Raw genomic sequence first — 72,089 nt, 5'->3', positions numbered from 1 at the left:
TTGTGACCCATTAGATGTCCTGGTATTTGAGTCCTTCATAATGCTTTGTAATCCTGTTTCGTGTCAAGCCCGTGGGCAAGTAACTTCAGTAATTACCTGCTGTCAGGGTGGATCACAGTGAAAACTTTCGGATTATTTGAATAACTCCTGTCAAATAGAGGAATTTAATAATGAGTGCTCATCTATCTCACTTGACAAATAAAACTAATTCTGAATTATATATTGTCAGATTAATAATTAATCTGACAATATATAACAGTTAATTGCTATTCAGTCACTTCACTATATATAAGACTCCTTTTGGGACAACTTTTCTCAGTTTAGCTTCCTGCCAAGCCCGCAAAGTTGGCCGAAACTGTTGCTCGGCAAACCAAGCAAAAGAGTTCGTGATTGGATAAAAAGACAACCAGGACGATAGTATTAGGTAGCAAGTCACATTAAATGTCACTGCATGAGATTAAAATCACAAGGCCTGTCTTAACTTATAAACATGTAGCTTGTTTAATTCATGGGGAGCACATCATTCTGCTCTTGGATGGGGTTACACCTGCAGTTAAGGCGACCGGGGGACCATGTTATCCCACACCAAGGATTAAGGGAAGCAGATCACTTGAAAAATATTGGTCAAAATTAAAAGAAAGACCAAACATCTGCGTGAGTTCAGCCTTTTTATATATTAAAAAGGTAAGAAGCAGGCAACTGGCAGTAATAATTCTAAACCTTAAGATAAATTATAATAATTGTTCATCGCTAACTAGAAGACTCTGTGAAGAACGTTGTTGCATCTCAACACATAACACTTAAGTGTTAATGATTGTCTGTACATAATACATAATATGTACCTCATTATATTCTTGACACACCAGATGGTGTAAATCACTGAGTAAAACCTTGGTACAAGCCTTAGTACCATGACTCCTTTCACTTATCAGTGACCATTCACCTATAAGATGGTTCTTTTCTTTACCAAGACTTCTAACCTTTTCCAAAGTTTCTTCTCTTTACCAGAAACTTTGCCCTCTCCTATATAACCCACCAATCCAAATCTTTCCCGAACTACGGCCTCTTTTTCTCCCTCTTCAGTACATCTCCTTCCCTTTCATAAATACTCATAAACATCCCCCTCCCCGTCAATGAAACTCCTCTCCTTCACAGTTGCTTATCTCGATTACAGCCTCGGTATAATTCACTCATTCACGTGGTTGTGCTTAAGTAAATATTCACAAGTCTTTCTTCTGCTCAAGTTTCTCTCTTAGGATCACCTAAATAAAATCACAAACTCAAGAAATCTGGCATCAGGTGGGATTTTTCGATAAATTCCCCACAGTGACGTGCCGGGCCATGGTAGCGGAGTTGGGGGCAGTGGAGTGTGTGGTGGTGTTGATGAACTGGAAGCTCTGCACCGTCAACTAGTGCCGCGCGCAACACTTCCTCTTCCATTTTTCATACTTCTCTCCTTGGGTTTCGAATTTAACGAGGCGCTTAGTGTGCGTGTCTTATGGAAGTGAGGGAGTGAGGTAGGTTACTTGACACTTCATAGGGGGAAAAAACAGTGGCAACGTCAGGGCGCAGTATATTGCGAGAAGTTGCCAGAATGGCGTTATATGATACTTGAATTTACCTGAGGGCCACTATCTCTAGTGGTCTCGATGGGGACATGAAGCCGGTGACTGGTCTCTGCTCTTGGATGGTGTTACACCTGCAGTCAAGCGACAAGGGGAATATATCCCATCCAAAGGTATTAAGGGAAGCATATCAAAGGTCCCCCTCATTGTTCCTGAGAATTATTCTGTCTGGTTTCATAGGTTTATAACCCTATGGGTGAAAAACTACATTGTGCCTTGTTGAGCTTGAAGCTGTTACCCTTTGTATACGTAAATTATATATCATGAGCCTACCGCTGCCATCCGACCGCAGCATACAACCGCAGATGAAAACAGTATTTTGTCTTCAGTTTTTAATCCCTTCGAATATCTTTCGTCAATGATGCTATTTGTTTAGATGTAGTGAAGAATGTATTTAATGTACTTATTATTGCAAAGCAACCATATCCATGATTTACATGAAGGTAGATCAAGTCTACTTTTGTCGCCTCCTGTTCAAAAGGAACAGCTGAATAAATTAAGAATACCCAATACACTTGTTTGCACTACTGGGATACATGTAAGATGGTCAGTGTGTTAATTGAAGATGATTATCTCTTGTTCTCTTGGATTTATAATGACTAAGTTTTCATGGTTGTCTGGCCCAAGAGTCTAGTGAACCATATGGTTGCCTGGACCAAGAATCGTGTGAACCATACGGTTGCCTGGACCAAGAATCGTGTGAACCATACGGTTGCCTGGACCAAGAATCGTGTGAACCATATGGTTGCCTGGACCAAGAATCGTGTGAACCATATGGTTGCCTGTACGTACACACACACCTGTACATACATTACTCCCACTCATGTGGGTGATTACCATGAGGAACGTAGACTCTACGGCCGAGCGCACACTACGCCCAACATACCAGGCTCCGGGCATTAATGTGTATATTACTTACCGCTCGGGCAGACACAGCGACGCGACGCCACGGTCAGCCGTAATAAAACATTTGCTACACTCCACACCCGGTGAGAACTCCAGCCATTCATGTCAAGGAGTAGTATAAAGTCGCTGACACAGTTCTTCCTTTGCTGGACGGGCGCACGGGTACACACTCGCACGCGCGCACGGCGCACGGGTAAACACTCGCATGCGCGCGCGCGCGCACACACACACACACACACACACACACACACACACACACACACACACACACACACACACACACACACACACACACACACACACACACACACACACACACAACTTGTGTAAGGAATCTTTCAGAACATTGTATACCACATATGTCAGACCAATCCTGGAGTATGTAGCTCCAGCATGGAGTCCATATCTAGTCAAGCATAGGACTAAACTGGAAAAGGTTCAAGGGTTTGCCACCAGACTAGTACCCGAACTGAGGGGTATGAGCTACGAGGAGAGACTACGGGAATTAAACCTCACGTCACTGGGAGACAGAAGAGTTAGAGGGGACATTGGGAGACAGAAGAGTTAGAGGGGACATGATCACCACATACAAGAATTCCAGAGGAATTGATAGGGTAGATAAAGACAGATTTTTCCACAAGGGGCACACGCACTAGGGGACACAGGTGGAAATTGAGCGCCCAAATGAGTAAATACTCACAAATAGTAACAAATAGTAAACAAATAGTAAATACTCACACACACGCACGCGCGCGCACACAACATATACACTACTGATATTATACGTATGCTATTCATGCGCCACTACTGATATATGTATACTGATATGTATGTATGCCGTACACACGCCTCTACTGACACCGTATGCCGTACACACGCCTCTACTGACACCGTATACGTGCGCCATACACATATATGAAGATATAAACATTATAATAAAACTAGTTTTCTCATAATTTGATAAATTTATATGATTTCAATTCAGAGGTGAACACACACACCGCTTCCTTAACTGAGAGTGGCAGTAATGTTCTTATCGACTCCTCTTTGTGATTTACTTTGTAGAGAAATTCACAAAGTTTATTGCTGGTTAGTCGAACTTGGGACGACTCTCATAAACTTGGCTCTAACTTTTGTCAAGCTGTGTTAACGGTGAGGAATGTACTTGTCGTGTTAAGTGCTTACCTAAATGTTTTCTTGGAGGGTGGAGGGGTAGCTCCCGACCTTCGCCTTACCTGCAATCACTTGTTTTGTGCAGTAAATTTTTACTTCCTGTTTCTTGTTATATCTTTAGCAATTCTTTATTGTTTTAACAAATATCTGATCCAGGAACTTCCACTATAATAAAACCCACCATTTTTATTACTAACTTCTTAGTTATCTTCCCTACTCAAACCTATTTTATTTTTTTATTCTGCCATTCGTTTGCCCCAGTACACTTAGTTAACTAATGCCTGTACTGTATAGTTCTTACACTCACTACATTCACCTCTATTTTTATATAAAGCTACAGTCAGAGCTTTTCTGTAATCATCTATATAGTACAATTTTTCATGCTTTCATCCAAATTTTCTACACCTATTTCATTCCTTTCTCAGAACTGCGTATTTAACAATTTCTCCATTTACATAATAATACCTGCACTTTACCAGATTTCTGCTAGTGCACTGATGAGCTTATCTCTTCGCTGGTAATAATCTCTGGCACTCAACCTTGCACACTTCTCACTTGTTTCATCTGTTACATTAGACTATCAGAGTACTCTCTCCACCTACTTTAAATTTCTTGTTCACCAGTAAACATTTTCCTATGTACTATATGTCTTCAATATTATAATTAGCTTTTTCATGTCTCCATATTACACGTTCTTACATCTTCCGAAAAAATAAGTTAACATTTTATGTAAAGTTTGGATTCTCTTTTTGTCCGAGCTCGTCATTCACACTCCATTTTCTCTCCATATTTATTATTTTCATATATATATATTTTACTTCAATCTTACTTTCTCCCTTATCTTTTTGTTCACCCTCAGTTTGCACCTTGTTCTTGCCACTTCCCCTCATTCTTCTATCAGTTGTAAAGCGCCACACGCTAGCTTAACATTTCTAATTAAACATTTTCTGTATACGTCTAATTTTCTTGCTCCAAGATGTCTCCTTATGGATATACATGTACATATAGTATGTCTTAGTAATACCTAACCTTCTTTTATTACTAATGTCTTTCAGTCCGAGCAATTATAATTAACCCGTAGCGCACCATTACATTATAATGATTCTCTAACTTCCTTAAACTCCCCTTAAAACTGTATTTTTAAATTTCACTCTTGACATCATACAAAGCATTTGAAATCTTAAATTACTTTAATATCTTTAAAACATAAATTTCACCCACAGTCCTCTTAATCTGCACAATGAAAAATCATTCACTGCCCGTTTATCTTTATTTATTAAAAGGCTTCTCTTCTCTTTCCCCTCTCATTCCTTTTCACTCTTGCTCCTATAATCCTTACCCCCTTCAATTCTTTATTCTCACTTCCTCTAAGTTTAGTGTTGCATAACGTTTCCACCTCAATCCTTCACTTCCTAAACACTTTAGCCATTTCTGTTCTCAGTTTTTTTTATTTGCTTTCGCCACATTCCACACAATAATTCAAGCTTTCCTCTGCTTTATTGCGCCCGCCAGAAACATGTCCTACATTCGATGCCGATTTTGCCTTTCGTGTGGAGAAGGTTAAGGAGATGAGTTACTTACTCAATCTTCCTACCTCTATAGCAAGGGATAAACGCTGATAGTGGTACAGTTAGTACAGTACCGTACAGTGGTACAGTTAGTACAATACCGTACAGTGGTACAGTTAGTACAATATCATACAGTGGTACAGTTAGTACAATACCGTACAGTGGTACAGCTAGTACCATACAAGTTACAGTTTAGTACCATGCAACTAGGTGAGAACGGTGTTGGGCGATAAGGTCATTACATTCCTGAACCCAAATGAATAAATATATGAATTTATAGTCTTGATTAACAGCTGAATTTAGAGTTTCTAGAGAAGCGGTTTCCTCGTTCATTATTTCTCGTTAAATTTACTGAACATCCTGAGGTCATTTTAGGTACTGTATTTTCACAAGCAGGCAAGTGTGAGTGTATTATATATACAAGTGTATACTATTCATTTACGACGGGGAAACTTGAAGAAAAATGGTGTACACAAAGGATTCGAATAGGTCATGGAGAATTTTGGAATAATTATGGATTAAATTTTTTGAATATTAAAGCCAAACTAATAACCACAAATTTGAAATACAAAAGTGTCTTTTTCACTCCATTAATCAGTTTCAGATTCATGTATTTTACAGCAGTGGATCGGATGGCTGTAAGGGAAGGATAAGGACATCTTGAAAAGAAACTATTTTCTTTTCATTGCTAGCGTTTTGTCCAATACCCTAATTTGTATTGACAGTCCAAGTTTTACAGCCTTTTCATTGTAAACATCAAAGTATTCAGTCATTGAAAATCAGAAAATTGTCATGGAAAATAGGTGAGGAGAAACTTTAGAAGCAATATAGAAGAACTAGAGGAGGGGGAGAGTCCTGCCGTGCTGGGTGATATGTATGCAAAGCCAGGAGCAAATAACAGTGAAAGTTACTTTGTAGGTAAATGGGGAGCACACAGAAGAAATAGGAGTGGTGAGATCCTCTTGTATTTGGTGAGATTCTCTTGTATAATGTTAGATCCTCTTGTATTTGGTGAGATTCTCTTGTATAATGTTAGATCCTCTTGTATTTGGTGAGAATCTCTTGTATAATGTTAGACCCTCTTGTATAATGTTAGATCCTCTTGTATTTGGTGAGATTCTCTTGTATAATGTTAGATCCTCTTGTATTTGGTGTGATTCTCTTGTATAATGTTAGATCCTCTTGTATTTGGTGTGATTCTCTTGTATAATGTTAGGTCCTCTTGTATTTGGTGTGATTCTCTTGTATAATGTTAGATCCTCTTGTATAATGTTAGATCCTCTTGTATTTGGTGAGATTCTCTTGTATAATGTTAGATCCTCTTGTATTTGGTGTGATTCTCTTGTATAATGTTAGATCCTCTTGTATTTGGTGAGATTCTCTTGTATAATGTTAGATCCTCTTGTATAATGTTAGATCCTCTTGTATTTGGTGAGATCATATTGTGTTATCTCGTCTTGTATTTGTGAGATCCTCTTGTATATATGAATTCTATAGTATGTGTGTCCATCTACTTGGATTGGTGAGTACAACGAAGGTCGGGGTTCCATCTCCGATGCTGCAAGATGTTGAGAACATTTACTTCACTCTCCTCATATTCCTTCCTTGTGTTGTAGCACAGCACATTCTTCTGATAATTACCTTAATTTGTTACTTGTGCAGCGAGTGTCATCGGCTTGTGACTTGTGAAATATAAACATGTTTACTCATATATATTTTTTTATTATGTATATATATATGTATATATATATATATGTATATATATATATATATATATATATATATATATATATATATATATATATATATATGTATATATGTATATATATATATATATATATATATATATATATATATATATATATATATATATATATATATACATACATACATATAATACTGTTTGTGTGTGAAAGAAAATTTTATTGTTAGTGTTACCGTAGTGAAGAGGTTTAAAAAAGTTTTCGTTAAGGAATAGTGATTAAGATGTTTTAACAATTACATAATTCCTTTGATAGCATTTAATGTGTTTAGAATTTGATGGTTACATGAAAACGTGTTGACTACTTATTGATAACATGATATGTGTGTGAGGTGGCAAGAGGAACGTTAGGGTGTTCAGAACTACGTTTATATGTTTAACAAAGAATAACGGCAGCCAAGTTCATTTATCTAGAACAAGAAAGCTAATGGTTGTGAAGGATGCTGAAGAAGAGGGGGGGGGGGGAAGACGGGGTGGAGGAAGACGGGCGGGGGAAGACGGGGTGGAGGAAGAGGGGCGGGGGAAGACGGGGTGGAGGAAGAGGGACGGGGGAAGACGGGGTGGAGGAAGAGGGCCGGGGGAAGACGGGGTGGAGGAAGAGGGGCGGGGGAAGACGGGGTGGAGGAAGAGGGGCGGGGGAAGACGGGGTGGAGGAAGAGGGGCGGGGGAAGACGGGGTGGAGGAAGAGGGGCGGGGGAAGACGGGGTGGAGGAAGAGGGACAGGGGAAGACGGGGTGGAGGAAGAGGGGCGGGGGAAGACGGGGTGGAGGAAGAGGGACGGGGGAAGACAGGGTGGAGGAAGAGGGGCGGGGGTAGACGGGGTGGAGGAAGAGGGGCGGGGGAAGACGGGGTGGAGGAAGAGGGGCGGGGGAAGACGGGGTGGAAGAAGAGGGACAGGGGAAGACGGGGTGGAGGAAGAGGGGCGGGGGAAGACGGGGTGGAGGAAGAGGGACGGGGGAAGACAGGGTGGAAGAAGAGGGGCGGGGGAAGACGGGGTGGAAGAAGAGGGACGGGGGAAGACGGGGTGGAAGCTGTGGATGGTTAATTGTAGACAGTGAGCGAAGGGAAAATTCTAAATCGTTTACAGTTAGCTACAGTTTTAACCAAAAGTTTGTTTACCTCCGCTAAATCTGAACTGGGAATCATCTGAACTGATTCTGCAGTTATCGATTTCAGTTGTTTTTGGCGGTAGTTGAGTTTAAATGACGTCCTGGATATCTTAACTCATAAAATTATAAAAGTATAATTGTTATTGCCTTTTAATATTCTCGAAAGAACAGAATGATGAACTATGACTAACAATTAACATTTCATGATCGTGTCAATCATGAGTCTCTTTTATTTAATTAAAATCAAATTCCTTCGTTTTCATTGTATTAGGTTATGAATACAGTCTTACAAATGTTTTTGCACTAATTTTTTTATAATTTCGTCATTGTGAATTTACAATCATGGATACGTTGGCCAGTAATAGAACACATCAAAAATTGTATCAGAATCAAATTTGGGAGAATGGGTAGAAGCATTGGGGCCACGGCCAGTAATATCCCCCCGACGTCCGAGATGCATCAATGTTTGTTCCGAAATCAGGAGCGGCTGTCAAGGCGACGCAGAGCGCTCCGCCCATCCCTCAGTGACCTCACCCTCACAAGAAGCGTCAGATATCGTTCAAGAAGGATTACTCACATAACCTTCTTCGATTTCACTGGTTAAACGTGAAATAAATTTGTATTTTGTTATTTCAGAAACGTCTAACCAAAACTGCTGAGTGTAATTTTGCGGAATCGGTACAAATAATCTCTACATTGTTTCCTGAGGTTTTTAAAGTCAGCGTGTTAGTCTATAAGAGAATGGGTAGTGATCAGTCTGGACGAAGATTATTGACATTGGCGAAGGATGGCAAAATGCGAAGATCACGCCTTAATGGGCAAGTTTCTAATAGAAAACTCAATTATTTCAATTTGGTGACAGGGACAGTGAAGAGTCCAAATTCATTTTACGGAAACCTTAGCAGAGAAAAGGAAAATCCCGAAGTGATCCAATCAAGGAAAAACGGCAGCTCGTGTGATGAAGGTCAATTTGGAGGTTCCCCCCATCTGAAGAACATTTCTTGGTGTGCAGGAAGTGCCCCCCTCCTCTTTTTTTAAACATCAAATACTATCCTTTTTTAACTTTATCGTAAATTTATCATTTTTGTATTTAATACTGAAGGTGTTATATAATTAACAAATAATTTGTCTATTTCTACACAGTCTCTTACGTACATACGCCTATGGAAATTATGAAAATAATAGACCAAATTGATAAAGATGAATTTTCGAAGGTCACAACATGGAAAGCAAATGTCATAGGCTTAAATTACGAAGACTTAAGTTCCAGAGTGGTAGACGGATAGAATAAACAGATTGAGAGGGCGTTGTCGGCCAAAACGTTGGAAGCTTTAACATTGTATATGCCAGTGATTATAGGTAATTCGGAGCACTAAGAGTGAATACTCTTATTATGTAACTATACTTAGGTAATTACATATACTCTCCCTCATCCTCCCAATCACCCCCCCCCACCCTCCCACCCCTCACCCCCCCCCACCCCAACCACTTGGGCTGGACGGTAGAGCGACGGTCTCCCTTCATGCAGGTCGGCGTTCAATCCCCGACCATCCAAGTGGTTGGGCACCATTCCTTCCCCCCGTCCCATCCCAAATCCTTATCCTGACCCCCCTTCCCAGCGCAATATAGTCGTAATGGCTTGGCGCTTTCCCCTGATAGTTTCCTCCCTCCCTTCCAGCCCCCCCACTCTCTCTCTCTCTCTCTCTCTCTCTCTCTCTCTCTCTCTCTCTCTCTCTCTCTCTCTCTCTCTCTCTCTCTCTCTCTCTCTCTCTCTCTCTCTCTCTCTCTCTTTCTCTCTTTCTCTCTCTTTCTCTCTTTCTATCATTTTCTTTCTTTCTTTCTCTGTGCAAATTGCTCCATACTTTTCGCAGTCTAATGGCTTTCAATCTGCGTTCACACTTTGGGTGTCGCTACTAATGAGGATATCAAACTTTCCTTCAACAGAGACTGACCCAGCTGTAAGATATATTGCTGATGGCTCAAAGAGGTCACACAGAATAAAGAAAGATTTTCAGAATAATATATATCAAATTTTTGCCACATACATTACTAGTCCAGTGAACACGCATGAAATTTTATCTTTATTTTTCTGAATTTTAAAGCTTCTGCTGAAGCAAAATCTGAAATTCCAATTTCCTTTACACTTTCATTGTTTACAGTGAGATTGCCATTTTTCTGATTTGTTTTATTTTTGTTCTTATCCTGTTGCCTTCTGATATTGATATTTAATATATTACTAGTATTGAGGTATAATGTGACGTTAGTTAATGAGATCTTTTCGTCACATGTCACAATCTTTCTGGCTACATTTGGTTTCCCTGATAGGTGGGTAATATTATTGCTGTTCTTTGTTGCTGGTTTTTGGTTAATATAGTTATTTATCTCTGCTCAATTCATCCTGCCTTCCTCACCCGTCAGGTTCCTCTCACACTCCCTCTTTGCTCCTACGAGGTCCCACATGTCCAGAGTCCCTGCGAGGTCCCACATGTCCAGAGTCCCTGCGAGGTCCCACATGTCCAGAGTCCCTGCGAGGTCCCACATGTCCAGTGTCCCTGCGAGGTCCCACATGTCCAGTGTACCTTAGGACTATTTCGTGTCCAGAGTCGGTGTGTGTCTCCCCGGTCTTGAGTCCCTTGTCCCCATGTCTGAAGTCCCTCGCTCCTTTATCCGAGGCCATAGTCCCCATGTTGGGCTTCTCCCTGATGTATTTTCCCCTAACTCAGGTCCTCGTTATTCTCCATCTCTTTAATCCCCCCTCACACTCATCCTCACTCCCCTCTTCCCTCTTTATTTACTACACTCATAACAACATTTTTTATTCAGCTCTAAACGTTGGCTATTATCTTCCTTATTAGTATTCATCTCCTAAGTCCCCTACACAAAATTTATACGTAAAAATTGCAAGCGGTTTTTACTGTAGCGTTATTGTAGAGACTTCATCTTATTATTTAATGGAATATTTAAAGTAAATTAGTTTTTATTTGTGTGATTACTTGTTTCTAGATTTTTCTTTGTGTTTTGTTTGCAAAGATGAATATATTTTACGCGAGTGATTTACGCAGTTTTTTGTGACGATGTCGACGCCATCTGTTGAGTGCACCCGACCCCATTTTCTGTTCCTCGGTGGAAAGCTGTGATCTAATTGACACCTGTGTAGTTTCGTTTTTTTCTGAACTCAAGACGTATTCCAGTAAGAACAAGTTCCCAAGTCGGTGTAGAGTGTGATTTGTCTATGATACTTAGGAAAATATTGGTGATAAGACCGACGTATCCCGTGATGGCCAAGTTGACTTACGAGATGGAATTAATATCCGTTTGTTAAGGCTTGTTATAATTGAAGCCTGTGTGGAACCCTACCAGCGTGTTGCTGGAGACCCCTGCCAGTGTGTTGCTGGAGACCCCTGCCAGTGTGTTGCTAGAGAGTAGAAGTGGTGTTTGGGGCACCGTGACGATACTGTAGAGAGCTGGTCCATGACTTACTGAGGAAGGTGAACTCTCCGGCGTGAGGACCATAGAAGACAGACTCAGGGAGGGAACCTTGAGTGGTGTACGATAGAAGTGGTTTAGCCAGGAAAGGAGATTTATAGAAGTTTTATAGTGTCGCGTGAGAAAGTGACACCTGCAGTGTTATGTGTTGTACATGTGTATATATAGTTAAGAAGTACACTTGGTGATGGTTATGTTTAGTGTTGTTTACCTCCTTTTCTTTCAGATTGCCTATTACTGCCAGTTCTTAATAACTTACCTAATTATGACTCTGGGAGGGATCGAGTAAGAAGAGGCACTAAGGCCCTATATACAGTTTTGATAAGTAAAGAACCCGGTTACTGGCTAAGTGACACCGTAACAAATTTTCTAATGGTTTATTTCTCTTACATCATCATATTTACATTTTTCAGCTATTCTGCCTGCTATAGAATCATGATGTAAATAGTCGCATTAGACCCTGTACAGTGCTGGCAACTGTGCCGTTGATACGAGCTTTGCTTTTTAAAGCAATGTTATCCTGTGTAGTCAGTGCAGCTGGTTGTCCGAAGAACACCGTCAGTATTTTATTGTTGTCTTGGTTATTTATATCTATGAAAGAAGATTTCTGTTTGTTTGTTTATCCAAGGATGGAGGTCACATTCCTGGGGCTAGCCTCACCCAACTTTGCAGGGTGACTATTGTGTGGTAGAAGACTGCCATACGCAGGTCAGCTCCATTGCACAACTTTAAGGGAATTTTGTTCTTGGGTCCTTATATAGTCTATTTTTTTGGGGGTGGGGGGTGGATCTAGAGGTTTTTTCAGCTGTTCATAATATTAGTTATTGACATACAGAATCGATGTACTAATGGCAGAGTTACTGTTTGGTGGCTTGTAACACCTGTATGGCGCAATCTTCTGGGGTCGAAATGGGTACCACAGGTTACCCATCAAGTATTAATATAAAGTGAACTATTATGCCCTTCGTTGTATGGTGTTTTATATGCCATTTACATTTCTGCTGTTAAGAATGGCTTTTGCTAAGTGCTTCCGTCCTGCTAAGTAGTGCATTCCCTGCTCAGTGCAGTACTGTCTTCCCACCTACACACTTCCTTCCCTGCCAAGCACTGCCTTCCTACCTAAATATTGCCTTGCCTACTATCTATTCCCTTTCCTGCTTTCTTAGCCTTGACCTTTTGGAGCGCTTTGTCCAATATTACCTTTGGCCTACTTTTATTGTCATAATTTCTACACTGTTGACAAAACCTGTTCCGTCCATAAAGCCAATGTTATATCCCTTTTGTGTATTTATGTGCTTAGAAGCTTTGTGTTCTCTTTAATGCCTCTTGCCAGCTATAGCGTCCACTTTGCTCTCCATCGTGTCACTTCCTCTCCACAGTTCTTCATTACGCGCCATGATACATCTTCTTGTCCAGAGAAAATCTTTCCTCTTCTTGCTTGCTGTTCTTGTCTATGTTAAGTCTTTCCATAATGCCTGTGTTTTCCCCTTACGGCAGCTTATGTTTTGATAATGCCTCGTCGTGCTCTTGGTGCAGCTTTTATAGGTCATTCCTTCTTTTACGCTCCATAATATACGTCACTACAGCTTTCTCTGTAACTCTATTACCAATAAGTCGTTTTGCTGCATTTTCAGTACTGCTCAGATACCTTTTAGTAATCCTTGACAAGCTTGTCTTACACAGACGTGCACTTGGAGGCTGTAGTGAACTGTATTTGTAATCGACAATTTACTCTATTGCTTTATAAGTTTCAATAAAATAATTCAGTTCTTATTACATTTTTATTTTACATTCCGAAGAAAATAATAGTTTTTCGGTTAAATAACAAGTAGTATCCATAGGTGCGAATGTTATATGGTTCTTGTTATATTCATAAATAATATAACTCTAATAGTATCATATACTACTGTTACTAATAATAATAATAATAATAATAATAATAATGAGAAAATTCGTAAGTGCCGTAATGAGGATTCGAACATATGCGGTGGGTAGTCCCACGCACACGCCCCAGACAATCAGGCCACGACATGGTCAAAAGGGTCTCAACCTGGAGTTCTACTGAACACACAAGGATCTCCTGAGGTTTCATCTGAAGCCGGAACAGAATTTTCACACAATCCCCCCCCTTCCCATTCACTCTGGCTCTATCATCTAAGAATGATGCTCTGACGCTCCCGTATTATTGTATTTAAAGAGGAGCATCAGAGGTAGAATATCCCTAGTTGATAGAGCCAGAGTGCATGAGGGGGGCGGGGATTGTGTGAAAATCCTGTTCCGGGTTCAGTAGAAGCCTCAAGAAATCCTTCTGTGTTCAGTAGAACTCCAGGTTGCAATTCTTTTAACCATGTCGTGGCCTGATTATCTGGGATGTGTGCGTGGGACTACCCACCGCCGTGGTTCTAATCCTCGTACGGCTCTTACGAATTTTATCATTGATGAAGTCACGTTAGCGCGATTACTCCCTGTGTAATAATAATAATAAAAACAAGTTAATATAAAGGTGCGTTTTAGAATATTAATTAACTCAATAGTAATATAATATCTAACCAAAATATATGATTGATTCCACGAATATTTCTTACTATAATTGTGCAGCGTGAGATAAATTGTTGGTGACGGGGGATAACTTAGTGTGATACGCGATCACACTTATACCATGCACCTTGCTGAATTATTAGTAAGGGATCTTGTTATATACAGTCATCACTCTGAATGTTGTAGTCATTGTTACCTCCACCATCACTCTGAATGTTGTGGTTGTCACTTACCGCCCTCAAGCTGGTACGGTAAAAGCGTACACATTGTACGGTTGACACCTGCATGGTTGACACCTACATGGTTGACACCTATACGGTTGACTACAAGCTGTAGTTACCGTATCCACGATGAGCCGCTCCCTACGCTCTCGTGCTCTTTCACTGAAATCCGTTCGCATTACCGTGATGTGTGTTATGGTGTCCGTGCACCTGTGTTGACTGGCATGACACGTGACCCGTCACTGTTGGCGTATCCCGTCCTCCTCGACGTGCCACGTCACATATAACGCGTGGGCTTACCCTCACCTGCTGGACCCCTCCTGGCGCTGGAGCCCAACCCTCGCTATATTCTCCTCCCCTCCACAAGGCGACAATGGCGCCTGTTTACACACTTCTTTGTCGCCAAGAGCCTCTGTCTCTCTCAGTTGGATGGTCGCCTCTTTGTCCCTTACACTTGGATGGTTGCCTCTTTGTCTCTCACAGTTGGATGGTCGCCACCTTGTTCTTCACAGTTGGATGGTCGCCACCTTGTCCTTCACAGTTGGATGGTCGCCACCTTGTCCTTCACAGTTGGATGGTCGCCTCCTTGTCCTTCACAGTTGGATGGTCGCCTCCTTGTCCTTCACAGTTGGATGGTCGCCACCTTGTCCTTCACAGTTGGATGGTCGCCTCCTTGTCCTTCACAGTTGGATGGTCGCCTCCTTGTCCTTCACAGTTGGATGGTCGCTTCTGTGCTGGCAGCCAACCCTGAACATTCTCGGCGAGTTAAGTTTGAAGTCATTAGGGATTCTTTTAATGAGCACGAGCGTGGAGGTATTCACTCCACCGTTCCTTGATGAGTACCAGAGTGAAGGTATTCACTCCTCCGTTCCTTGATGAGTACCAGAGTGAAGGTATTCACTCCACCGTCCCTTGATGACTACCGGATTGAAAGTATTCACTCCACAGTCTGTTGATGAGTACTAGAGGGAAGGTCACTCCACCGTCCCTTGATGAGTACCAGAGTGAAAGTATTCACTCCCGCCCCTTGATGAGCACGAGAGTGAAGGTATTAACTTGAAGGTCCCTTGAAGAGTATCGTAGGTGGGTACTAGGGGTTTGTGGGCACCGTACCATGGGTGGGGGTGGGGGGGGGGAGTGTGGGCGGCATACCGTGGGAGGTGGGGAGTGTGGGCGGCATACCGTGGGAGGTGGGGAGTGTGGGCGCCATACCGTGGGAGGTGGGGAGTGTGGGCGCCATACCGTGGGAGGTGGGGAGTGTGGGCGGCATACCGTGGGAGGTGGGGAGTGTGGGCGGCATACCGTGGGAGGTGGGGAGTGTGGGCGGCATACCGTGGGAGGGGGGGGGGAGTGTGGGCGCCATACCGTGGGAGGTGGGGAGTGTGGGCGTTGTGCTGGAAGAGGGTCAGCGAGGCTGGCTGGGCGGCAGGAAGTGCAACAGAGTAATGTCAAACAGCGTCCCCTTGCCTCTTCCCTCTTCTCCCCCACACTCATCTTCCTCTTCTTTCTTCTCCGTCCCCTCCTCTCTGCTCCTCTCCTCCCCTCTCTCATCTTCGCGCCTCACCTCTCATCTCCGTTCACTTATTTGCTCTCAAAAAAACTGTCCACACTCCAGGTATAACTTCAATAGGCCTGTGTTGCTCTTGTATTTTCTGGGGAAATTGAATATTTGGACTCTTAATACTTTTATATTCCTTTTCCCTTACTAAAAAAAGAAGTGCCAATAAATGCACTTTCGAAGATCTTAAAAATATAATCCGGGAAAATATGACCTAATGACCTATGGATGGAATTTCTTTAAAATGAGAATTATTAGGGAAGTTTGGCAACCATGGATTTTCGAGGAGGTAGCTAGGTGTTTGTTGTGTGAGCGTCGCTAACACAGATCACAAGCCGCCTCTTAGGCTCAAACATGCTCGCTTTCGTTTGAGTAACGAAACGTTGACGTTAGTAGGAAATAACCGCGTTTTAATTGTAGTGTTATGAGAAAGTTTTGGTGATACTTATCTAATTTGAATATATTTTCCAGCTAGTGCCGAATTGTACACACACACACACACACACACACACACACACACACACACACACACACACACACACACACACACACACACACACACACACACACACATAAATTAACAGAATGCCTTGTGCCTTTGTGAGAATTAAACTTATCATTGTGTGATTATTAAGGTATGTGGATAAGTACTGGCGTGAACTTTATGCGGAGAAGTGTGCAAGTTAACCACAAGTTGTGAGTCGTGTCTGCGCACGCTAATATTCATCCCTATGGGATAACCCTATACCTTCCCCGACATTGTAACTCCCATAGAATCCTTTTCCTGAGAGAGAGCTGTGAATTCTGCAGCCCATCTTCCTGTTTAGACAGTATTTATAGTAACGATGTGGACTATCGCACACATATTGATGTAATGGACAATTAGAAAGTAGAATTTAGTACTATTGAATTTGAACAAACCGGAAAATGTCTTGTATTTATGTTGCTAATAAAACCTAACCTAACCATCCTAGCCCTAATATACGTTATCTGAGGCGTAATATAGTGCATATATGTGCTTTACTATGAATATTTAAGTAAGTTTTGTTTTTAACATTATTTACCGGACTCTGTAAAGTGAATAGTACAAAACTCTACTATCAAATTATCCATTACGTCAATATATGTACGATGGTGCACATATATACAAAAAGTACTATCTAAACACGAGGATGGGTTGTGATGCTGTGGCGCCAGCTGGTGATTGCCCTGTGAAAGGAACCGGTTTTAAAATAACACTTGAGTTTGCTGTAGTGTTGTGGAGATGGACTGATTTTTCTTTATGGTTGTTATAGTCTGTTTTTGTAATTGACTGTATCACTGTTTTCAGTTCAGTAGTCAGGGATAGAAGTCTCATTGTTACAAAATATCATTCATAAAACACTTATTAAGTTTTTTCTTGCCATATATTGCAGTACCCACTAGGTTATTCTTGCAAAGACCTGCTTGTTGCAGTGTTGGTGACATTTCCCACATAGTTTTGCAGGAATGTCTCTGTTAAAGTAGTTTTTTTTAGATCAAAGAACAATTTTTTCCACTTAAGTAACATGAAGTAAATAATACAAATTGTAATTAATATCATTAACGCATAGCTACAAAAATGTCACCCAAGGGCCTGTAATAAGGTAGTCCAAAACTATTTACTTGGCTTGGCAGTAGTGGTGTAAGTGTATTCAGGCTCATATTAGCGTGAAAACCTATATGATGTTAGCGCTGGAGAGCATAACAAATATTGCCTTCCCGAGCTAATGCTGCTACCAGGTTTTCAGTCCCATTTCGTATTTAACTTGTCATGTAGATATATGAGCTGGAACGTCCAGTGTGGCTCCGAAATATTAATAGCTGGCAAGATTTTTCATATAACTGTTCAAATTCAGTAGTAAAATCACTATCACGAGCAATAAATTTAAGACTCGGGACACCAACAGTTCGTTTAAGTATTTAGTTTCTAAAAATAATTATTTAGATATCTGAAAATTGTTTGATAATTTTAGCGTGATAAGGCCTCAAGTGTGCAGGTTTGTATGATTACTGTGGCATGTGTGGGTTGTTATATCTAGGAAGGTTCCTGCTTTTCTAGGATAGATGCTGCGTTTCTAGGATAGATGCTGCGTTTCTAGGATAGATGCTGCGTTTCTAGGATAGATGCTGCGTTTCTAGGATAGATGATGCGTTTCTGGGATAGATACTGCGTTTCAAGGATAGATGCTGCGTTTCTAGGATTGATACTGCGTTTATAGGATAGATGCTGCGTTTCTAGGATAGATGCTGCGTTTCTAGGATAGATGCTGCGTTTCTAGGATAGATGCTGCGTTTCTAGGATAGATGCTGCGTTTCTAGGATAGATACTGCGTTTCTAGGATAGATGCTGCGTTTCTAGGATAGATGCTGCGTTTCTAGGATAGATGCTGCGTTTCTAGGATAGATGTTGCGTTTCTAGGATAGATGCTGCGTTTCTAGGATAGATGCTGCCTTTCAAAGATAGATGCTGCGTTTCTAGGACGCATGTTGCATGCTACGTCTCTAGGACGGATGATGCGTCTCTAAGAGAGATGCTGTATTTCTAGTATATAATGATGTATCTCTAGGGATAGATACTGTGGTGGTAGGATAGATGCTGTGCGTCTCTGAGCTTATGGTAGCGGACTGTCCAGTGTTATCTCATTCTTACTCTCCAGTCATATACACAGACGGTAAAGGTATAATGAAAATATATTTACTTTTATATCATGCGACTTCAGTATGTGTGCAGAGTTTGTGTATGGTTTAAATTGGTAGTAATGAGTATTGTAAATGTGGGGCTGATATGAGAAGGCTATTAACTCTTGCACGAGAGCAATCACAGTGTACGAACTGTGGTTGTGATGCGGAGAGTTGGTAACGACCATAACTGAGAAACTGTGCTTATACCAGGGAGGATTAAAGTCGCAAATTAAAGACAATTATTGAAGAGGTAGGAGCAGAGAGGAAGAAAGTTAATTATGAGCATAATAGGAGGTGCAAGAGAGAAAGGAGAAGAGGAGCGAGAGAAGTGGTGAGGGCTGGTAGGATCAATGCACTGTTTGCATAAATTATGTTGCTTTTTTGACACTTTAAGCTAAAGTTTCTTCAGAGTTGTTTGAAATTTGCATATTGCTTGAGGAGCCTTAGGCAGGATGGCGGTAATGTGCCGCCAACCCGTCCAAATATGTGGCTAAAGATCATTTGTTTTTGGTATATATATATATAGTCCCCCTAGAGGCGTGTGTCCTATGGCTCACCTTGCGTAATTTACTTTGATTGATTGCTTTAATGCACGAAAATTGGACCTTGCGAGTATATATATACATTACCGTTCTGCCGAACTGTATCATATCTTTGCATTTTTTTTACATATTATAATTAAATTGGCTGAGTGAAAGTAATTTTGTTATGATTTTGTAACTTTTTTAAAAGATAATTTATTTGGTTTTGGTGTAAGTATTTTCATTATCTGCTAAACTGTTCATTCTCTCGGTAGATAGGGGGTTCATATTCCGTACGCTTATTCCATAATATCTTTACATGTGGGGATCTCATGAAAAAACTACTGACCCGAAACAAACCTCGTTGAAAGAGACGGATGTCGTCCGTGCCTTAACATACCTACTTGGGAACTGTCAGCTCCAATGAACTCAATATATAGGCAAGGCAACAACGTCACTTTCAAGGCGCTTAACGATGCACAAAGAGCAAGGCCCTAGCATGGCGCAGATAGTCTCTACACATAACCATATTATCACCAGAGATATCTCGACAAACAACACCATAATAATCGACACATACAGTGACAATAGAAAACTGAACATTGGCGAGGCATTACACATCAAGCAATCCAAGCCAACTAACATTAAATTACATTCTGCCATCTTCGAGAACACGACGAGGCATACAATATACTGCCTTAGCCATCATGGGAGCACAGGAGATTGGGAAGTTGAAACGGGCCTTTTGGCCCATAAGTAAGGCCCTTAACTTCATCCCAGGCTATATATCCGGCAGCACAAAAATTTGAAACATACGGGCTATTCATGCCCGTGCCACCTCTTGGGTTGCACGGTGGCTTGGATGGCTCCATCAATCAATCAACTTGTACTCATTCGAACTCTGTCTTTGATAATGTTGATATTGGTCAACAAAACGCATCTCTTAGCGTCAGACCAAATTTATTTAAATTCCAAAATAAACTTGGATAGTTAATTTTTCAACTTCCTTCCCAAGTGAAGAAAACATAAGAAAATAGAGAAGAGCCTTGGTAGAATTATTAATCGTACCCTTTCTGTCATATTCAATAATATATATATATATATATATATATATATATATATATATATATATATATATATATATATATATATATAATATATATATATATATATATATATATATATATATATATATAATATATATATATATAATATATATATATATAATATATATATATATATATATATATATATATATATAATATATATATAATATATATATATATAATATATATATATATATATATATAATATATATATATATATATATATATATATATATATATATATATATATAAATATATATATATATATATATATATATATATATATATATGCATTCAGTACAATGTAATGTAATATAATAGTGTGTGTGTGTGTGTACGGTATCTTTCATCTTTAAGCCTATTCGACCTGTGCTTTTCCTGTAGCGACGTCTGCCTCAAATCCCATTGTTCCAAAACATGCATCTGAACGGAGTGGTCACAAAGTTTCTCTCTGTATTACCACCATAAGTAATCTATTACTATTAGTTAATACGTCAAAGTCGTTGTGCAAAAAAAAAAAAATATGGGATAATATTTTCTTTAATTTATAGCACCAAACACATCACAGTGATGAAGTGACCTTGGAAAAAAAAATTCAGATACGTATATCTCTCTTGTTCTCTCTGATTCTGCCTCTCTCTTTCGTCCCTATATCTCTCTTCCTATTCCGCGCTCTCTTTTTGCCTCCCCCTCTGCGACTCTCCTGTATTAAGCTTCCCCTCACCCCATCTGTCTCTTTCTTTTTGTATTTCTGAGTGTTCTCGACAATCCTCTCCAAATTAAGCTCCCGTTCTGCTTCTTCTTTATCCTTATTTCTCCAGTACTGCTCTTGTGTTTGATTTGTGTGTTTGACTTCCATTGTTACATTGATGATTGATGTGTTGATTGTTACACTGGTGATTGATGTGTTGATTGTTATACTGGTGATTGATGTGTTGATTGTTGTACTGATGATTGATGTGTTGATTGTTACACTGATGATTGATGTGTTGATTGTTACACTGATGATTGATGGCTAGACAGTTACACTGATGATTTATGGGTTGTTAGTTACACTGATGATTGATAGCTTGAGTTACATTGATGATGATGGCTAGATAGTTCCACTGTTTATTGATGGGGTAGTTTGTTACACTGATGATTAACGAGTCGTTTGTTATAGTGATGATCAATGAGTCGTTTGGTACAATGATGATTAATGAGTCGTTTGTTACAATGATGGCAGCTTACATTGTTTTATCTTGAGCTTCCGGTACCTGTGATGCTATGGGGGGGGGGGGGGGGGAAATAAACCTTCATCACCCCAATAGGTGAGAGAAGGAGGGAGGTAAACCCTCACCTCCTCGACAACTGGGAGAAGAATGAAGTAAACCTTCACCTCCCCAGGTGAAGGTTTACCTCCTAGGAGGAGGTAAAACTTGTTTTACCTCCTTGTTGTTTTATAAAACTTGTTTTATATATATAATATATATATATATATATATATATATATATATATATATATATATATATATATATATATATATATATATATATATATATATATATATATATATACCTGCACTCAGGTATTTAATTTCCTGTGTTTGTAATGTGATCAGCTTGATGTTCGTGGCCATAAAATACTTTAGTTGGAAGAGAAGCATTTTGCGTTACAGCTCTGATCAGCTGTAAAGTGTGGGTGTCTGTGAGACATGAAGGACAGGTGAGTGTGTAGGTAGGTGAGTGTGTAGGTAGGTGAGTGTGTAGGTAGGTGAGTGTTTAGGTAGGTGAGTGTGTAGGTAGGTGAGTGTGTAGGTAGGTGAGTGTGTAGGTAGGTGAGTGTGTAGGTAGGTGAGTATGTAGGTAGGTGAGTGTGTAGGTAGGTGAGTATGTAGGTAGGTGTGTGTGTAGGTAGGTGAGTGTGTAGGTAGGTGAGTATGTAGGTAGGTGAGTGTGTAGGTAGGTGAGTGTGTAGGTAGGTGAGTGTGTAGGTAGGTGAGTATGTAGGTAGGTGAGTGTGTAGGTAGGTGAGTATGTAGGTAGGTGAGTGTGTAGGTAGGTGAGTATGTAGGTAGGTAGTGTGTAGGTAGGTGAGTGTGTAGGTAGGTGAGTGTGTAGGTAGGTGAGTATGTAGGTAGGTGAGTGTGTAGGTAGGTGAGTATGTAGGTAGGTGAGTGTGTAGGTAGGTGAGTATGTAGGTAGGTGAATGTGTAGGTAGGTGAGTGTGTAGGTAGATGAGTGTGTAGGCAGAAGAGAGACAAGAGTTGGTTTCATTATATGAGAGTTAGAGATCACTGATGATATAGTCTATCTTATATTCTTCGTGTCTGTGTGTTGGTAATGAACAGATACATTGATAATGACGTCTCGTGTCTCGTTTGAACTGAAGCTACATGTAATAAGTTGTTACCTTGATATTCATTTTATAATTTATCTACAAGATTAATCATACATTTCGAGTTAGTATTTTCGATGATCACTAACGATACTTTTAATAATTGACACCGTTACTTGGTTGATGGGGTTCTGGGAATTCTACTCCCCAAGCCTGGTCCGAGGCCAGGCTTGACTTGTGAGAGTTTGGTCCACTAGGCTGTTGCTTGGAGCGGCCCTCAGGCCCACATACCCACCACAGCCCGGCTGGTCCGGCACTCCTTGGAGGAAACTATCTAGTTTCCTCTTGAAGATGTACACTGCTGTTCCTTCAATATTTCTTATGCTCGCTGGGAGGATGTTGAACAACCGTGAACCTCTGATGTTTATACAATGTTCTCTAATTGTGTCTATGGCACCCCCTGCTCTTCAATGGTTCTATTCTGCATTTTCTTCCATATCGTTCACTCCAGTATGTTGTTATTTTACTGTGTAGATTTGGAACTTGGCCCTCCAGTATCTTCCACGTGTATATTATTTGGTATCTCTCTCGTCTCCTTTCTAGTGAGTACATTTGGAGAGCTTTGAGACGATCCAAATAATTTAGGTGCTTTATCGCGTCTATGCGTGCCGTATATGTTCTCTGTATTCCCTCTATTTCAGCAATCTCTCCTGCTCTGAAGGGGGAAGTGAGTACTGGGCAGCACTCAAGACGGGACAACACAAGTGACTTGAAGAGTACAACCATTGTGATGGGATCCCTGGATTTGAACGTTCTCGTAATCCATCCGATCATTTTTCTGGCTAACGCAATATTTGCTTGGTTATGCTCCCTAAACGTTAGGTCGTCGGACATCATTATTCCCAGGTCCTTGACATGCTGTTTTCCTACTATGGGGAGATTCGATTGTGTTTTGTACCCTGTATTATGTTTCAGATCCTCATTTTTGCCGTACCTGAGTACCTGGAATTTATCACTGTTAAACATCATGTTATTTTCTGCTGCCCAATCGAAAACTTTTTTAATATCCGCTTGTAGTTTTTCAATGTCTTCAGCAGAGGTAATTTTCATGCTGATTTTTGTGTCATCTGCAAAGGATGACACGAAGTTGTGACTTGTATTTTTATCTATGTCTGATATGAGAATAAGGAACAGCAGTGGTGCCAGAACTGTACCTTGAGGTACAGAGCTTTTAACTGCGCTTGGACTCGATTTTATTTGATTGACTGTTACTCTTTGTGTTCTGTTCGACAGGAAACTATCCAGCGTCCTACTTTACCAGTTATTCCCTTTGACCTCATTTTGTGTGCTATCACTCCACGGTCACATTTGTCAACTACCAGTTCTGTCATCCCGATTTATTTCTCAGTGAACATCATAATTATTTATGTGCGTCTTAGTAGTATCTTATTTTAAAGTCTAGCTCTAGATACTGACTTACAATAGTTTCTTAACAGGTGTAGACTTTATTTAGTGCTGTGCGTCGTTCTTATTAGGCACAGATTAGAACTCCCTGTGGGTCAAGGCTTTCATAACGAGTGTTGACTTTCTGGGTTACGGTGTGTCAATGTCTGCCCCCCGCAGGGAACTGGAACGTGTTGACAACTTCCATTACTGAATTATTCTCTTGGAAATTACCAATACAAAGTGTTATGGCCGAGTGACTAACCCCCCCCCCTCCCTCCCCTCCATGAAAGGAGGGGGCGGGGGGTTCACGTGACATGATAGGAACCTTGAGAACGTTGGCCCTGTTCACAAGAACACATTCTTCTGTTCACGCAACAACTCTCTATATAAATTATTAATAATAAGCCCAAGGAAATATATAAATTTAAATGGTGTAGATGTGTGTACCCTTCTACTAATTACTCTTGCGAGGGTTGAACGTCTCTTTGGTCCCGCCTGACCACCTGGGCTTCTCTCATATCTGCACTCACCACCTGGGTTGATACCCAATATCAACTTGATGCTGGGTATTCACCTCGTTGTATTCACCTAGGTGTGCTTGTGGGGGTTGAGCTCTGCTCTTTCAGGCCGCCTCTCAACAGTCAATCAATCAACTACCTGGCTAATAGGTACCTGGCTAACTCCCAGGTACCTATTTACTGCTATGTACCAGGAGCATAAGAGTGAAAGAAACTCTGCCCATTTATTTGCCGCCATCGCCGGGAATTTAACCCGGACCATAGGATTACGAATCCCAAGCGCTGTCCACTCAACCACAAGCCCCCCCCCCCCTGTGTGCATGCGTACGTGCGTACGTGCGTGTTGATATTCACTTGTGTACACTTTGTCTTGTTTATCTTCAAGGAATGTAATTTGGAAATGGATGTTGTCAACATGTTCCATCTCACTGCGGGGGCAGACAGTGGCATACTCGCTGTAGTTCTTTACAAGTCAAATAGTTAAGAAGTAAACGAAAGGAGGGGATTTAATCTGTGGCTGAGTTTATTCTTGGTTGACCAGGATTGTATTAAAGCTGATCGCCCACGGTTAACAAAACTAATTATCTGATCTCGACCTGGAAGCTATCGCCAGCTCAAGGTGACCATGTCTAATTTTCTCACCTTGTTAATATAACTTAATAACCTTAATGGGTGTTTCCTTCGTGGAGTAATAAAAGGGTAATTTTGTTTGCGTGAAAATAATTAGCAAAATCGACGAGATTTCATTAGGCACTTCGGTTAATACTACTTGTCTCCAGCACGTTTGCCATATTTTGAGAAGATCGTGTATTTCCTCAATCTCTCAATCTGAAGAAGATCTCAAAAGATCCCTCAGGGCATCTTATGAGAAGAGATCATGTTGCAGTCTCTTGTGCCACTTGCCAGAGGTGTGTGTGAGAGAGTGAGAGAGCGGCCACTTGTTGAATCACGCTGCATTCTACCATAAGTGTTGTTGGGTCACGCTACGTCTAGAGATCAACATTTTGTATTGTTCAACTGTAGATGTTGTTGACAGGTCCATCATCCTGCAAACGTGTCTGGTAAGGAAAGTATGAGGAGAAAGCGCTGCCAGGGGTGTTGTAGCGGTAGTGCTACGTGACGGTACCGAGGCACGGTCGGGTGTCGCGCTACGTGACGGTACAGAGGCAAGGTTGGGTGTCGCGCTACGTGACGGTACCGAGGCAAGGTCGGGTGTCGCGCTACGTGACGGTACCGAGGCAAGGTTGGGTGTCGCGCTACGTGACGGTACCGAGGCACGGTCGGGTGTCGCGCTACGTGACATTACCGAGGCACGGTCGGGTGTCGCGCTACGTGACGGTACCGAGGCAAGGTCGGGTGTCGCGCTACGTGACGGTACCGAGGCACGGTCGGGTGTCGCGCTACGTGACGGTACCGAGGCAAGGTTGGGTGTCGCGTTACGTGACGGTACCGAGGCAAGGTCGGGTGTCGCGCTAGTTGACGGTACAGAGGCAAGGTCGGGTGCCGCGCTACGTGACGGTACTGAGGCAAGGTCGGGTGTCGCGCTACGTGACGGTACTGAGGCAAGGTCGGGTGTCGCGCTACGTGACGGTACCGAGGCAAGGTTGGGTGTCGCGCTACGTGACGGTACAGAGGCAAGGTCGGGTGTCGCGCTACGTGACGGTACCGAGGCAAGGTTGGGTGTCGCGCTACGTGACGGTACCGAGGCAAGGTTGGGTGTCGCGCTACGTGACGGTACAGAGGCAAGGTCGGGTGCCGCGCTACGTGACGGTACTGAGGCAAGGTCGGGTGTCGCGCTACGTGACGGTTCCGAGGCAAGGTCGGGTGTCGGTGTTGGTCCGTCACCTTTCGTCAAAAATTTGTCACAACAACTTGCTCAGGTATATATGAGCTGTAATAATTTATTTTATTATATAACTAAATATTATACGGATGCTGTTATGTAGACGTGGTATACGCTTGTGTATTCTAACATTAATACATTTCTCTTGTAGTTGCCGTATATATATATATATATATATATATATATATATATATATATATATATATATATATATATATATATATATATATATATATATATATATATATATATATATATGTATGTATGTATGTATGTATATTATGGTTATGGTTATTATTGTACAGTTCTAAACCAGAAAATTATTAGTATATTATCTAGATGAAATTACTGATATATTAGATATATATATTGCGTATTATCGGTGTGAGATGTAAATATACCGAGTATACCCCCCTTGAGTGTTATTAGCAGCATTATGTAATTACGATACAGATTTAGTTTTATACAAACCCTAGTAATTATTGTTAAAATATAAGAGGAAATTGGCTGTGTTTAGTGCCTTACGGCAGGTAGTCTCCCCTTTATTAATTACTTTGATCTTCCTCCAACACTCTCCTTTATTAAATGTGTTTCTCAGGGAATTTTACTCCATAATCATTATCTAAATGGATGATTTGGTCAAAAGTCAGCTAACTTACTGACGCCGGTGAGAGCTAAACATGATCTATGTATGATAAATCGTGATTGTGTCCATTTGTTAAAGGAAAGATCTCCATCGTCCTTCGTAGCTCTTTGTGTTGACGTTGGTGTCCATATATTTGTCAGATTAGTGTCTACACCTGTCGGTTTTAGTGCCCCTGTCGGTGTTAGTACACCTGTCGGTGTTAGTACACCTGTCGGTGTTAGTACACCTGTCGGTGTTAGTACCCCTGTCGGTACCTCAATTCCCAAGCTCTGACATGTAAACCAGCATTAATAAACACTGATAATGAGCTGGGCCACCATATGCCTGCTCATCCATACATTAATAATAAGCTTTTACTCAAGTGTGAGAAGTTTCACGCCAATACCAAGACACATGTTATGAGGGTCGCCACCAGGGGGGGGGCTGCACTTCCGAGTTTGATTAGGAAACTTTCTTATATGACTAAGTGTGTTAATGTGTTTGTAAACTATTCAGTATAACAGTTTGGAAGATATTGACCAAATGAAGCACCAGTTTATGGATGAATCAAATTAAATTTGTAATACCATAAAATTAGGGCTGCAAGGCTGAGCATTTATAGTGTGCATTGTTTCTTTAAAGCTTATGTCTGCATATTTTTTAGCAGTTTACTACGAACTTTGTTGTAATATTGATCTATTACGTGCATTCCAATATATTTTAATATACGTATTAATATATATTTTCACCAGTTAACCAGAAGGCTGAAGATTGATGTTAAATCATAGATTCATGTGAAAATCATGTAAATTATGAAGCAATTCTGCTAGAACGATTTTGATGTAAATATTTATTAATTCATAAAATATATTATTTGGGTTATTCAGTACTGGTGAATCTTTATACCTTGTACGACATGACTAAATAATTCACTTGCAACTTTTTAATTATCTTCAATAGTTTTCAGTGCTATTTAAAAAAGCTCAAAATTTACAAATGATTACCTTTTTTTGGTTAAACTTTACACCGAAAATATCCAAAGTAGTTAATGTTAATTGTTTCAAGTCACTAGAAGACTAATCTGTCTAATTTCTTCACAACTTTTAACTTTATAAAGGTTTGTATGAATACAAAATACAAATATGAAGAAAGGTTAAGGTATTCCATTTTTGGAGATGCCTAATAGTAATGAAAGTATAATTGTAAATATATTAATAAATATATAAAATTAATATTTAGGTGAAAGCAAGATCAGCATTACCCCACACAACTTAAGTACAATATTGCAACAAGAAATATTTGCTGACATACCTCAAGCGTTAAAAATATATTTTTAGGTAAAATGGACAAATTATTTTGATAATCTGAAGTATGAAAAAACAGATATCTTTCGACAACCTTGATATATAACTATCGCATTAACATAGCAATGCTATCAGTTGTACATCATTGATGAAGAGCAATTTTCCTATAATTGTATATGTGGGCTTCACCAACGTATTCTAAAATGTAAGAGCAGAGATGGTGAGGGAAGAGAAAGTGTGTATGGTGATCACCGTCGTCACCCTATGGTGCTCCGGGTGCCCCACCAGTCGTCACCCTATGGTGCTCCGGGCTGCCCCACCAGTCGTCACCCTATGGTGCTCCGGGCGGCCCCACCAGTCGTCACCCTATGGTGCTCCGGGCGGCCCCACCAGTCATCACCCTGTGGTGCTCCTGGCGGCCCCACCAGTCGTCACCCTGTGGTGCTCCTGGCGGCCCCACCAGTCGTCACCCTATGGTGCTCCGGGCGGCCCCACCAGTCGTCACCCTGTGGTGCTCCTGGCGGCCCCACCAGTCGTCACCCTATGGTGCTCCGGGCAGCCTCACCAGTCGTCACCCTATGGTGCTCCGGGCGGCCCCACCAGTCGTCACCCTGTGGTGCTCCGGGCGGCCCCACCAGTCGTCACCCTATGGTGCTCCGGGCGGCCCCACCAGTCGTCACCCTGTGGTGCTCCGGGCGGCCCCACCAGTCGTCACCCTATGGTGCTCCGGGCGGCCTCACCAGTCATCACCCTGTGGTGCTCCTGGCGGCCCCACCAGTCGTTACCCTGTGGTGCTCCGGGCGGCCCCACCAGTCGTCACCCTGTGGTGCTCCGGGCGGCCCCACCAGTCGTCACCCTGTGGTGCTCCGGGCGGCCCCACCAGTCGTCACCCTGCGGTGCTCCGGGCGGCCCCACCAGTCGTATACTGGTCCCTTAGCCTCCATTACCCCACACACACATTCTCACTTACCACTCTCTCTCTCTCTCTCCCCCTAGTGTCCCCTTACACCTGCCACCCCTGATGAGCTCACGGCCAACCCGAGCTCCATTCTTCACCTTACATCGTAATTGGTCGCTCCTTCCATTTCACGCCTTTTGAAAATTGGATATTTGATACCGCAAGACTGTATCGAGCTTTAAGTTTACTGTGGGGGTGGATAGGTGATCTGGGTCAGTAGTAGAATCTCCCGATTTCGGGAAGCGAGAATTCGTTTTACATGTAGAAATTATAGGCAGACTTCCGTGCCTATACACACACTGAGCGCGCGCGCGCGCGCACATACACACACACACACACACATACACACACACACACACACACACACACACACACACACACACACACACACACACACACACACACACACACACACACACACACACACACACACACACACACATACACACACAAGCAGCACATGGTCAAAGGAGGAGCTAGATAGTAAACGTGAAGGTCTTATAACAATAATGAGAGAGATTATAGCGAGAGCGGATAACGATAGATCACGACTGTTGATAGTCGGTGACTTCAACTTGAAATCCATAGACTGGGAAGCATATGAAGCTAAAACAGAAGATTTTTGGACCTGTAAATTTGTAGACCTCATCTTGGAAACATTCTTGTATCAACATGTTAAACAAGCTACGAGGATGAGGGAAGGGGACGTTCCCTCCATGCTAGATTTGATATTTACCAGGAAGGAGGAAGAGGTATTTGACATTCAGTACCTTCCTCCCTTGGGTAAAAGTGACCATGTCTTTTTGGGAATAAAGTATGCAATGCGTTATAAGCTGGAAGAAAATAAGGAGGTTGAAGCAGTTGAAAAACCAGACTTCAGGAGAGGACATTATGGTGACCTTAGAAATTTTTTTAGTGAGTATAATTGGACAGACTTGATGCTAGGCAAGGAAGTGAATGAGATGTATGGCAAGTTTTGTGAAATATATGATAAAGGCACAAAAAAATTTATACCAAAACAGAGATGCAGAACTAGGAAACAGGATTGGTTCAATAGAAATTGCGAGAGGGCTAGAGACCGAAAGACACAAAAATGGAATCAATACAGGAAGAGGCCGAACCCCCAAACATACCAGCGATACAAAGATGCGAGAAACAACTACACGGCAGTGAGGAGAGAGGCAGAAAGAAATTTTGAAAAAGGGATTGCGGACAAATGTAAAACAGAACCAGGTCTATTCTATAAATTCATAAACAACAAATTGCAGGTAAAGGATAATATTCAGAGGTTGAAAATGGGAAATAGATTCACGGAAGATGAAAAGGAAATGTGTGAAACACTAAACGAAAAGTTCCAAAGTGTGTTTGTACAAAATGAAATCTTTAGGGAACCAGATACAATAGGAATTCCAGAGAACAACATAGAACACATAGAGGTGTCTAGAGACGAAGTGGAAAAAATGCTCAAGGAGCTCGGTAAGAACAAAGCAGCTGGCCCAGATGGCGTTTCACCATGGGTTCTGAGAGAATGTGCATCTGAGCTCAGCATTCCACTTCACCTGATCTTTCAGGCATCCCTGTGTACAGGAATCGTAGCAGACGGGTGGAAACAGGCTAACATAGTTCCAATCTACAAAAGTGGCAGCAGGGAAGACCCCCTCAATTATAGACCTGTATCATTGACAAGTGTAATAGTGAAAGTATTGGAAAAACTAATCAAAACTAAATGGGTAGAACACCTAGAGAGAAATGATATAATATCAGACAGACAGTATGGTTTTCGATCTGGAAGATCCTGTGTATCGAATTTACTCAGTTTCTATGATCGAGCCACAGAGATATTACAGGAAAGAGATGGTTGGATTGACTGCATCTATCTGGACCTAAAAAAGGTTTTCGACAGAGTTCCACATAAGAGGTTGTTCTGGAAACTGGAAAATATTGGAGGGGTGACAGGTAAGCTTCTATCATGGATGAAAAATTTTCTGACTGATAGAAAAATGAGGGCAGTAATCAGAGGCAATGTATCAGAATGGAGAAATGTCACAAGTGGAGTACCACAGGGTTCAGTTCTTGCACCAGTGATGTTTATTGTGTACATAAATGATCTACCAGTTGGTATACAGAATTATATGAACATGTTTGCTGATGATGCTAAGATAATAGGAAGGATAAGAAATTTAGATGACTGTCATGCCCTTCAAGAAGACCTGGACAAAATAAGTATATGGAGCACCACTTGGCAAATGGAATTTAATGTTAATAAATGTCATGTTATGGAATGTGGAATAGGAGAACATAGACCCCACACAACCTATATATTATGTGAGAAATCTTTAAAGAATTCTGATAAAGAAAGAGATCTAGGAGTGGTTCTAGATAGAAAACTATCACCTGAGGACCACATAAAGAATATTGTGCAAGGAGCCTATGCTATGCTTTCTAACTTCAGAATTGCATTTAAATACATGGATGGCGATATACTAAAGAAATTGTTCATGACTTTTGTTAGGCCAAAGCTAGAATATGCAGCTGTTGTGTGGTGCCCATATCTTAAGAAGCACATCAACAAACTGGAAAAGGTGCAAAGACATGCTACTAAGTGGCTCCCAGAACTGAAGGGCAAGAGCTACGAGGAGAGGTTAGAAGCATTAAATATGCCAAAACTAGAAGACAGAAGAAAAAGAGGTGATATGATCACTACATACAAAATAGTTACAGGAATTGATAAAATCGACAGGGAAGACTTCCTGAGACCTGGAATTTCAAGAACAAGAGGTCATAGATTTAAACTAGCTAAACACAGATGCCGAAGAAATATAAGAAAATTCACCTTCGCAAATAGAGTGGTAGACGGTTGGAACAAGTTAAGTGAGAAGGTGGTGGAGGCCAAGACCGTCAGTAGTTTCAAAGCGTTATATGACAAAGAGTGCTGGGAAGACGGGACACCACGAGCGTAGCTCTCATCCTGTAACTACACTTAGGTAATTACACTTAGGTAATTACACCTTCACCTTACATCGTAATCGTGCCTCACAGGTCTAATAGAATTCTATAACCAAAGAACACAAATTAGGCAAGAAAGAGAAGGGTAGGGAGACTACATTTTCTTGAACTGCCAGAAAGCCTTTGACACAGTACCTCACAAAAGGCTGTTACAAAAGTTGGAGCAACAGGCAGGAGTAAAAGGAGTGCTCCAGTGGATAAGGGAGTATCTAAGCAACAGGAAACAGCGAGTAACTGTGAGGGGGGGGGGGGAGGGAGGCATCGGAGTGGGGAGATGTCACTAGCAGGATTCCACCAGGTCAACCTAAAAGAAATGTTTAACAAATGGCTGTTAGAGTTTAACTCAAGTAAGTGCAATGTATCTAAACTAAATGCGGAGAACAAGAGGGCATATAGGGAAAGTACCAATTGGGAGATGAAATCACTTAAGATCGGATAGAAAGATCTTTCGGTTGATATCACACCGAATTTATTTCCCGAAGCCCACATCAAACAAACATGAAGCCTATCAGCAGCGAATGTTTGGCTGGTCAACATAAGAACTGCCTCTACAAATTAGAGTAAGGAATCATTCAGAACCATATTTACCACATATATACCAGATCAGTCGTGGAATATGCAGTACCAGCGTGGAGTATCTAATTAAACATAAAATAAAGTTGGAGAAAGTTCATCATACTAGTCCCAGAACTGAAAGAAATGATTTAAGAGGAAAGACTACAGGCATTGTCTTCTCGTCACTCGAAGACTAAAAGAGTCAGGAGATACATAATTACGTCGTACAAAATTATCATGGAAATTCGTAAGACAGACAATGACAGACTATTTAACAAGTGTGGTACTCGAACAAAGGAACACAGTTGGAAATTAGTAACAAAATGAGCCACAGAGACTAGAAATATATTTTGTAAGTGATATAGGAATTAATAAAGGGAATACAGTAATAAGTAAGGTGGTGGAAGCAGACTCCATACACAGTATTAGATATAGATGTACTAGAGCCCAGTAAACGCAGGAACATGTACACCAGCTGATTGAAAACCGAGAGGCTGAAGCTCAACCTATTCCCAAATTCACAACATTATACACTTGTTTAAGGTAAATATTTAGAAATATGCAAATAATTTATAAAACGTGTTGGCTTATCCGGAAAATATACCCAGCGGGATGATCCGTTAGTTCCGCCAAGGTGCCGGGGCTTCCTCCCGGGACACCATCAGCGTCGGGCCGCACCGCCGGGCCAGGTGCTTTGTACAGCTCATTACGGCAGGTGCACAGCTGAGAAGGAAATATGGGTGGAAGGTTCCGTGGAGTGTTTTATAACTTCACCCCCCCCCCTTCCCCCCCTCTCCACTTATACGGCTAAACATCCTGCTAGATGGGATTTTTCAGTCGTTCCTCCTGTTTAGATAGTACTTACAGTAACCATGTGGACCATTGTACATATATCGACGTATTAGAAAGTAGAATATGGTACTATTGAATTTAGACAAACGAAAAGCTTTTGTATTTATGTTGATAATATCTAACCTATCCTAACCATCCTAGGCCTAATACACGTTATTCAAGGGCCTAATATAGTATATATATATATATATATATATATATATATATATATATATATATATATATATATATATATATATATATATATATATATATATATATATATAATATATACATATAGACTATACTAGGCCTAAAAGTAATTAAGTTCGGTTTTTTAGCTGTATTTTTTTCAATATAAAGTGAACTGTACTAAATTCTACTATCTAATTGTCCATTACGTCATATCTAAACAGTAGGATTGGTTTGATTTTCTAGCATTACATAGCATGCTCTTTGTATTAGTTTAGGATTACTGCATAATGATACATGCACATGTATTTAAGTATGTTAATAATGTGAAATATCTCTCTTACACACACACACACACACACACACACACACACACACACACACACACACACACACACACACACGCTCGGGAATCTGTACACCAGTTGATTGACAGTTGAGAGGCGGGCCCAAAGAACCAAAGCTCAACCCCCGCAAGCACAATTAGGTGAGTACACACACACACACACACACACACACACACACACACACACACACACACACACACACACACACACACACACACTAATATATTTTGCTTGCGAGGCAGAGCGTGTTGATAATAGCATATAATTCCCATTTGCCTTTTTGTCATAATGCTGTATTGTAGGAGCACTCGTTCTTTGTGATACAACAAATATATTGTAAATGGAGTTTTGATGATGTGAAGTGGGAATGACCGAATAGATTGGACTTCATGTTGTGTTTCGGTCCACATCCGTACTGCATCATAATAACTCTTAAAATCCCTTTTGAAACGATCATTAAGTCATTTTCCCTTCACAATGTATCATTTCAAAAGAGAATCAGTTTTCATCAAAGTTCATTTGAGATTTACATCGTAAAATAACACGAATGGGAAAACCTAGCTTAACGAAAATGAACACGAGGAAGCTACTGTAAGAAACATGTTTATCAACAATAGGGTATCAAAAATATATAATTTTCGAGAACTGTAACTAGTGGCAGTTTCCTGCAGGAGATTGAGAACAATGGTGTAGTTTTTTACTGTACAGGTGTCAGGGGAAAATTATTTAACAAAGCTTTCAAACGGTAATTAAAACACAAGCATTTTCATTTAATCACTCTTGAAGAGGCATCCTCATTAGTTTACAGAACAAAAAATCACTTTGAAAACGTGTTGCATCCAGTAGTAATGTGACATTTGCCAGTTTCTCATTAGATTCACATAATCATTTTAAGAGTTTTGAGTTACATGAGAGCCTCGGGTTAAGTCTTTCAAATGATATTTCAATGATTAATAACAATAATAGAACAACGGGATGTTAGTGGAGGCAGATGTAGACTGTATACATGTTCCCGTGATCGTATACGGGAATATGATCAATTGAATTATTTATATCTAGTATTTTGTATTTTTTTCGTTATTCAGTTATAAAAGTATGAAATATATATCATGTGATAAATTGTGTAGTAGGCATAGTATGTGGCAGTGATGTATTGTGAGTGATGGAGGAAGATAAACATTTTCAACATAGGAGGTGGAGGAGAGGAATAAAGATGACGATTCTTTGATATCCTGAGCAGCCCTGGTCATGAGTCCCCACACTGGGGCAGGTCCTTCCACTCTGAAGAGTGTACACCCTCCACCCTACCCGCCCCTACAACCTTTTACACCCCATTTTCTACATCACTTTCCCCTACTCACCTTCCTTGCCATTTTACCCATTTATTTCAAGATTACTAAAGATGCGGCGAAAGACTTTTGGTTCAAATGAAATTTATATCTAGTATTTTGTATTTTTTTCGTTATTCAATTATAAAAGTATGAAACATATATCATGTGATAAATATATATCATGTGACTTTTATATAATTTGTCTTATATTATTCGAATTGTATGTTTAAATGTACATGATAATTTGGTTATGTACTATTTTGGGCTAATGAGTTTCAGTTGGTTAATGAGTGTGTGTACTCGCTTAACTGTGCAGGCCGGGATTAAACTCTTTGGTCCCGTCTCTCAACCTTTAATCAACTGGTGTACAGATTTCTCAGGCCTACTGGGCTCTATCATATCTACATTTGAAACTGTGTATGGAGTCAGCCTCCACCACATTACTGCCTAATGCATTCCATTTATTAACTACTTTGACACTGAAAAGTTCTTCCTAATGTCTCTGTGGCTCATTAGGATACTCAATTTCCATCTGTGTCCCCTTTTGTGTATTTACTATTTACGATTACTATTATATATTACTATTTACTAGTATGTGTATTACCTAATTGTATTTACTATTTGTGTCTGCAGAATCGAACTATTAGCTCTTGGACCTTGCCTTTCTAACCAATCTACTTTTTTTCTTCTATTATGTTTGCTTCGTATATTTAGTGTAGTTGGACAGACAGATAGACAGCTTTGATAGCTAGACAGCCCCGTCGCAGTTGTTTTACTCCCCGGTACCTATTTACTGCTAGGTGAACAGATGCATCAGGGTGAAAGAAACTCGACCGCCACCTCCGGGAATCGAACCCGAGCCATTGGGACTACGACCATTGGGACCCTGGAGGATAATTAGACCGCCAAAAGGGTTTACTGACCAACCAGCAAGAATACTTTAGGCCTAACATTACGGCAGGACTAAAAAAGTATTCTTGAGGAGTTTCCTTTAGTGAGGACTGAAGTAAACTCGTGTATATACACCGAGATGCGGGGTAAACTCGCGGTGTATATATCCCCTCTTGACATCATGGGCAAATCAACATGAAGATTACTTACTAGATAAACCGAGAAAATAAGTTAACCTCAATTAATTATTGTAAAAAGCATGTCAAAGACTTTCTTTCGGAAAATAACTAATTTTTTCACAAAATTTTCGACTGGATTAATAAAACAAATCTCCACCAATTCGTTTTGGAATTGCACCATCACGAGTTTGTTCACAGAGAACGGTGGTTTCTCAATACCTGAGATAATCGAGGGGAGACAATAGGAAAAACAGGAGGAATTGTGACTCAGAATATAGGGAGCAATTGGCCGAGGTAATATTTCAGGAATTGTGTTGACTTGTAGTGTGCGCGGCGGTCCATTGACTGGGACGGCAGTGTCTGTTGCCGTATAAAATATTGACTTCTCCCGCGGAGTACAGTGTTGCACACGTTTATTGTACTTCTTGTAAGAATGGTTGCAGTGATAACTTAACAACGTTAGAATTAGTAGCATTATTATTATAATCTGAAGGGAAGGGGGAAGGGAACTATCAGAGGGAAAGCGCCAAGCCTTTACGACTATATAGCACTGGGAAGGGGTCAGGATTTTAGTTGCATTTTTAGTAGAAGTCTTCGTCATTGTTTGTTATTGTTCGCTAATTAACATTGGTACTTCTATTGCATGCACGCATCCTCACGCACGCGCGCGCGCGCGCACATACACACACACACACACACACACACACACACACACACACACACACACACACACACACACACACACACACACACACATACACACACACATACACACACACATACACACACACATACACACACACATACACACACACACATACACACACACACACACGTTGGTCTGACAGCTGAGTGGACAGCGTTCGGGATTTGTAGTCCTAGGGTCCGGGGATCGATCCCCGGCGATGGCGGAAACAAATGGGCAGAATTTCTTTCACCCTGATGCCCCTGTTCACCTAGCAGTAAATAGGTACCTGGGAGTTAAACAGCTGCTACGGGCTGCTTCCTGGGTGTGTGTGTGTGTGGGGGGGGGGGGGGTCAGTTGACTAATGGACAGTTGAGAGTCGGGTCCAAAAAAGCCAGAGCTCAACCCCCCACAAGCACATGTCCTAAGGGCCTGGGTTCGATTCCCAACCGTGACAGAAACAAATGGGGAAAGTTTCTTTCACCCTGATGCATCTGTTCACTTAGGTGTAAATAGGTACCCAGAAGCTAGACAGCTGTTACAGGCTGCTTTCTGAGTGTGTGTGTGTGTGTGTGTGTGTGTGTGTGTGTGTGTGTGTGTGTGTGTGAGTGTGTGTAATCGCCTAGTTGTGTTTGCGGGGGTTGAGCTCTGGCTCTTTGGTCCCGCCTCTCAACCGTCAATCAACAGGTATACAGGTTCCTGAGCCTACTGGGCTCTATCATATCTACACTTGAAACTGTGTGTGTGTGTGTGTGTGTGTGTGTGTGTGTGTGTGTGTGTGTGTGTGTGTGTGTGTGTGTGTGATTGCAACCAAAATAGATTGGTTAGAGAGGCGGGGTCCAAAAGCTAATAGCTCGATTCTGCAGGCACAAATAGTAAGTACAAACATGCCACACACGCACATTTGGACTTAAAAGCTAATGTTCCAGCTAGTAACCACTTTTAGGTGAGTACAGGTACACAAACACAAACATGGCTTCATCTAAATTTTTGTGACTTGTGATTCAATGCATGTTTTCTTTTGTCACGTGTGTTTACTCTTGTAATAGCGTTTGCTTGTCGGGGAATTTAGTGGACGCTGCTTGCAGATACGGACGCTTTGTTTGAAAATGTTTTGTAAAGTGATGAGAGTATTGTTTGTGTTGCGTGTGCGGATGTGGGTGTGTATATATGTATATGTGTGTATGTATGTGTGGGTGAGCGATGTAAGGGCCATGTTGACCAGACCACACACTAGAAGGTGAAGGGACGACGACGTTTCGGTCCGTCCTGGACCATTCTCAAGTCGATTGGTCGAGTCTATTCTCACAATCGACTTGAGAATGGTCCAGGACGGACCGAAACATCGCCTCTGTAATGCTTTTGCGCTACCGCTCACAGGATGAGTATGGGGTGCACAATAAACTAGCCGCCTTCGGCGGCAACAATAAAAAAATCAATCGTCGTCCCTTCACCTTCTAGTGTGTGGTCTGGTCAACATACTTCAGCCACGTTATTGTGACTCATCGCCTGCCGATGTAAGGGCCAGTTCTATAAAGTGATCTGTGACAAACAATTATGAGGACTGTTACTACTTCTAACGTTACTCGCCTTACATATCTTTTTTCTGTCAGAACTATTGGCTTAAACAAATAATAAATTCGCCTTCGTAACAGTTAAATAACTATTATAGTACAACGACATATTTCGCAGCACGCGTGATATTTTGGCTTAAACGTAACAAATTACTGGAAATCATAATTGAGTTACATATCATTAACATTGACAGAAATTAAGGTAAACACGTTAGATTTATACATTTAATGCATTCATTAATTAGTAGACACATTATTTTGATGTAATTCCTTCATATGAATAATTTCAAGAATCTATTGGCCATCCATGTGCTAGTATTGACAGGAGAGGTCAGCTCTCTTCCAGTGTTGTCGTAAGATGTCAAATCTCTTCTAGTTTTGACAGGAGAGGTCAGTTCCCTTTCAGTGTTGTCATAAGATGTCAAATCTCTTCTAGTTTTGACAGGAGAGGTCAGTTCTCTTTCAGTGTTGTCATAAGATGTCAAATCTCTTCTAGTTTTGACAGGAGAGGTCAGTTCCCTTTCAGTGTTTGTCATAAGATGTCAAATCTCTTCTAGTTTTGACAGGAGAGGTCAGTTCCCTTTCAGTGTTGTCATAAGATGTCAAATCTCTTCTAGTTTTGACAGGAGAGGTCAGTTCCCTTTCAGTGTTGTCATAAGATGTCAAATCTCTTCTAGTTTTGACAGGAGAAGTCAGTTCTCTTTCAGTGTTGTCATAAGATGTCAAATCTCTTCTAGTTTTGACAGGAGAGGTCAGTTCTCTTTCAGTGTTGTCATAAGATGTCAAATCTCTTCTAGTTTTGACAGGAGAAGTCAGTTCTCTTTCAGTGTTGTCATAAGATGTCAAATCTCTTCTAGTTTTGACAGGAGAGGTCAGTTCTCTTTCAGTGTTGCCATAAGATGTCAAATCTCTTCTAGTTTTGACAGGAGAAGTCAGTTCTCTTTCAGTGTTGTCATAAGATGTCAAATCTCTTCTAGTTTTGCCAGGAGAGGTCCGATCTCTAGTGTTGCCAGTGAAGATGTTATTAAACTAATACAAAACTAAAACCAATCAATCCCCAGATTCTGACGATGTATTTTCTAAGAGGATGGTGGAATATAAATTCAGAACCGGTAGCAATACAATTTATATTGTTAGCTTCTTCATTACCTTACCCGTGAGAGACCCCATTTCATGTTATAGAGGCTTTAGCACTGTAGTATAGAATGGGTGTAAATTATCTTGAGGGTAAAAAAGAACATATCAAAAAATTAATCCCAGGCATTAGAAACCTACTTTATGGTGAGGACTACAACATTCATTCTCAGGAAATGTGTATAACGAGAGGGGGACATGATCGTAGTTTAGAAATGAATGAAAGGTTTTAGAAAAAAGATCCAAATAGAGTTCTAAAGATATCAGCAATAGTTTAAGACAATTATAAATTAAAATATCAGCAGAAGTTTAGATTTAGAACAAAATAAGATAGGCAAACAGTGGGAATATGGATTTGCTGCGTGGAGCGCGTTACTAAGTAGCAACACTGAAGAGACCTCAATGGAAGATTTTATTCCTAAAGTAGATAACTGCTTGAGTGAGAGACTTTGATATGCAGAGTGGCTACCTTTCATGGGTTAAGGTCTTGTGCACATTGAGTTATTTTGTAATTATTACACTGTCAAATAATTACAATAATATATCCACAATAACTTATGCAGCAGCAGCAACATCAGTCAACTTAACATCCACACATATATGAAACAATCACCTTCGCGTTCGCAATCATCACTTACTTCTGTAAGACGAGCAGCGACATAGTTAACATTAGCACCCTCACACTTAGATGCCGAAGAAAATATAAGAAAATTCACTTTCGCAAACAGAGTGGTAGACGGTTGGAACAAGTTAGGTGAGAAGGTGGTGGAGGCCAAGACCGTCAGTAGTTTCAAACCGTTATTTGACAAAGAGTGCTGGGAAGACGGGACACCACGAGCGTAGCTCTCGTCCTGTAACTACACTTAGGTAATTACACAACTTAAGCGCAGCTTAGGCCACACCATCGTTCACAAAGGGTTCTGCATGGGGTGATAGCAACATGCACGGCAGCAACAAGGTGATCACAACAGTAAGAGTAAAAACAGCAACACCAGACTCCCCTCCCCGCACCAGACTAACACTGGAAGCGTCCAAGCCTCCCCATAATTCCCAATTCACCTTTCCCCCAATTTAACCCAATTTTGTTCATTCCCTGTCCCTTCGCCCCCTCATTGTATTATTCATTTTCTACTCCCCATACTCGCATTATACATCCTCGACTGAATCATGAATACGATTTAGTTCTTATGATAAGCAAGGTGGTAATTCCAGAAATTAGGTATGTTTAAAGCTTGACTTTTTGGTCCTGAATATGTAACTTAACAGTTGTTTTATAAAGAAAATGTAAGTTAGAATTTTATAATATATTTTCAGTATAACTTATAATTTCATTATGTATGTAAAATATAAATTAGAATAGGATTATGCCTAAAATGTAATTCAGAATTTTATTCAGTGGTGTTTTTCTGTTTCAGTAATATTTCGCTCCTTGCTCCAGGGAGTAATCCTCACACAAACCCAGTCACCCTTCTATATATTCCTTATCTTATACCCGTTATATTGTCACCTCATTTATTTCCAATTGCTCGCTTTTAATTGGTGTTAAACGCTGGAATTCTTGTTCTTTGTCTCCTATATTTGTTTCTTAACATGACGTTGTAAAGCTGATGGAATACTATCTTGGAGTTTTCTTAAGAGGTTATTATGATATGTTTGTTTTTAGTGATGAAATACAATAATTATGTGTTGTTGGAATTATCTCCATGCGTTTGTTAAACTAAAAGTCTTACGAGTCTGGCCGAATCTGGATGTTTTGAGAGTTTGGACTGGCAGTGAATGAATATATTCTCCGGAATATACTTATGTAGTTGGAAAACTTGTGAGTGTTGTAATATATTTTAACCTGAGGATGTATAGACCGTGGAGTGGCTAGTGTTAATGGCATCTATGGCGAGTGGTCGTGTGTCGGTGGCGTCTAAGGCGAGTCCTGTCGTGGATTCACATGGTCCTGATCGTGAATTGGAAGTGGATTAGAGAAGTGGATTAGGATTCTAGGTCGCGAACATGTCACTATTCTGGCTCCAACTACGGTGCCAAATTTGCATCTATATTAGTTTGTTATGCTCAAAGTCCATTTAACATTGTATATTTCGGTTGACTGGCCAATTATTGCTAAAATGGAATACAATTTTATCATGATTATAAATCCTTCATTATTTCATCACAACATTTGTTGTGTGTTTTTTATGGTTTCGTAATTGCGTTTTGTACATTACTTACGAAGTCGATTTTTTTTACAGTGTTCCCTGTAAAATATTGATCCCTGTAAAGTATTCTTCCTATTAACATGACGTTAATTTGCAAATATATCACATTCACGATTTCTCAGCTACTAACACACAAACACAAACAACACACACACACACACACACACACTGAAACTGAACCTCGCCGAGGCAAAACATTTAAATGAGAGCAGGAATGAAGAAGAAATAAAAAAAAATTTCTACAAAGTGATAGGGGTAGGCAAACCAGTAAAGTGGTACATAAAGGCAAACCAACAAAATCAATAGAGAGAGGGGGAGTGAAGAATAAGGAGAGGGGGAACAAGTTCCTGAAGATTGCATACACCAACATAGATGGAGTGAGATCGAAGATACTGGAGTTAAGTGATGTAATACAGCTGCAGACACCAGACATTGTTGCACTCACGGAGACAAAACTTGAAGATGTAATTTTAAATGAGGTCATATTCCCAAGGGGCTACTCAGTTTGGAGACGGGACAGAAAAATTAGGAAAGGTGGTGGCGTTGCTGTGCTGGTAAAAGAACACCTAAAGGTGAAGGAAATAATGACTGCCAATCCACAAGAAGTTGACATAATAGCACTAGAGATCTGCTATGAGGATGATAAACTAATGATGATAAATGCATATAGTCCACCGCCAAGCAGCACATGGTCAAAGGAGGAGCTAGATAGTAAACGTGAAGGTCTTATAACAATAATGAGAGAGATTATAGCGAGAGCGGATAACGATAGATCACGACTGTTGGTAGTCGGTGACTTCAACTTGAAATCCATAGACTGGGAAGCATATGAAGCTAAAACAGAAGATTTTTGGACCTGTAAATTTGTAGACCTCATCCTGGAAACATTCTTGTATCAACATGTTAAACAAGCTACGAGGATGAGGGAAGGGGACGTTCCCTCCATGCTAGATTTGATATTTACCAGGAAGGAGGAAGAGATATTTGACATTCAGTACCTTCCTCCCTTGGGTAAAAGTGACCATGTCTTTTTGGGAATAAAGTATGCAATGCGTTATAAGCTGGAAGAAAATAAGGAGGTTGAAGCAGTTGAAAAACCAGACTTCAGGAGAGGACATTATGGTGACCTTAGAAATTTTTTTAGTGAGTATAATTGGACAGACTTGATGCTAGGCAAGGAAGTGAATGAGATGTATGGCAAGTTTTGTGAAATATATGATAAAGGCACAAAAAAATTTATACCAAAACAGAGATGCAGAACTAGGAAACAGGATTGGTTCAATAGAAATTGCGAGAGGGCTAGAGACCGAAAGACACAAAAATGGAATCAATACAGGAAGAGGCCGAACCCCCAAACATACCAGCGATACAAAGATGCGAGAAACAACTACACGACAGTGAGGAGAGAGGCAGAAAGAAATTTTGAAAAAGGGATTGCGGACAAATGTAAAACAGAACCAGGTCTATTCTATAAATTCATAAACAACAAATTGCAGGTAAAGGATAATATTCAGAGGTTGAAAATGGGAAATAGATTCACGGAAGATGAAAAGGAAATGTGTGAAACACTAAACGAAAAGTTCCAAAGTGTGTTTGTACAAAATGAAATCTTTAGGGAACCAGATACAATAAGAATTCCAGAGAACAACATAGAACACATAGAGGTGTCTAGAGACGAAGTGGAAAAAATGCTCAAGGAGCTCGGTAAGAACAAAGCAGCTGGCCCAGATGGCGTTTCACCATGGGTTCTGAGAGAATGTGCATCTGAGCTCAGCATTCCACTTCACCTGATCTTTCAGGCATCCCTGTGTACAGGAATCGTAGCAGACGGGTGGAAACAGGCTAACATAGTTCCAATCTACAAAAGTGGCAGCAGGGAAGACCCCCTCAATTATAGACCTGTATCATTGACAAGTGTAATAGTGAAAGTATTGGAAAAACTAATCAAAACTAAATGGGTAGAACACCTAGAGAGAAATGATATAATATCAGACAGACAGTATGGTTTTCGATCTGGAAGATCCTGTGTATCGAATTTACTCAGTTTCTATGATCGAGCCACAGAGATATTACAGGAAAGAGATGGTTGGGTTGACTGCATCTATCTGGACCTAAAAAAGGCTTTCGACAGAGTTCCACATAAGAGGTTGTTCTGGAAACTGGAAAATATTGGAGGGGTGACAGGTAAGCTTCTATCATGGATGAAAAATTTTCTGACTGATAGAAAAATGAGGGCAGTAATCAGAGGCAATGTATCGGAATGGAGAAATGTCACAAGTGGAGTACCACAGGGTTCAGTTCTTGCACCAGTGATGTTTATTGTGTACATAAATGATCTACCAGTTGGTATACAGAATTATATGAACATGTTTGCTGATGATGCTAAGATAATAGGAAGGATAAGGAATTTAGATGACTGTTATGCCCTTCAAGAAGACCTGGACAAAATAAGTATATGGAGCACCACTTGGCAAATGGAATTTAATGTTAATAAATGTCATGTTATGGAATGTGGAATAGGAGAACATAGACCCCACACAACCTATATATTATGTGAGAAATCTTTAAAGAATTCTGATAAAGAAAGAGATCTAGGAGTGGTTCTAGATAGAAAACTATCACCTGAGGACCACATAAAGAATATTGTGCAAGGAGCCTATGCTATGCTTTCTAACTTCAGAATTGCATTTAAATACATGGATGGCGATATACTAAAGAAATTGTTCATGACTTTTGTTAGGCCAAAGCTAGAATATGCAGCTGTTGTGTGGTGCCCATATCTTAAGAAGCACATCAACAAACTGGAAAAGGTGCAAAGACATGCTACTAAGTGGCTCCCAGAACTGAAGGGCAAGAGCTACGAGGAGAGGTTAGAAGCATTAAATATGCCAAAACTAGAAGACAGAAGAAAAAGAGGTGATATGATCACTACATACAAAATAGTAACAGGAATTGATAAAATCGACAGGGAAGACTTCCTGAGACCTGGAATTTCAAGAACAAGAGGTCATAGATTTAAACTAGCTAAACACAGATGCCGAAGAAATATAAGAAAATTCACCTTCGCAAATAGAGTGGTAGACGGTTGGAACAAGTTAAGTGAGAAGGTGGTGGAGGCCAAGACCGTCAGTAGTTTCAAAGCGTTATATGACAAAGAGTGCTGGGAAGACGGGACACCACGAGCGTAGCTCTCATCCTGTAACTACACTTAGGTAATTACACGCACACACACACACACACACACACACACACACACACACACACACACACACACACACACACACACACACACACACACACACACACACACACACACACAAACACGCACACACAAACACGCACACGCACACGCGCGCGCGCGCGAGGAAAGACTACTGCAATTAAACCTCACGTCACTGGAAGATCGAAAAGTTAGGGGAGACATGATCACCGCATACAAAATTCTCAGGGGACTTGATAGGGTAGATAAAAACAGATTATTTAACACGGGTGGTACTCGCTCAATTGAACACAAGTGGAAACTGAGTACCCAGATGAGCCACATAAACATAAGAAGGAACTTTTTCAGTGTCAGAGTAGATGAAAAGTGAAATGCATTAGGAAGTGATGTGGTGGAGGCTGACTCCATTCACATTTTCAAATGTAGAAATGATTGAGCTCAATGGGCTCAGGAACCTGTACACCAGTTGATTGACGGTTGAGAGGCGGGACTAAAGAGCCGAAGCTCAATCCCCGCAAAAACAATTAGGTAAGTACACTCACAAATGCTTCTTCGTATATATAGATATTCATATATCTCAGCATCAATCTTGAATCTTAATTTAACCGGACTTACAATAACTTAAATTCATTCGAAGCTTACAGTCTTCAACAAAGGTGACCTCTACGCGATTATTAACGTGCAGTGTTATGACAGCTGCACTTTTCGTTGCAATAGAGCCAATTGTGTTTTTATCATTATCAATATTCAGGGAAATAGTGTATAATATCTGCTAAGCAGCATATGGGTTGGTTCATGAGAGAGCGAGAGAGCAAATAGGAAATAGAAGAGGGAGAGTAAGAGGGCCACACAACACCAGTATTGTGATACCTTCCAAGAAGTGTTCTCGTGTTTCTGGGTGCGGCCGTTGTGTCTATCACACTGTGGCTTCTTTCTCTAAGGGCGTGTCCATATATTAAGGTATTTCCCTATCACTGAACTGTGTCCTTGTTAGAGGACGTGTTCTTGTTAGTGGGAGTGTTCGTTTTAATGGGATTGCTCTTGTTAGAAAATATTTCATTGATATCAACATGAAATAAAACGTGTGCGTCATTCTTTTTTAATTAAGCAGAGAAATGGTAGTTCTCATTTAGACAGCCAGTGATGCGGAGTGCAGTGTTATTAGCCGACGATCTCACTCCTGTTTGTAGCAACACATGTCTGCATCAACAGCTTAGAGGATTTGTGTGAGGGATGTTCAAAGATTAATTTGACATTGCTGAAAGGAGTCAGCTTTGTCTTACATATCAAAAGGTTTGATGAAAGCGTTATTGCGCTGACAATATCGTGTTAAGTACAGTTTGTCTCCAAGGCGCTAAATTTATATTACTCGGTCATATATGTCGACTTCTGGTTTTGTTACCACATGATCGAAGGTAAATCTTCCCTTGCATATTATAGTTTACGTCATTGAGATACACTTGCCTTAGATACTTAGGCATTCTAAGTGACTGCCAGGTACTCGGAATTCAACCTCGTATCTCACTTTCTATTAGATTTAACAGAGACTTTCTTGTTGCTGGAATAAGTGACCATAATATATAATTTCTTGCTAGTTTTATTTAGAAGTAGTTTGAAGCAATACAGACTAAACCCTTATTTAGATTATCTCAGTTGCTTCACATGTAAAAAATTATTCAGCACAGTCTCTACAAAAAGTTTTGGTAAAAGTTGCAGTTAAGCTGCTCAACAGGTCCTTGGATGTCTCAGGACCCGAGAGATGGTTGCTTCCTATTTATATACAGATAGGTAGTGCCCAGTACTCTTAAAGCTTCCTCCTCCACAGATAGTGTTTTGTTAATCCTACAATGAGTTATGCTATTGTACGTTCCCAAGCAATAGGTATTTTTGTTGAACAAACTGCCTCTCTAAATCTTAAGTGATACCTTTGACATCTAGTCCCTCAGAAAGCGTCTATGAAGATATCTTTAGGACAGTAGTATATATTGTTCGGGGGAACAAATCAAATTACCTTGAATTATTTTGGCTTGTTCTAAAAAAATATTATCTTTGCTTAGCTTATTTTCTAGCATCTAGGATGCAACTCTGCACTGCGTATGCTTTTACCTGGTTATAAGCAAGTTCAGCATTCAGGGCCTGCGTATCTTCGTTAATATATGTTTTGTTTGATACTGAGGACCGTCTTCACGGCGCGGCGGCAGTCATCACCAGAGTCAGGCTGTAACCCACATGTTGGAACAATTGCTAGCAATTGGCGCGCAGCTAGCCACGAATCAAATTATTTACATATACACTGAGGAGAACAACAAACGCTGGAACGCATTTCCAGCGGACAGTTCCGTTACTGCACCTACACACGCAAGCAGATTCTACAGTTAGTCACGTCAAAGCAATTACGTTTGAAATTTATTAATGGCAATTAAATAAATATTTATATATAGTGAGCCAGCGCACAAAAGTCGTGAAAGGAATCTCTATGGATAACTGCAACATTACATTCCACTTTAAACCTTAAACTCTAGGAGAGGTAAAATCTATAGTACGAGCTGGATTTGAACTATTCCCTCATAGATGGAAGGAGACGGTCCTCCGAGTGCTGTAAATCGTTAATGGGACTTAACAGTAGAGTCTCAGGGGACATGGAGACAATAAATACATTTATTCATGGGGACAATGAATAAAAGTGTATTTACAGTGACTAGCAAATCGCGCGTAGACACAATGTACAAACAAGTAAACCAGCTGATGAAGAGTTATATAAACACTTAACCAAGGATCAGACTTGTAACTTATTAAAGAATGTAAGAAGACAGTGATAATATTTAAAGCCCTAACAGATAAACATTTGAAAATAATGTTGATCGTAATTTCCCTTAAGATATGTATCCTCACGAGACCACTGGTTAGTATTTTCAAGGAAGTATATTAGCCTATGGCAAAACATAGAATATTACTTAACCTAATTACATTATATTACATTACATTAATAAGGAATTAACACAAGTTCACTCGCTTGAGGATATATATCAAAGTACATTTCGTTTTAGCACGTTTCAAACAGCACCCGGTCGCTAAATATTTGCAGTGTGGTTTTTTCATACCCCAACTCCACCCCAAAAAGTGACTAGAAAAATACAGGCAATATTTTTATATGAGTGAAGTTCAGTTATTACACCAGCCACCACCAACCATTTAGCTGAACTTTCAGGGAATGCGAGATTTTTCTGTGCTTAATTCTGTTCATGGATAGAAATGTTAGAGACGGTATCAATATAATTTTTATATTACGATGCGTTAGGATGATGCGACCAGTTGAATGGTGTCTGTCATGAAGCTTGACGAGATGTGGTCTGGTGAACATTCTCCTGCAGTGGTTCGTGGTGAGCCTTGATGAACCTGGTCTCTTGACGCCTGACCTTTTCCTGTGGTAGGTCATGGTCGCTCTCACCACCACCAGGTGTCTCCCTGCAGCAGTACATGCACGCACAAATCGGTATTAATTTATTTAGTCAATATAATATTTTATCTGCTTGTTGGTAGCAGTTTTCATGGTAATTATCATCAGTATAATTTACACTGATATATTGATTCTAGATGAATTGGAATTTGAGGCTGTAGTGTTGAGTGAGTGCCAATGACTGGCACTGTATCTGTAGTTTTCTGCTTCCTGACGATTTTGAGTTACTACCTCCTTTTTTTATCCTTTTTCTGGATATAATTACATAAAGTTTTCATGTTTTCAAAGCCATCCAGAGGTTAAGGTTACTAGATACCAGAAAACGGTTGGCTTTAAGTCCTGACATATATTCTTCTATTTGTAGAGGATCTCTTTCGTAATGTTGGATATTGGACAGAACAATTTGTTAGATGTGAAGCATCACTCGCGCACCAGGTAGGTAATGTACTTCCGGCAAGTGGCTCGTCCACAACACATTACAGCTAATCGATGTCTGGAAACTATTCAACGTGTTCTAAAACTTATTTACGTCACATTAATTAGTTACCTGTCGATATTTAATGGGTTTCAAGACTAACGTCATAGGTGTTAATGGCTTCACTCGTGGTTAATGCTGCACCTTAAAGTTAAGATGGATTCCACAGTCCTCTTGTGCCGTTTTACTTTCTTACTATTTATTAACATGGTTGTCGTCTTTTAACTGGTTTGGCGACTGACCAGACGTGCTGAGTGGTGAGTGTATGGCCAGCTCGTTCATATGAGTTAATAAGCGTCGAATTTGAAGTGGTTTTTGCATAACCAGAAAAGTACGAATGTAGACAACCGACCAGGCCTATTAAGGCTGATGTCCGAGGTAGCGTCAATAACACGGTGGGGGGGGAGGCTATTAATTTCACAAAAGCACCGGAATACTGCCGCTGTAGTCGATAGCGTCACAAGTGGTGGTTGTGGTTGCAGAACATGGCAGTGACAGACATACACATCTTAGCCCTAAGAGGTGTATGTAATAATTTAACATTTTTAATACATTATCATGTAAAAATTTAAAATTTATGAGCGGTTTATATTTTTTCTGTGACATAGAAAACATTATTTGTATAAGTTAATCACTTCTAATTTGGATAAGATTGAGCTTATTTAAAGCGAGGGAAAATCCAGCGGTTCCCATTTTTTTTTTTTTTGAGTCTTGAAATTCCGAAAAATGCCGTAACCCTAATTCCTACCGACGTGAGGATAATCTGCATATATAATTGGTTCCTCATTAAGCCCAAGTCTTGATCTGAATATGCGGTTCACTGTTAGTCACATTTTGTGTAATTAGGGCTAAAACTTGCACAATTTTTTTTTTATATATATTTTCTATTTTATTATTATTTAAAGAGACGAACAATATTATCATTAGAATAAGTGTTTTATTGTAAATGTAATTTTCAATTAAATCAAACTGAAGCCGAAAAGGAACAGGAAATTAAAACCTGTTTAAACTTCAGTGTGTTTATTGTCTTAGCAATACAGGAAGAGGTGAAGATCTGCAGCTTCTTCAGGAGGAACGGTCGTGGAGTAACACGGGAACAAGAGATCAGGAGACGTCTTGGAATTCCAGTTTCGTAAACCTGGAGTAATACGTGATAAAAATCAATCATCAACACATCATATCTGGCTAAGTGGGAGAGGAAAACATCAGCCCCCCCCCCGCCCCCCGAAAAAATGAAATAGTACAGGGAAGAAATGTTGAAAATATATAAGAATGACATCAATCCATTCACCGTTGCTTACACAACCACAACACTGAAGGGTTTACCTCCTGAGAAAAGTATGCAACCCTTACTTTTGATTTTAGGCTTGTTTATAGATTGTTGATTAGAGATTACTCATCGCTACTCTTATAATTAAACATTATCTAACCTAACTCAATCCAACCCAGTCTAACCTATCCTAAACTGACGTGACCTAACTCAACCTAATCTAACGTAAATTAGATAACAAATTTGTATTTTATATGTGGTGTCCATGAGGTGTGTGAGGTCACTATAGCGTCATGATCTTCATGGCAGTACAGGTCTTAGACCCTTCTGGGTAAAGTAACTCCACCACCCTCTAGCAGTGCTCAGCAGCACCCCACCACTTACTTCTTAAGACCAAGTGCACAATGCTCCTCGTCAGTTGCCATATACTAATAAGACTCACAGACTTTGACGTACTTACGCATAACTGTCCTTCTTCTCGGCCTTCTCCTCTTCCTTCTACCGTCGAACACTCTTAAATGCATTCTTTTGACCGTTCTATCATCATCCATTCGTTCAAGATATCGAGATCTTCTCAGTTTTAATTTCTTACGCTGTCTATTATTCATGTTTCTAGTTACTTGTGGGAAATTCGAAGCTGTCTCGAATAGGACCGGTATTTGAGCATTCCTCGGAAAGCGACCTTCAACGGTCGATTAACAACCAAGTTTCTAATTACTGCTAGGTGAACAGAGGCAACGTGTATAAGGAGACAGCTGTCTCCCCGTGACCAGGATGTGCCCAGGATGTGGGCAGGACGCAACACCCTCACAACCTGTCGGGTTGCCTGCACAGCATGTGCTTCTCAGACCGACAAAGTAAACTACTCTTATTTGTCATGTTCACGCTCCTGCCTTTTCGTATAAACAAAAAAACTAATTCTTAAAGTAATGTTGAATAAAATAGAATCTCCGTAAACTCCGAATCCCAGCATTGTGTGCGTGTAGTGTATTAACAGAATCTCTTAATATTGTTATCAATGCACAATGTGACTCTTCGCTGCCCTTCTAGTCATTGCAAGACATTAATATGTGTACAGTAGTGATTTGATTTAATATATAATTATGTAAGGCCTTGAAATGTGCTAAATGGTGTATTTCTATTACGTCCATGGGAATCTTATTTTTGTTATTTGGTAAATAATAAAGTTGAGTTATATATATATACAAACTCATCCAGTTTTAAATATGAATGACATAAATATAAATTCATATTTCCTATTGTTACCAATGTGTTTCATGTCATGAAACTTTATAAAATGTGGTGTGTAATAAAATATATTAATGAAGGCATCATTTCTACTAAGTAATACAAAATATAAACTATATTGAAAATGTAAATAATAGAAACATGTCCACAGAGGCATGTATCATTTTATATACTGTTGATGAAAAGCGAGAGCTGTGTTTATTAGCGCTAATCTCCAGACTTTGACTCGTTATATTTAATTTCCTTTTCCATTATAACGCTTCATCAACCTGCTTGCGCAGTGAAGTATTAAAATATCTTGGACCTTCAGCATCCTGGCTGCCTTCATTATCATTATCTGTTGTGTTTGTTACTCAGCACTTGTCATTGTTCAGTAAAACTGTTGGTCCCGAGCGCTGACACGAACACCAGAGTCATTAAAGAGATTATTAAATCATCACCATGAACTGTTTCACCACCATGAACTGTATGTTTCACCACCATGAACTGTTTGCTTCACCACCATGAACTGTATGTTTCACCACCATGAACTGTTTGCTTCACCACCATGAACTGTATGTTTCACCACCATGAACTGTATGTTTCACCACCATGAACTGTATGTTTCATCACCATGAACTGTATGTTTCACCACCATGAACTGTATGTTTCACCACCATGAACTGTTTGCTTCACCACCATGAACTGTATGTTTCACCACCATGAACTGTTTGCTTCACCACCATGAACTGTATGTTTCACCACCATGAACTGTTTGCTTCACCACCATGAACTGTATGTTTCATCACCATGAACTGTATGTTTCACCACCATGAACTGTATGTTTCACCACCATGAACTGTTTGTTTCACCACCATGAACTGTATGTTTCACCACCATGAACTGTTTGTTTCACCACCATGAACTGTTTGTTTCACCACCATGAACTGTATGTTTCACCACCATGAACTGTATGTTTCACCACCATGAACTGTTTGTTTCACCACCATGAACTGTTTGTTTCACCACCATGAACTGTATGTTTCACCACCATGAACTGTTTGTTTCACCACCATGAACTGTTTGTTTCACCACCATGAACTGTTTGTTTCACCACCATGAACTGTTTGTTTCACCACCATGAACTGTTTGTTTCACCACCATGAACTGTTTGTTTCACCACCATGAACTGTTTGTTTCACCACCATGAACTGTTTGTTTCACCACCATGAACTGTATGTTTCACCACCATGAACTGTATGTTTCACCACCATGAACTGTATGTTTCACCACCATGAACTGTATGTTTCACCACCATGAACTGTATGTTTCACCACCATGAACTGTATGTTTCACCACCATGAACTGTATGTTTCACCACCATGAACTGTATGTTTCACCACCATGAACCGTATGTTTCACCACCATGAACTGTATGTTTCACCACCATGAACTGTATGTTTCACCACCATGAACTGTATGTTTCACCACCATGAACTGTATGTTTCACAAGAAAAAACATATTTGTTCCTGAAAAATTATTTATCGCTGGTGTGAATATGTTAAATTTTTATATTTTTCCTGTGTCATCAGATGCGTTGTGTTCCATGGTGGTGAGGTGCGTTGTGTTCCATGGTGGTGAGGTGCGTTGTGTTCCATGGTGGTGAGGTGCGTTGTGTTCCATGGTGGTGAGGTGCGTTGTGTTCCATGGTGGTGAGGTGCGTTGTGTTCCATGGTGGTGAGGTGCGTTGTGTTCCATGGTGGTGAGGTGCGTTGTGTTCCATGTTGGTGAGGTGCCTTGTGTTCCACTGTGGTGAGGTGCGTTGTGTTCCACTGTGGTGAGGTGCGTTGTGTTCCATGGTGGTGAGGTGCGTTGTGTTCCATGGTGGTGAGGTGCGTTGTGTTCCATGTTGGTGAGGTGCGTTGTGTTCCATGGTGGTGAGGTGCGTTGTGTTCCATGTTGGTGAGGTGCGTTGTGTTCCATGGTGGTGAGGTGCGTTGTGTTCCATGGTGGTGAGGTGCGTTGTGTTCCATGGTGGTGAGGTGCGTTGTGTTCCATGTTGGTGAGGTGCGTTGTGTTCCATGGTGGTGAGGTGCGTTGTGTTCCATGGTGGTGAGGTGCGTTGTGTTCCATGGTGGTGAGGTGCGTTGTGTTCCACTGTGGTGAGGTGCGTTGTGTTCCATGTTGGTGAGGTGCGTTGTGTTCCATGGTGGTGAGGTGCGTTGTGTTCCATGTTGGTGAGGTGCATTGTGTTCCATGGTGGTGAGGTGCGTTGTTCCATGGTGGTGAGGTGCGTTGTGTTCCATGGTGGTGAGGTGCGTTGTGTTCCATGTTGGTGAGGTGCGTTGTGTTCCATGGTGGTGAGGTGCGTTGTGTTCCACTGTGGTGAGGTGCGTTGTTCCATGGTGGTGAGGTGCGTTGTGTTCCACTGTGGTGAGGTGCGTTGTGTTCCATGTTGGTGAGGTGCGTTGTGTTCCACTGTGGTGAGGTGCGTTGTGTTCCATGGTGGTGAGGTGCGTTGTGTTCCATGTTGGTGAGGTGCGTTGTGTTCCACTGTGGTGAGGTGCGTTGTGTTCCATGTTGGTGAGGTGCGTTGTGTTCCACGGTGGTGAGGTGCGTTGTGTTCCACGGTGGTGAGATGCGTTGTGTTCCACGGTGGTGAGGTGCGTTGTGTTCCACGGTGGTGAGGTGCGTTGTGTTCCACGGTGGTGAGGTGCGTTGTGTTCCACAGTGGTGAGGTGCGTTGTGTTCCACGGTGGTGAGGTTCGGGTGTGCTTCAAGCGTCACCTCCACCGGGTCACGCTTGAAGCACATCTTTTGTAAGTCACTTGTCATTGTGACGGAGGTGCAACACTGAGCTTGCATGGCTCTACTTACAAAGAAGGCACTTACTGAGACTTATAAGGCACTTCCGCAACTTGCACACTCTGTGAGGACGGATAAACCTGTCGCTTGTGTTCCAGGTAGTTTTCATCATTTCTTGCTCAGAGTTCTGTTTTACTGTTTGGCTCTGGGTAATAGCTTCAAATATCGTGAGGAAAATATATAGTGTTGACTAAATTTACAAAACTCGTGTAACTGACGCTGTGAATACACAGATAAATATTATAAATTGATGTGAAAGCGTTCACGTGGTCTGTGTTAATTCCACTGAAATAAATGTTGAAAAATAAATGTAAATATTGGAGTGCATGTTGAAATCGCTGTCAGTATATTTTATCCCTTAACTTCACACGATATTCAGGAACAGAGGACGACCCACGTCGCCTCTCACTTATTTCCTCCACTTTTCCCGACTGGAGCAGAAAGATGAAAGTGGCAGCTTGGGGTTAATGCCGTGTAAACAGCTACGCCGGTGAGGGCGGGGCTCCGCTCACAACTGGATCAAGGACTTGCCATGAATTTTCCTTTCTTTTTATGCAGCGCTCGAGCCTTGGCTAGACCATGTCGAGGAAAGCTTTGCTTGAAAGGTGGTTCCAATGGATGCGACAAAGGCACTGGTTCCAATGGAAGCGTCAGATGCATTGGTTCTAGAATGGGCTACAGAGGCAGGGGTTCCAGTTTGGGGTTTAGAGGCAATGGTTTCAGTTGTGGCTACAAAGGCAGTGGTTCCAGTGGGGACGGCAGAGGAACTGGCTTCAGTGGGAAGCGGCAGAGGAACTGGCTTCAGTGGGAAGCGGCAGAGGCAATAGTTCCACTAGGGGCTAGTACGGGGGTGGAGCCTGAGTGCTAGAGGCTGGGTCTCACGTGAAAGCAACACATTAAAACATGGAACATGAGAGGCATAATGGCCGTAAACAACCATCTGGAAAGTAGCAATATAACCTCTGCTCCATTTAGTCATGAGAAAAAAGTAGTATTCCGAGTCAATTTGAAGAACCTGCGTGACGTCACAGTATCCTAGTGTTTGTCAACAAACCATTATGACACCTCAGCAAACACCTGACTTGAATGCAATGTTGAACACTGATAGACTCTACGCTGTGTTAACGAGCCACAGTTATGAAAGAAAAGTGGGTTGGTTAGTGTATGTGTTTGTGTATGTGTACTCACCTAGTTGTGCTTGCGGGGGTTGAGATTTGGCTCTTTGGTCCCTCCTCTCAACTGTCAATCAACTATCGTAAGGAAATTATCTTAGTGTATGTGTGTGTGTGTGTCGGGGGGGAGGGGAGTGCTGTGAATGAACTCCTGTTTACGAGTCATTATTTTATATAGTTTATAAGTTAATCGAAGTTTTTCCTCAATTTCGGCTTAATAAGAGTCCAGGAAGGATCACAACGCCGTCACTATCACTTCACGTGCGCTGGATGGGTTCGTTGGAGCCGCGGTATTGTCACCTATTCTACTCATATTAATGATAATTAACATGCAATTTTCATTAATATATATGGAAAATCAAATGAAAATTACATTTTATATCAGCCATATGACTCAAACATTGACTGTGGTCTTCAGGTGAAAATTTGTTGTTGTTTTCTAAGAGTTGTTGTTGTTGTTTCTCTAATGCTGAATGACTATTGTTAGTTTCATAGTGGCTAGTACAAGGCACTTGTGTTGTCCCGTCTTGAGTACTGCTCAGTACTCACTTCCCCCTTCAAAGCAGGAGAGATTGCTGAAATAGAGGGAATACAGAGAACATATACGGCACGCATAGACGCAATAAAGCACCTAAATTATTGGGATCGTCTCAAAGCCCTCCAAATGTACTCACTAGAAAGAAGACGAGAGAGATATCAAATAATATACACCTGGAAGATACTGGAGGGCCAAGTACCAAATCTACACAGTAAAATAACAACGTACTGGAGTGAACGACATGGAAGAAAATGTAGAATAGAACCAATGAAGAGCAGAGGTGCCATAGGCACAATCAGAGAACACTGTATAAACATCAGAGGTCCGCGGTTGTTCAACGTCCTCCCAGCAAGCATAAGAAATATTGCCGGAACAACCGTGGACATTTTCAAGAGGAAACTAGATTTATTCCTCCAAGGAGTGCCGGACCAACCGGGCTGTGGTGGGTATGTGGGCCTGCGGGCCGCTCCAAGCAACAGCCTGGTGGACCAAACTCTCACAAGTCGAGCCTGGCCTCGGGCCGGGCTTGGGGAGTAGAAGAACTCCCAGAACCCCATCAACCAGGTATCAACCAGGTACTCAATGATTATCGTTGGAGTTTCTTAGAATTTAATACTGATTGACTATCGTAATTTTCACTAATGACAATCAAAGTTTTCTTGGTAATTAATACTGACTAAATATCGTTAGTTTGTCTTAGTGAAAATTACTGACTAATAATTGGTTGTTTTACCAGCACATCCAGTGAGCAATGTCTGTATTTATCCCTTTATGTTACTGATGGCCACCTGTTTATCGACTTGGAGTCTGTTGCCAATAATAACAAACTGGGACTTAATTGTCAGCTAACAAGGCGTGTATTATTAAGGCAAATCACTATAATTGGCGACGACTGGCTGCACCCTCGTGCAGTTATATCACGTCTTGGGGTGTCATTAAGTGCCTCAAAATCCCCTTATTTATTCCTCAGTTTACTCAAGTCTTTTTCAAGCTAAAAGAAAACCTCGGTGTTGTCCTACCAGTAATGGAAGAAGTAGAAATCATAATTAATCGTTACTTTCAAATTAACAAACGGTTTAATAAATAGAGGTTCGACTTCAGAACCTACTGCATCCGCGCAACTCATTATAAGAGGTTACCAGAATGAAATTGTATCTCGCAGTATGAGGTTGTTCACTGTTGTAAAATACAGGCCACATCATTGTATCGAGGATGGTCACACTAACACGCAAGCCGCATCACTGTACCAAGGTTCACCACACTGAAACACGCAGGCTTCATTAGTATAAGTGGAACTCATACACCACATCTTACACTCTGGCAAATATGACTTTCTGTTGCTCCGTATTAGTAATATTACTTTTTGTTTTTCAGGTAAGACCCAGAGACGACCGTAGAAGTAAAGTGTATTCCAGGTAAGTCATGAAAGAAAGCCGAGGCGGTATTTTGGTTACCAGTGGTAAATAGCAATGCAAGTACAGTAAAAGTGTTTCATGCTGGTACAGATTTGAGAGAGACCTTTGTAGGTAGGAGAGTTTATTGCAACTGTAGAATAGCAGCCCTGTAAACAGGTGTGTTCTCTTTACTTGCTATAGAGCGCGAGCGTTAGTTATGTTATCTTGATTGTAAAATGGAATCTGTAAAAGTAACTTGTTCAAGTTAATCTCAGGACGGAAAGCAGGAAACATGAACTTTCGATTTAACTGCACAAGGAGAACACTTGATGCAATGCATACTCCAGGTAATTGTCAAGTGAGACTTGGGAATGTAAGGTAATCTTGACGTATGGTTTGAGTAATTGCTGCGAAGTTAGGGTGTATTGGATGACATACATAGCGTAACAAAGGTGTCGAAATCTCTCTTGGAAACGCTTTTATACTTCGTGCGAGCTTATCTTATGTATTGCTATTTGGTATATGCACTACAATTCACCGTATCACAATCCACTACAAATACAAAGCAGCTATCCTTTTTTAGTAAATTTTTAAGTTTATAATCCTATTTTTATTTATATTTTTCTGAATTTTAGTAAAGTCAAGTAAATGCGATGAAGGTTATCGGAATAATCTTGCAGAATTTTAAGAACGTTTTAGGAACAGAATTGCTGCTCGGATGAAAATAATTGAGATATAAATATAAAACTACCTACTGGGCAAATGTTTCGGATCAAAAGAAATGTATTTTAGATACAACTGGGACATATTCGATGGCAATTTTGATTTGTATGCTAGGCATGGGATTTGTTTATCTTGAACAGGGTTGGATGGACATATAACAAGCTCAATGAAGAAAACTGAGTTTAAGATTTCTCAGGGTGTAAACTACTAGAAGATAGTGTGGTCAGGTAGAGATGTAAACCTGTAAACCGAGCTTGGGAATGGAGGAAAGGGTTTTCGGTATTAAAGATTTTTTTTAATGATTATTAATATAATTGTCATTACAATAGTAACAAAGTTCTCGCTTTATATTGATAATACATTACACTAATAACATTATTAACAGAATGGTCGAGTTAAAAATATTAGTGTGCAAGAAAATATTATATGTTATTTCTGTCACGGAAATATGGATGAATAATGACTCCAGGGAATAATTTATAGATTTTTAGTTTGTTCAGAGTTAGAGGCCAGACGCTTGGGATTAGTCTCACCCAAGTTTGCAGTAAGAATGGTCTGGGGTACTGGACAGACATAGGCTGGTCGAGATCTTCTTGAGATTATCTTGAGATGATTTCGGGCTTAGCGTCCCCGCGGCCCGGTACTCAACCAGGCCTCATTTTTGTAACACACCCCCAGGAAGCAGCCCATAGCAGCTGTCTAACTCTCAGGTACCTATTTACTGCTAGGTAACAGGAGCATCAGGGTGAAAGAAACTCTGCCCATTTGTTTCCTCCTCCACCGGGGATCGAACCCGTAACCTCAGGACTACGAATTCGAATCGCTGTTCACTCAACTGTCAGGCCTTAGAGATAGGCCTATGTTAAATACTTGAAGAAATGTTAATAATTACAAACACACCCTAGGCCATTTTCATGAAGTCAAGTGTGAAATATGACGTGTGTTTAACATGAATTTTTTATGTCATACTAAAATTAACATGGATTTCTTAGACCCATACTGTTTTTTCAGTGCTTCTTAATAATATATATTCTGAGAGAAAGGTGGATAAGCAGTAGGGGGGATAGATAGATGGATAGGCAGATGGATAGATAGATTGATGGATGGATGGATAGATGAAAGGATACATAGATGGATGAATGGATACATAGATGGATGAGTATAAAGATAGATGTATAAATAGATCAATAAATTCACAGAATAATGAATGGTTATATGAATAGATAGTTGGATATGGGCATATAGATAAAAATAAGTTATCAAAAGATAACATTATTATTTTCTATACAAGTTATCTAAAGAACATTAAAACTTTTCAGTATCAAAGGGAGAAATATTTGAGCAGAATTATCTAGGGCATCTTGGTGGACTTATGTTTGTATTGCAGGTGAGTTTAATGTCACTCAAATGTACTGGACAAATGTAAAATGAATTACTGAGGGAGAAGAATTTTTGGAAACAGGTGAAGACTCATCTTCAAAAAACATATTAAAAGGCTAAATGATACTAAATAATTATATTACACAACGAATATTATTATTATTATTATTATTACTGTATTATTATTATTATTATTATTATTATTATTATTATTATTATTATTATTATTATTATTATTATTATTAATGTTTGAGCATTCCTCGTTAAAGACCGACTCGGTGAACACTTTTGTTGTTCATTTGTTATGGCATCAGCAGGTTAACTATTATTGTATTACACTGGATGTTTGTTTGCAGTGTAAGTTACACTTCACAGGTGGACGGGGGCTGCGAATGAATACACCATTAGGAGACGGATGCGCAGAGGATTTGGAACCTTGCGTCATCCGCGTTCAAAGACTGAAGAGGGACCCGTCTGGGGCAGTAGAGGCCACTCAGACCTCCCTGGTCGACTCTTGTCAGTAAGATGAACTGATGAGCCCTCGCGGGAGGCAAGGGCGCTCTCCACAGATGAGACACTAGTCTCGGGACCCTAGGAGCGCTCTCCACAGATGAGACACTAGTCTCGGGACCCTAGGAGCGCTCTCCACAGATGAGACACTAGTCTTGGGACCCTAGGAGCGCTCTCCACAGATGAGACACTAGTCACGGGACCCTAGGAGCTCTCTCCACAGATGAGACACTAGTCACGGGACCCTAGAAGCTCTCTCCACAGATGAGACACTAGTCACGGGAACCTAAAGAAGAGACGACGTTGTCACTCACTTGTTTAACTTGAATTTGTTAAGAATATATTCGTGCGGTAGATTTGTATGAAAAGTAGACGCACGCAGTCACAAATGAGCTTGGTTATATATTATGGAGAATGTCTCTGATTCATCCATCTCTGCTGCCTCATGAGTAATGGCGTCTTCTGGGTATATGTAAATTAGGCTCCAAGAATCATAATTTTATTGCTAGATTTACAGCGTCTGCTCACTTTTCGTAGTGATAAATTGGTGTGAATAGGGACTGCGTGAGTGGAGAGGCAGTATTAGAGTTCCAAGTTTTGAGGATAGATAGATAGATCGATATATAAATATAAATATATATATATATATATATATATATATATATATATATATATATATATATATATATATATATATATTTTATATATATATATATATATATATATATATATATATATATATATATATATATATATATATAGTTTGGAATTAGTTGACTGTTGATAGTTGTCTTGGTTTCTTTGATGTATAATTTCTCGCTAATGTCCAGTCTTCTATTGTCGATTATTTTGGAGTTATTTGTCAGGATATCCTGATTATCTATTCACTTTAATATTGGAAAATGTTATTAAGAACTTCCTTCTCTATCTCAATATGATTCTCACAGCTACATTAATCTGTCTGCGTTTTAACCTAATATTTTGTATTTTTTTTCAATTTTATTTAATTTATTTGAAATTTGTAAAATAAAATCGCAGGCGCTGCAGACAGGAAACCGTTCTCTCTGCTCGCGCTTGAAAGCCTGCCAGCTTGAATAAATAGTCTTCCAGCATGACCTGTAGTGAACCGTGGAGAGCGGCTACCATAGATTCTCATATTACTTCTATTTGGACTATTCTGGCTAGTACCAAAATAAATCATAACTTCAATGTTAAAATTGCCCGTAGTGAAATAGGGCCTGATGATAACTATGGTATAACCCCCTTTGAAATTAAAAATGCACTCAAGAAAGGTAAGGCTACCTCTCCTGGAGAGGATGGCATCACATACAACACCATGAGAGTACTTGCTGAGCTGCCAAACAGCCCTTTGCTAGAATTGTTTAATCAAAGTCGAAGGCAGCGTGTCTTACCTGACCGCTGGACACAGGGACTCATAATACCCATACCCAAGCCTAATTCACAAAAATTCAGACCCATTTCTCTGACGTCGTGCATGTGTAAATTTCTTGAGAGGATTATACTCGACAGACTAATGTTTTAAATCAAGCCCCACCTTGCTCCTACCCTGTATGGTTTCCTTCCTGGAAGAAGCACACAAACTTGCTTTGCTGAGTATTTTATCAGAGAGGGACCAAGCTCTCAGGCGGCATTTATTGATCTCCAAACTGATTTTGATACAGCAAACAGAGAAATAATCTTAGTACAACTAGCCTCTTTTGGAGTTAAGGGAAAACTGTTGACATGGCTCAGGAGTTACCTGAGTAACAGAACCGCCTCAGTCATTGTCGTCCTTGCCACATCTTCCTCCTCATATGGCCATATTAGGCTGATCCTTGGCCTTGGATGTTATTTCCATACTGCTCTTCTGCTGCTCTCCGAATTTCGGTGTATTTAATCCTCTCTCTCTCTTATGTATAAGAGGTCTTGAGACGAGTCTTTCCCTCGTCTCCGTGTTTCCTTATTAACATAATGTGTTAGAAGGTTTCTTTCTGCAACTATGACCAGTTTTGCTCTCCATGTTTCTTCTCTCGTATCCATCGATTCCCAGTGAATTTGCCCATGATTGAACTCTCCCGTTACTAGTATAACTGTATAATATTTATGTAAGCTTTGTTTGCATTTTCATATTCTTGTGTGGGTCTTCTATGAGTCTCTGGGGGGATTGTAAATTATAGCCATAAGTACTTTTTTTCCCTTCCACTGAAATGAGTCCTGCAACATAGTCCGCATTTTTAGTTTCCTTCTCTAGAGAGAGAGAGAGAGAGAGAGCGTGTGTGTGGAAACATATGTTCCTCCTCTTACCAAGTGGTATAAGGGCCTGGTAGCCTGGTGGATAGCGTGCAGAACTCGTAATTCTGTGGCGCGGGTTCGATTCCCGCACCAGGCAGAAACAAATGGGCAAAGTTTCTTTCACCTTGAATGCCCCTTTTACCTAGCAGTAAATAGGTACCTGGGAGTTAATCAGCTGTCACGGGCTGCTTCCTAGGGTGTGTGTGTGGTGTGGAGAGAGAGAGAGAGAAAAGAGAGAGAGAGAGAGAAAAAAGTAGTTAGTAAACAGTTGATTGACAGTTGAGAGGCGGGCCGAAAGAGCAAAGCTCAACCCCCGCAAACACAACTAGGTGAATACAACTAGGTGAATACAAGCCATCCTGGGGAAAAATTGAGAAAACCATTTTGATTTTGTTCATATTGAACATTGGACGCCCCAAAACCTCATGTAAATGTCGCTAGGGGAAATGAATCTGATATGCAAATTTTGATCTCTGGAATTGAAAATAGGATGGTTCTGAATAAGGATGATAATAAGAATCGCAAATTGTGTTATGGTTAGGGATGGCCAGCTCGAGGAAGGGCGCATCGTCCCCGGGTTTCGAATATGGCTAAGTTCGACATACGTCAGATATTTTTAATCAAAGTGATTTGATTAATCAAATCAAATTTTAATCATCCCTTTCTTAAGACGAGCAAAGTAATGTACCACCAAGGTAATGTTCTTTTATATTTTAGCAAAGACGGCATAGCAGAATGAGAAAATAATCAGTAAGAATGAGAGTAAAAGACAGAGAGCAAAATTTAACGAAAGAGAGCGAGAAAGAGAGGAAGAGAGAAGGAGAGACAGACACAAATTGCAAGAGTACTCGGAAGTACACCCGGCCCCTCCCCAACACAAGAAAAAAATGGACGTAGAGTGTAATACAGGAGATGAGATGAGGAAAGCAAAGCAGAATGCTTCCCAACCCTCGCCTACCTCCGGCTTACACTACCGGCTGTGAAAAATGTTGAGAAGTTGTGCCACGCTGTAGTGAAAAGCCTCATGGAAATGGTACTGGAAACCCGGATCATTGAGCCTAATCTTACTGCTAGTGTAACTTGTCTCTATCTCCCTCATTATATATATATATATATATATATATATATATATATATATATATATATATATATATATATATATATATATATATGAAAATGAAAACTCACACCCCAGAAGTGACTCGAACCCATACTCCCAGAAGCAACGCAACTGGTAACTACAGGGCGCCTTAATCCGCTTCTGGGAGTATGGGTTCGAGTCACTTCTGGGGTGTGAGTTTTCATTCGCTGTCAAGCGGATTAAGGCGCCCTGTAGTTACCAGTTGCGTTGCTTCTGGGAGTATGGGTTCGAGTCACTTCTGGGGTGTGAGTTTTCATTCGCATATAGTCCTGGGGACCATTCAGGCTTGTTCGCATATATATATATATATATATATATATATATATATATATATATATATATATATATATATATATATATATATATATATATATATACACACACACACACACACACACAAAAGGATTATATACACTAAGAGTTTACTTTAGCGCTAGACAATGTTTCAGGACTAAAGTATTCTTGCTGGTTGTTAAGTAAGTAATTGTGGCTGCCTTAATAACCTTCCAGAGGATGACAGGCATTAAGCCCAACATAAAGAAGAGTTGCGAACTATAACTTTTAATAGACAACCTTTCAGTCAAGCTTAGCATAGTGAAGTAACACTGACAAAGGTAAAATGAGAAAGAAATTATGATAGTGTGGGATAAATCTTCTAACAAGCAAAAATTCAAAAGCAGACCAATTCCTGAGATAAGGAGACAATTATGCGTTCAAAACCGGAACCAAGAGAAGTTGTGGGGAAGTGCAAGAGTAGTTTAATGAAGTTAATACGTTAATTATCCGGAGAGAGCGCTACCCACTTACACTATATACAATCGGAAGGGATATGAGGACAGGGATCTGGGATATGATGTTAGAAGGAATGGTTCCCACCCGCTTGGACCGCCGGGGATCGAACGCTGACCTGCAATAGGCGGGGCCGTCGCTGTACAGATCAGTCCCCCAAGTGGTTGGGGGACTTGAAGGAAGGCACTTTACATTGGTATGGCATCTTGTTTCATACTTATTTGTTCATCACACCCATGCTACTTGCGTTCATTTTCGGCATATTGGTTCAGCTGTGTGTTGAGGTTGTCCAATTCTATTTATATTTACCTTCCCACGTTTTCTGTCAAATTTAAGTGCATCCCATTTTCTTTATTACAATACCCTCTTAGAAGCGCTTAGACCCACTTCCTTTTCCCTTCTTTGCTTCACTTGTTACGTACTTGGCTGAGACTTAATCCCATAACCACCTAAACGTAAAATATAGTTAAAGTATTAAACAACTAAGAATCTTATCTTTGTGTGACTATTCTTTGAAGCCCATTTTTTAGTTAAAATAGATGCGGAACTTCTGTCAACAGTGTTTGTTCTCCTCAGAAAAAATATGTTACCATTAACTTAAGAGAAAAACAAGAGCGATCAAAGGCCACTCTCATCGTGAAATATTTTTCAATGAGGGCACTTTTCATCTGTGCGTGACGAGAAGAAAGCAGTCCTAAGCACAGTACGAATCTGTCAATGTGGCAGTCTTAGGGTAGGGTTTTCGACTTTAAGGCAATTGCTCCTAACACTCTCAGTTCTCGACGTTCTCCCCTGCGCGACTCTTCTGCTGAGTGCCTTCCGGCCGCAATTTTACGAGCAATTGCATATGAATGAGTAATGAAAACGTCGTGTCCGAAGGAGAGGAAGAGAGAGAGAGAGAAAGAAACAGAGAGAAAGAGTGATCGTAAAAATGAAGTGAAATTAGAAAACGCCGTGTTCATTTATTTGTGTTGAATGATTATCAAATTCCGTAATGCTTTATATTACATAGTTGAACGTCCACTTGAAGATTGTGTGTCATGCTTTTAGTGAACTCTTCTGGGTGTGCGTTCTCTAATTGTGCATGTGGGAGTTCTTGAGGTTATTTTCCCCTTTAATATATACATTTGAAACTGTATGACGCCTGCCTCCATTACCTCATTTCTTAGCGTATTCCATTTATTTATTACTCTAGCAATTTAAGTTCCTTCTAATGTCTATGACTCATTTGGTTACAGAGAGAGGTACATTATCGGTTCAGGAACTGAACCCCATGGTTACCTTGTGTTGGTTTCAGGGCTTAGTGTCCCCGCGGCCCAGTTCTCGACAAGTCCTTTTCGTTGCTGGACTGGTCAACCAGGCTGTTGGGCGCGGTTGTTCGCAGTCTGACGTATAAGTCACAGCCTGGTTGATCAGATATCCTTTGGAGGTGTTTATCGAGTTCTCTCTTGAACACTGTGAGGGGTCGGCCAGTTATGCCCCCTTATGTATAGTGGAAGCGTGTTGAACAGTCTCAGGCCTCTGATGTTGATAGTTCTCTCTCAGGGTACCTGTTGCACCTCTGCTCTTCAACAGGGGGTATTCTGCACATCCTGCCATGCCTCCTGGTCTTATGTGGTGTTATTTCTGTGTGCAGGTTTGGGACCAGCCCCTCTACTATTTCCCACGTATAAATTATTATGTATCTCTCCCTCCTGTGGTGAATAGAATACAGATTTAGGCATTTTAGTCGGTCCCAATAGTTTAGTTGTTTAACCGAGTCGATTCCAGCAGTATATTTCATTTAGTTCAATTAGCTAAGCAAGTGACAATCTTTTGAAGCTAGTTACACAATTTTTAATGTTACATACTCATGTACTTATATATACAATAATTTATATATATATATATATATATATATATATATATATATATATATATATATATATATATATATATATATATATATATATATAATCAATATTTTTATATCAAGTGATTCAACCAGAGGCTCACAACAGTCATTATACAAAGGCACTTTACATCACATGGTGAGTCACACAGTTACTAGTCATGCTTCACACCCACCCAACTGAGCGGCAGCTTTACAGTCATGTGCAGGCTGCATCTACAGTAAGCAAATTTGGGATACTTCGCTAAAATTCCCGGCAGCACATCATTATGAATGAAGTAGTTACACATTTCTTGGACTCCATTGAGGGTGTTATCTCTGGATTCCGCGATTTTTTTCACTTTCCATTATATAATGACGCAAAGTATGCGAATAGTTCTGCTGACAGAGTTTACATTTAGTCAAATCTACATCTGCAGATGTTGCAAACTCCCAGAGGTACTTGTAGCCGAGGCTAAACCTAGCAGTGATAACATCTAGAAGTCTGCTAACCTTATTGGAGGACCCATAGACTTGCGGTACTTCCTTCATAATAGAATGATGATACATATAGTAACTGGTGTGACTTTCCAACCCGTTCTCGCACTTTCCTATAGTCAATATTGACTTATTAAGTACGTGCATATGTGACATACTAATTTATTGTGAATATTTTAGTTTACCTTGAAAAGCTTCATAGAAAACACCGACCTTACCTAATCTTAGTATGTTAAGATAAGCAAGGTCAAGGTAAGCATCTTATTGCTTCGTAATTACAATTATTACTTAACCTATTATAGGTATAGGTATACCTATTATAACCTTAACCTGTTATAGGTATAGATATTACTTATTATAGGTATACCTATTATAGGTATAGGTTAAGTAATAATTGTAATTACGAAGCAATAAGATGCTTATCTTAACATACTAAGAAGGTTAGGTAAGGTCGGTGTTTTCTATGAAGCTTTTCAAGGTAAACTAAAATATTCACAATCAATTAGTATGTCACATATGCACTTATTTAATAAGTCAATATTGACTGTAAGAAAGTGCGAGAACGGGTGTGACTTTCACTTTGCCTCACGTCAATGAGATTTTATTATGTTCCCAGTATATTACTGCCCTGAGGCTGCTCAAAGGCAGACCAAGATGGTAATCAATTCCCTCTTTATGAACAAAGGTTTTGGCTAACTCATCATGATTCATAACGTCCACCTTTGTTCGAGTACCGATCATGCCAAATAATTAGTTTAAACATGGTAATCATTTCTCCCGTAACTCTTCTGTCATTCAGCAACAAGAGGTTTAGTCGTTCCTGGCAACTTGGTAACTTCTTAGTCTAAGGTTTACCTTTTGACTAGTTCCGGAACTTTCTCTAATATCGTTTGCGTGCTCGTGTGTACTCACCTATTTGTGCTGGCGGTGGTTGAGCTCTGGCTCTTAGGTCCCGCCTCTCAACCGTCAATCAACTGGTCTACAGATTCCTGAGCCTACTGGGCTCTATCATATCTACATTTGAAACTGTGTATGGAGTCAGCCTCCACCACATCACTGCCTAGTGCATTACACCTGTTAACTACTCTGACACTGAAATAGTTCTTTCTAACGTCCCTATGGCACATTTGGGTACTTAGTTTCCACCTGTGTCCCCTTGTTCGCGTACCACCGTTGTGTGCTGATGTGTGTGTGTGTGTGTTAGGTTAATTAAGGAACTATGGTGATGCCCAGCTGATGAACTGCTAAACTTAATAAAAAAAACGCATTTAAATCAATGTGTTATGAGAAAACTGCAATTAACTTAAAACCCCGAATAAAACAAATGATACTTTAATTAAAATAAAAAAAAATAACACCTGCAATACATCTGTCTTGCACACGTAAAACAATGACACATAAATAAAGACAAAATATAAATAATCGTCTCTGATTTTTACACTCAACAAAATATACAAATTTACATTACCAGAGCCACAAACCTTACCAACTGTCTAAGCCGTTCTTAAGACCTGTGATCTTAGCTCGTTACTACACGAGAGCCAACACCGACTGACAACCCCCGGCTTCCCAACTCACAAGGTAACCTCCCCCCCCCCTTCCCGGAGAGGTAGGTGGAGGGTTTCATGCTAACTGGTAACAATTGTGCGGGTAATTACAGGGTGATCCATATCTGGGGTACAAAGTGAAAGTCATATTATAAGAGTAAAACTATAGAGAATTGTTATAATACAGACTTTGTACAGACAAAGGGAGTATTATCTCATAAACTAACGTATATTTAGAGAGAGACTGCTATGGGGGAAGCAAAATCCCGTTTATAGACAGTGTAAATTCATCTATTTTGCCTGCAGGGTCGCGCTTTTAGGTCATGAACTCGACCGTTCTGTCTTGTCTAATGACCTGATTCCCGACCATTTTTTTGTTGTCATATCTGTTTAAATGGAAATGTCTGTTCAAGGTTGGAGACCAGATGCTTGGGGCTAGCCTCACCCAATTTTTCCCAATAATGTATATTGTGTACGTGCTCACCATGGGCGGGTTGGGATTAGCAGTAAAAAAATCAGAGTCCCACGTGTCACTAGCAATCTTCTGCAGTAGTACAAGAGTACTATAGCAGAAGAGTACTACATCAGTAGAAGAGTATTATAGTAGAAGTGTACTACAGCAGTACAGGAGTACTGCAGTATTAGGGGAGGAGTGATGTGTCCCGAGAGTACGTGAGGTGCTCAGTAGACATGGCGGCCAACGGGTAAATACAGACTGGTTGACCGTTCATTAGTGGGCGAGGCCTCGAATGCTGTCGCAGGCGTATTAATGTGCATTAATAAGTATTAAGACCTCTATAGTCATTAATTTGCTAATTGACGCCAAGGAATCTCTTTATTTAATTGACGATGTATTTTTATCAGGCTATGAAACTCTGCAAATGTAATTGTTGTTGTTATTATTATTATTATTATTATTATTATTATTATTATTATTATTATTATTATTATTACTGAGTGATGGTGTTGGTGGGGGTGAGTCTCCCGCAGAACACGGCGCCCAGGTCAAAGGTTTTATCCCAAATTTTCCCAACGCCGATGTGATATTTTAGGATAAACTTTTAGGTCAAGTTGCTTCATGTACAAATTGCCACATTTCATTCATGCGTATGTGCACGCATGCTTACGCATACACGCATGAGTCGCCAAAAATATCAGTGGAAAATTATTCAGTGTTAGAATTTTTAATGTATACAATGGTGTTAGATGAAGTAGTGATTGAGACGCTCTTAATGCTGTATCAGTAATTATAATTAGAAAAATGAGAGAATACAGTCATCTCATGGGCTACTATTCATTTGAAAGACGTAAATAAATGTTTTATAATATCTTTTACCAAATCTTAAGATTCTTTCATTATGAAACTGTTCCAAATAGTTTGTTGGAGCAGAAATGTCTCCGATGATTCTCACCGTTACAGTATTATAATGATTACTGACAGGAGCTGTGTCACTGAGGTGAACACTTCAGAGTGGGCCGTGATGCGCCATAATTTGGTTGTATACATTCACGTACCGCTCTCACAGGAGCTGACACTCGACCACTGCAGTAACTAATTAATCTCCGGGTTACAGTTAATCATCACCTAATGAAATACGATCTTTTGATCGCAAATGGAATAAATAATCATGCGAATAAATCACCTTCGTCACAGAGGGTAATTATCAGCGGTACAGTAAGGAATATTGCAGTAGGGAATTGCAAAATATTTTGGCAAGCACGAATGTATTCCCTTAATTGACCGACGCTGCACCGGATATTAAAATTGTAATTACTATTGAGTTCTGACCTCGCGTTCAGCAACAAATAGCTAATTAACTCGAATGGAAAACTTCTAATGTATGACTTAACCTGTTTTGATAATTACCACTACTTACAAATATTAATGCTAATGATATGAAACTTATATGTTAATTCCGTTTTAATAATTAGTATTGCACAGTAATTGCTACATAATGTGATACGTAAACTGGAGCACAGAACAATTTCGTGCAAACTATTGAGTTTAAAATATAAACGTAACTGTTTTATTTATACGGAACTGTGAGGTGTGTTGTGTTCGTTATAATATCTAATGTGCTTGTCAGTGTGCGAGTCGTGTCGTGCTGAGTGAGCTCCTCTTATGTCTCATGTCTCATCACCTTATGTATTGTTATGCTCAATATATCGTGTTTCTTCCTCGCAGTAGCTTTGATGTTTATGTTCTAGTAGGTGTGATGTTATGTTCTAGTAGCTGTGATGTTTATGTTCTAGTAGCTGTGATGTTATGTTCTAGTAGCTGTGATGTTATGTTCTGGTAGCTGTGATGTTTATGTTCTAGTAGCTGTGATGTTTATGTTCTAGTAGCTGTGATGTTATGTTCTAGTAGCTGTGATGTTATGTTCTAGTAGCTGTGATGTTATGTTCTGGTAGCTGTGATGTTTATGTTCTAGTAGCTGTGATGTTTATGTTCTAGTAGCTGTGATGTTTATGTTCTAGTAGCTGTGATGTTATGTTCTAGTAGCTGTGATGTTATGTTCTAGTAGCTGTGATGTTTATGTTCTAGTAGCTGTGATGTTTATGTTCTAGTAACTGTGATGTTTATGTTCTAGTAGCTGTGATGTTTATGTTCTAGTAGCTGTGATGTTTATGTTCTAGCAGCTGTGTTGTTATGTTCTAGTAGCTGTGTTGTTATGTTCTAGTAGCTGTGATGTTCTGGTAGCTGTGATGTTTATGTTCTAGTAGCTGTGATGTTTATGTTCTAGTAGCTGTGATGTTATGTTCTAGTAGCTGTGATGTTTATGTTCTAGTAGCTGTGATGTTATGTTCTAGCAGCTGTGTTGTTATGTTCTAGTAGCTGTGTTGTTATGTTCTAGCAGCTGTGTTGTTATGTTCTAGTAGCTGTGATGTTTATGTTCTAGCAGCTGTGTTGTTATGTTCTAGTAGCTGTGATGTTTATGTTCTAGCAGCTGTGTTGTTATGTTCTAGTAGCTGTGATGTTTATGTTCTAGCAGCTGTGTTATGTTCTAGTAGCTGTGATGTTATGTTCTAGTAGCTGTGATGTTTATGTTCTAGTAGCTGTGATGTTTATGTTCTAGCAGCTGTGTTGTTATGTTCTAGTAGCTGTGATGTTTATGTTCTAGTAGCTGTGATGTTTATGTTCTAGTAGCTGTGTTATGTTCTAGTAGCTGTGATGTTTATGTTCTAGTAGCTGTGATGTTTATGTTCTAGTAGATGTGATGTTTATGTTTTGGTAGCTGCCCTGTAATGTTCTAGTAGCTATTATGTTATATTCTAGTAGCTGTGTTATGTTCTAGTACCTGTGATGTTATGTTCTAGTACCTGTGATGTTATGTTCTAGTAGCTGTGCTGTTATGTTCTAGCAGCTGTGTTGTTATGTTCTAATAGCTGTTCTGTTAAGTTCTAGTAACTTTGCGATAATGTTATACTGTATACCTTAGTCGTTTTCCGTAATATTCTGTGCAGCTAGCTGCCCAGCTAGAGGCTCTAGTTAGAGCCTTT

At 40.3% G+C, this 72,089-nt stretch overlaps 2 protein-coding genes across 2 annotated transcripts; both read right to left on the bottom strand.

Moving 5' to 3' along the window:
* Positions 1-39,400: 39,400 nt before the first annotated feature.
* Positions 39,401-40,673, bottom strand: LOC123762404 (uncharacterized). The gene is made up of 2 exons (XM_045748918.2): positions 40,651-40,673; positions 39,401-39,878 (listed from the first exon to the last, which is right to left on the bottom strand). Exons 1-2 carry the CDS (start codon positions 40,671-40,673, stop codon positions 39,401-39,403), a joined length of 501 nt encoding a protein of 166 aa, XP_045604874.2.
* A 12,765-nt stretch (positions 40,674-53,438) lies between these two features.
* Positions 53,439-54,704, bottom strand: LOC138366266 (cation channel sperm-associated protein 1-like). The gene has a single exon (XM_069327255.1). The coding sequence runs from the start codon at positions 54,702-54,704 to the stop codon at positions 53,439-53,441; it is 1,266 nt and encodes a 421-aa protein (XP_069183356.1).
* Between the last annotated feature and the right edge of the window lie 17,385 nt (positions 54,705-72,089).

The sequence above is a fragment of the Procambarus clarkii genome, chromosome 2, assembly GCF_040958095.1.
Source record: "Procambarus clarkii isolate CNS0578487 chromosome 2, FALCON_Pclarkii_2.0, whole genome shotgun sequence".
In the NCBI taxonomy this organism is placed as follows: domain Eukaryota; kingdom Metazoa; phylum Arthropoda; class Malacostraca; order Decapoda; family Cambaridae; genus Procambarus; species Procambarus clarkii.
Note: the sequence above shows the minus strand (reverse complement) of the source record. Positions and strands in the feature narration are given on the sequence as shown.

Excerpts from the sequence above, each read along its gene's own strand:
- LOC123762404 (XM_045748918.2), bottom strand. The coding sequence starts at position 40,673 with ATGTCGCTGCTCGTCTTACAGAA. Across the intron at positions 39,879-40,650 it reads TCGCTGCTCGTCTTACAGAA|AGATCGGACCTCTCCTGGCA; the intron begins GTAAGTGATGAT and ends TGGCAACACTAG.
- LOC138366266 (XM_069327255.1), bottom strand. The coding sequence starts at position 54,704 with ATGACAAGTGACTTACAAAAGATGTGCTTCAAGCGTGACCCGGTGGAG.